This window comes from Theropithecus gelada, chromosome 3 (genome assembly GCF_003255815.1).
Source record: "Theropithecus gelada isolate Dixy chromosome 3, Tgel_1.0, whole genome shotgun sequence".
In the NCBI taxonomy this organism is placed as follows: Eukaryota; Metazoa; Chordata; class Mammalia; order Primates; family Cercopithecidae; genus Theropithecus; species Theropithecus gelada.
In genome coordinates, this window is record NC_037670.1 from 130,599,242 (window position 1) to 130,671,330 (window position 72,089).

The 72,089-nt window shown below is 38.8% G+C and overlaps 1 protein-coding gene across 2 annotated transcripts; it reads right to left on the bottom strand.

The window, feature by feature from the left end:
• Positions 1-6,876: 6,876 nt before the first annotated feature.
• On the bottom strand, positions 6,877-45,029 carry NAMPT (nicotinamide phosphoribosyltransferase). Of its 2 annotated transcripts, XM_025378097.1 has the most exons (12): positions 44,353-45,029; positions 43,638-43,791; positions 35,754-35,910; positions 34,072-34,175; positions 31,674-31,802; positions 26,394-26,552; positions 25,683-25,819; positions 20,982-21,207; positions 19,225-19,344; positions 12,864-13,004; positions 11,528-11,662; positions 6,877-9,846 (listed from the first exon to the last, which is right to left on the bottom strand). In XM_025378097.1, the coding sequence occupies exons 2-12, from the start codon at positions 43,692-43,694 to the stop codon at positions 9,736-9,738; spliced, it is 1,476 nt and encodes a 491-aa protein (XP_025233882.1). In that variant the 5' UTR covers positions 43,695-43,791; positions 44,353-45,029; the 3' UTR covers positions 6,877-9,735. The 2 variants fall into 2 exon arrangements, with proteins under 2 accessions (XP_025233882.1, XP_025233881.1); XM_025378096.1 differs by lacking the exon at positions 44,353-45,029 and having other exon boundaries at positions 43,638-44,005.
• Between the last annotated feature and the right edge of the window lie 27,060 nt (positions 45,030-72,089).

Below are 72,089 nucleotides of genomic sequence, written 5' to 3' on the forward strand. Positions count from 1 at the left end.
AGAGCAGCGGTTCTCTACTGGAGATGATATGTGTTTAAAAAATCTCTGGTGGTTTATCTGAACTACACAGGCCCTTTCCATGGTCATATATCCTGGCATCTATCAGATTTTCAGGAGTACGTGTATGTGGTTCAGAAAAGCCCCACAGCTAATTCTGATCCTCCCCCTCTCTCCTCTACCTACTGATACAAAAGATAAAGCACCTAAACCCTGATAAAAGATACAGAGAATGGGTGTGAAAAATATAAAAACTGGAACACTCCACAGCAGGTACTATTTCTCAGAATGCATCTTTCCCTGCACTGAACAGTCCTCTGACAGTTCTAAATGTGGCATCCTGTGCAGCATTGTGATCTGAGGGCAGACAGAGAACTCTTTGCCCGAGGCACATATTATCCCAAAAGCTTGGTAAATAAAGCCACAGCATCGTGCTGGAATGCTCTGTCCTTTTAGAGTGCCGCACGTTGTTGGCACACTGTTCTGGAGCCCAGTGATACAATGCATTGTTTCAGCCAGCCCCGGTCAGAAACCCTGAGCAAACAAGTCATCTGACTGAAAGGAAAATGGCAGCAATTATTTCCAGTAAATTGCTCATTTAAAAATATTTCCAATCTTTTTGCATCTTGTTTTAGATGTGTCTCTTGTAAGTAGCAAATAGATTTTAAAATTTCTTTTAACTGATTTTTTTTTTTTTTGAGATGGAGTTTTGCTCTTGACACCCAGGCTGGAGTGCGATGGCATGATCTCAGCTCACTGCAACCTCTGCCTCCCGGGTTCAAGCAATTTTCTTGCCTCAGCCTCCCTAGTAGCTGGGATTACAGGCATACGCCACCAGGCCTGGCTAATTTTGTATTTTTCGTAGAAATGGGGTTTCTCCATGTTGGTCAGGCTGGTCTCGAACTCCCAACCTCAGTTCCACCTGCCTCAGACACCCAAAGTGCTGAGGTTACAGGTGTGAGCCACTGCGCCTGGCCTCAACTGATTTTATGTGTGTGTGTGGGGATATATGGATCATTCACATTAGTTACACAGAATTTATGTTATTATCTTTAATTTTTTGGTATTTGTCCCACCTGTTGTTTTTTTCCTGTCATTTTATTTTGAAATATTTTAACCATTCCACCACTTTTTCCTGTTAGTTTGAAAGTAACATACTTCATTTCTACATCTACTAGTGCAATAGAGTAAAATTAATCACTTTACTTCCTCCTGACAATTGAAATGTCTCAGAACACTTTTAATTCAATTTACCCTTCTTCTAATATATGCTGTCCTTGTATATTTTGAATATTGTTTAATTTCAATCCATAAGACATTGGTTTACAATGTTTTAGTTTGCTCATACACACTTACTACCTTGATGGCTCTTTATTCCTTCATCCTTTAGAATTCCCTTTAGTGACAGCATGCTAGTGTCGAGCTTTCAGGTTGTGGTGGTCTGAAAGTGTCTTTATTTCATCTTCTTTCTGAGTTTTAGGGGAACAGCGTTCTCTCTTGGCAGTTATTTCCTTTCAGGACATTGCACTGTCTTCTGGCTCCCAGTATTGCTGCTGAGAGTTGAGCAGTCAGTCTCCTTCCTCAGATTACAGTCTTTCTTTTCCCTCTGGCTGCTTTTAGGATACTTTGTTACTTGTGATTTGCAGTTTCACCACAATGTATCTGGATTTAAATTATCTTGCTTGGGATTCATTGAGCTTTAATCTTTAGATTGTTGCTTCTCATCAGTTCAGGTAAATCCTGAACCCTTCTCTCTTAAAATATAGCCTCTACTCCACTTTCTCTTTCCTCTTCTTCCATTGCTCTGATTAGACATATGTGAGGCCTTCTGTTTCATGTTGCTTAACTTTCATTCCATTTGCTTTGTGTTGCATTCTGAATTTCTTCTGATCTGCCTTCAAAGTCATTGGTGCCCTTTATAGCTGTCTAATCTGGTTGTTAATTTCAATTACGGAACTTTTTGTTTTCACAAATTCTATTAATCCCTGTAGCAAATTTGTAAGGCCTTTAAAAAATTTTCCTATTAGCTGCAGATAGATATTTAAGTGTATGCTTCATTTTTCTTTTTTTTTTTTTTTTTAGGCAGAGCCTTACTCTGTCACCCAGGCTGGAGTGCAGTGGCGCAATCTCAGCTCACTGCAACCTCCGCCTCCCCAGTTCAAGTGATTCTCCTGCCTCAGCCTCTCCAGTAGCTGGAATTACAGGTGTGCGCCACCACATCCGGCTAATTTTTGTATTTTTAGTAGAGACAGGGTCGCACCATGTTGGCCTCAAACTCCTGACCTCAAGTGATCCTCCCGCCTCGACCCCCGCAGAGTGCTGGGATTACAGACGTGGGCCACGGCAGCTGGCCTCATTTAAAAAAAAAAAAAAGCACAATGATTTTATGTTTCATAATTTCAGTATCTGAACCCTTTGTGAATCATTTTTCTGCTGCTCTCATTCATGGTGTCTTGTTGCCTATGTGATTATTCTGTGAGCTGTTCATTTTCTGTAGAAAATTATTTTGGGAATTCTTTGGGGTGTAGGATGAAAGTATCCCTTCAGGGAGAATTTGCATTTACTTCTGTCGGGCATTTAGGGAACCCTGGACTCTGCCAGTCCAGTTTAATCGAAGTTTATAGTTTAAGGTTTCTGTAATATGTAGGGGAGGTAAATTTGGACTGCAAGGGCCAGCTTGCAATGTCAATTTCTTAGATTTTTCTTGATTTGCTCAAGCTAAAGCAACTTTTCTTGCAGTTCCTCAGAGGTGTGGGGATAGAGTACCACTGGTTCATCCTCATCCTGAAGTGGAGCCTTTTGGGAGACCTGCTTTATGGCAGGAGAGTCTGATTTCTGTTCATCATGTCCTTTCAGGCCCTAAAAAGTGAAGCTCATAGTCCCCAGGTTTGGTAAATACTCTAGGGCAAAAGCATCGTCAATGCCTGGTTACCTCTTGGGGTTCCATTTTCACTTGGATTTGACCTAGCCTGTTTATATTTCTGGAAACAGAATTTTCTAGTTATAAGAAAGAGAACCTTCTAGTTATAAAAAATACAGAGAAAGTTTTTGTCAAAAGCTTGGTGTTGCTGGTTTGTACAGAAGATTCCTGGGTTTATTCTTAATCTTCTTTCATCATATGGCCAGATTTCTTAATTTCACTTCCTAAGCTTGTTTCTCCACCTACAAAAAAAGGCATTTAAAATAGCCACTAAGTTTGAAATCTGCATCAGTGAAGTCTGTAGAATCTTTGAAAGTGGAATTAAAATTATATTTATGTTGACTTGTTCCAAAAACAATTTAAATTAAAACCTTAAAATTATTAAGACTACTACTAGAAGTTCAAACAGAGAGGAACATTTGCTAGAAACAGCCCTGACATCTAATCTCTGCTCTGTCATTAACTTAAGAATTCTCAATTAGGTGCCTGTGAAATGAACCTCCTCAAATTTTAGGCAAATTTGTTGTTTATTCACAAGTGAGAATTTTTCTGAGAGGAGAGGCACAGCTCTCATCAAATTCTCAGAAGCCTAAGACCCAAGAAAAATTAGGAACTACTGAACTACATACAGGGTAACCTCAGGCAAATACCTTCTCTATACCATAGCTTTCTAATCTGTGTTTTGATGAAACACCTGTACTTCATGAATTTAAGAATTAAAAAAGACAGTAATATGTGAATATCCTTTAAAAAAATTATCCACCTTTTTAAAAAAAAGTACTTTAAAAATGTTAAAGTTTCACTTTTTAAAAACACTAACATGTTCAGGGTACTTGTATTACAGAGAAGTTATCAAAACACCTTAAAAGTGTTTATTTTAATGACATTCATTTACTCAGCAGACATTTCAATGTCTACTATGTGCTGATGAAGGAAATATAGATGAATGTCTCATACAGGACACAGACCTTTAGACTGTAAATGCTAGAGATACATTCAACACCTACAGAGGCCAGAGGAAGGGCATGTGAAGTGGGGATGGCAGGTGAGTTGTTGAAGGCCTCTCGGAGGTGTTATCACCTAAATTGCGTCCACCTTAAGGCATTGTCACCTAAAATAAGTACCACCTACAGGGAAGGCATTCCTGGCCGAGGAGTTAGAATACACAAAGGCAGAGAAACGCAGAAAATGGTGTAGAGAATGTGTGCATGTGTGAGTCTAAGGTACAGCAAATCAGTGATGCTGGACAGGAAATGAGGAGTGGACATGAGGTTATATACGCAGCACAGGCCAGATCGGGACGGGTCAGGCTGGATACTGAGCAGCATCCTGCAGGCTAAAGGAACACTGAGGTGCTTTCAGCAGGGGACTGACACTGATTTTGTTAGAATACTCTGGTAGCAGAGTGGAGGGAGGCTGGATTGGAGTTACGAAAACTAATTAGATAATTTCTGTATTACAAGTTGAAGTAATACAGAAATTACTTTCTGAAATGCTTGGGACCAGAAGTGTTTTAGATTTCAGATTTTGGAATATTTGCATTTACTTACTGGTTGAGCATCCCTAATTAGAAAATCTGAAATCCAAAATGCTTCAAAGGACATTTCCTTTGAGTGTCATGTAGGCATTCAAAACTTAATTGCATGTTTTGGAGTTTTTCAGATTTTGGATCTGGGATGCTCAGCCTGTACTTCAGGAAGAAATTTGAGAGCCTGAAGTAAGAGTTGGAGAGGACACAGATTATACATTACTCAGTAGGTAAATCAATAGGATTATGTGGCCGGTTAAATGTATAGGGTAATGGAGAGGAAAGTTTCATGTTGGGGGCTGGCTGAGCTGCCAAATGAGAGAATCAAAATAAATACAGTAAGTTCTGGGGGAATATGGTAAGCTTGGATTTGTTGCATCTGAGTAGAAACGTATCACTGACAGGTAGAATAATCATTCTATTTTGAAGTCTAGGCTGGAGACATAAATGCATGGAGGCTGTAGTAGATAGCTCACAGCTGACACCACGTGAATGGCTGACAACAGCCAAGATGAACATGGAGATAAACGGGACGTGCCAACATTTAAAAGTGTGTGAAGAAGAGACCAAGAGAGAAGGGACAGTCCATAGGGATTAGAAGACGCAAAAACATCATAGAAGAAAGTAGTAAATAAATGAATTATTAGTAGTGGCAAATGCAGGAGAGCCCTCAGATAATATAATAACTAAATTTATTCATTGGGCAATTAGAAGGTCACTGCTTTGCCCAATAAGGGGTGAGAACCAGATGGAAGATGACTGAATGGGAGTTGAGGCAGTAAATGGAGAGAAGTCTGATGTAAATGGGAGAAGGGAGGCTAGAGCTGGTGTTATCAAGGGAGTTCTTTAAAAAGGGTGTGAGAAAAAGGAACATGTTTGTTAGCTGGAGAGGAAGGGATAGAAAGTGAGAGGCTCAGAGATCTGCTAGAACTCCTCTGGCGAGTCAGGAAGACCTAATCAGAATTAAATGTGTAGCCAATTCTAGAGAGTTTGTAAGCGAGATCGTTAATCCATCTCTATAAAAATTACAACATGCATTCCCTACTTCATGTCAAAGAAGTAACAGCTCAGTATCCAATTACAGAATTAAAAAAATAAATAAAGCAGGTCAGGATAACTGTGTTTCTAACTGAATTCTGTTGCTAACCATGAAGAATGGCGCTTCTCTGGGGTGAACATAAATGAATGAGTAATAAACCATGTACAAGTGGGATCTGGCCTCTGACTTCACAGAACACCTAAGTAGACACCTGCTCCCATCTTCTCCTTTCTTCTAGAATAGAAGAACCCCTATCATTTAAGGCCAATACCCTACCAAGTGCTTTGGATCTTACCTTTCTCCACCGTCTCTGGAACACCAAATCATCACTGATCTCTTTTGCTTTTATTTTCAACTCCTTCCTCTTTCCTGGACCTTTTTCAGAGGTAAGGCTACAGCTAGAAGGACAAAGATACTATTGCCTCACTCATTCCTCCCTTTTCACACCCCACATTCAAAGAGGTATATAAGGAAGCTTCTTTCAGAAATGAGCCTCTTCTACTATCTGGAAAGGAACATGTCTAAGGCACCAATTATTTCCAGGTGGCTAAATCCAGTAGCTGTTTTAAATTCTTCACCCTATTTGATCTCTCGGCAGCATTCAACACCTGGGCTGAAAAATGTTTCCTCTGGCTTTTGAGACTTTACTCCTGGTTGGAACTTTCATCTCTTTAGCTATGCTTGTCATTTGGTCTGCTCATGTTCTGCCACTTAACCTTCAAGAGTTACTCATGGTTTAGCCCTAGATTCCCTTTATACTCTATAGCAGAGATCAGCACTTTTCCTGTAAAGGGCCTCACAGTAAATTATTTTAGTTTTTGCAGCCATAATTTCTGTTGCGACTAATCAGTGTTGCCACTGTGGCATGAAAATAGCCAAAGGCAATAACTAAATAAATGGGTGTGGCTATGTTCCAATAAAATTATTTACAAAAACAGATGGTGGGCTGGATTTGGCCCATGGCCCATGGCCTGGGGTTTGCCAACTCCTGCTCTATACTCTCCCTAGAAAAGTATCCTTTACTGTGTGCTTCCAATGACCTTGTGCTTCCAAAGATGTATACCTTCCAAGGTATACATCAGTCATACCTTGAGGCCCTTCTATCCACAAACCTGTATCATCAATTGCCTACTTAATACCTGCATTTAGATGTGTCAAAGGCATCTCAAGCCTTACCACAGGAATCATGCTCTTCTCTCAAATCTGGTGTCCCTCCAGTGTTCTTCCTTAGTAAGAGGCACTGTCATCTACACAGTTGCACAAAGCAGAAAAGAGGAGTCAGCTTTGACACTTGCCCTTCTCTCATCTTCTAATTCTTTGAACTGGAGGAATACTTAAAACAGGTAGGCCTGAAAATGGCATTACTTGAAGCACACAAATTTAACACTTCACTAATAGAGCTAAACTTTATTTCCATGTTTATTACATGTTTATAACTTGATGTTGAGTACATATTAGAATAGACTTAACATACAACTTGGGAGAAAAGCTGACATTCTCCACTGACTGGGTTAAAAAGGAATGTAAAACTACAAATACTTAAGTTTGAGTTCTAAATTATGGCAAACAGAACAATAAATACCTTGCCATTTTTCTTTCTAATTTTCCAAGATAGATTTCATTATAAAAATTGTTTGATAACAATTTAAGAAGGGAAAATAAGGGATACTCATAAAAACCATTTTACTTTAATTATAGGGTACAAGTAAGAGTCTTAACACAGAAATCCTACCTCCTATTTAAAATATAAATACTTGATGATATAATGAATCAAGGGGGATTAATTAATGTCAGTTTAAAATCTAATGACTTAAATCCGTAAATGCCATTTGCTTTTATCGGGAAGAGTTAGGCTGATTTAAGGGTGACACACAGCAGAGTTCTACTTGACATTCACGTTAACCGTTTGGTGCTCAGAATGGAGATGGCCAAATACCAAGTGCTTAGTGACAGAAAGTCAGAATTAATCAGTTCCAAGTGACTAAGAGCCAATAGAATTAATCTCCATCTCCTGATTTATGGTTGTGAACAAATGGATAGCTTTTTTCACTGCAAGTTTCAAAGTTAAACTCTATTCTGAAGCTGCTGAAATTCACAGAACACAGAGAATACTGTCTGTAGAATAATTTCAATGTTTAAATGGTTTAAATACAAAATTACGGGTGATTATCAAAACTATTACTGGTAATAGTTTCTTTTGATTCTTTACACGCCCCTTAGCACATTTTGTGAAGAAATGTGTGTTATTTTTAATACTCATCATTACTCAAATACATTAAAAACTCATTTTAAAATTATTTTCTACCATAGATTACAGAAGGCTCTTACTAAAAGTGAATAATGCTTGTTGTTCTCACTAAATGTTTAAAGCATCATCTGAAAAACATATTCTTTCTAATACCACTTACAAAAAACATTTAATGAAGATAACTAACTTCTAATTAGGTTATTCTAGTGATAAAATATTTTCTCAGGTAACTATTTAAAACATGATTTATGGCTTTTCAATTTTTAAAATTTCACATTTAATGTCATGTTAAAACTTTTCTAAATCAGTCTTCCAGAATCAGATTCTTAAATGAGAAAAAAAGAGGACAAAAGAGGAAAATTCCTTATCAACTATTTAGCCTCCTCCCTTCCCTAGAAACCAATATTTCCCTTTAAATGCAAGGCACACTCCTTTTCTTAGAACAGAGATCAGGAAACTTTTTGTGTGATTTTGTGTAAAGGGCAGGTAAATAAACATTTTGGGCTTTATGATTCTCATTTGGCTTCTTATGATTCTCATTTGGCTTCTACTGCAGCTGTTTACCTTTGGCTGGAGTAGTGGGAAAGCAGCCATAGACAATCTGCATTTATAAAAAGGAGTCCGAATTTGGCCTTTGGACCATAGTTGGCCAACCGCTGCCTCAGAAGAACAGAGTTAAATATATAAAAGAATCATTCGAAAGAAACTGGTCTCTAGATGTGATGTCTGATTCAGAATCTAGTAGCTAATCACTCTATAACATTTTGATGTCAAGCACTTTGAATTTAGCCAACTTAAGAGTCTTCTATTGAAACATGTCATGCTTTTCACTGGAGATAATTTATCTTCATTTAAGAATGTGCTTCAGTATTACTTATTGAGGGGATTCAGTTTAAAATTAACAAATGATGTCCATACAATTTAATATCCAATTTAATTTTTAAAAAACTTAATAAAAAATATAACAGAATCAAAACATTTAAGATAAGTACACTCACTACCCACTCCAGTAATTCATTTAAGTCATACCAACTATAGAATATGAAAAATAAATTCAGAAGTGTAATTACTTTAAAATACATTACTTCCACTTTTGTCAGTATTTTACATTTATGTATATATTCTATAGTGGAAGCAGAAATTCTCTCTAAAAACATTATCTCCTTAAAATCTTGAGGTGCATATTAGAGCCACAGGCAATCTCTGACATATAAAATTGCAGTACAGGCCTTTCAAATTTGGCATTTCACTGGTACAATACAACGACCAAGATATATAATAACTGTACAGTGCCTAGACATTCCAGTAAGAACCATTATTTTCTTTAATGTAGAATGATTAATACATATTCTACAAGGGGCAGTGAGGTTAGTAATTCTACAGGGTATGTCCTGACATAATTTTCAAATTGTACAATAACACAAACAACTTTGTTAAGGCCATGTTTTATTTGCTGATTAATGGACAAAAGGCAATGTAATTTATTTTCAAGTATTTTCTTGAAAGTCTGTGCTCATAAAAATCATGAAAAGTTGGAAAGACTGTTAAATCACTGAAACTTTAAATATATCTTACACAATCTTGTTTGTACAAAAATACAAGTTAAATATAAACATAAAGCAATCATGGTAATTTTATGCAAATCTGTTTTATGTGATCAGTTATATATAAAAGTTTCTCAGTTCTGTTATTTGTGAAAAGATCAATACCACATTGAGTGACTACCTACTGGCAAAAGGCCCTAAAAAGCTTACTTTAGCACTGATCTTTTACATGGTTAAGTGCATTTCCTATTTTGATATCACCTAAACACTGGAAAAAAAAAAAAAAAAGGGCAGTATGTCCATAAACCAACAAATAATTTGGCTGTAATGTATCATAAAACACAAACCCCACACATCTGTACAATGAACATTATGTATTACATACACACAGGTGTATGTGTGTGTGCATGCACATATACACACACACACACACAAAAACACCCAGTCATAAAACAAAGCCTAATGAGGTGCTGCTTCCAGTTCAATATTCAGCTGTGCATTTTTTCTTACTTCATCAAATGAATAGCTTTTTGTCACTTTGCCATTCTTGAAGACAGTATGAAGAAGATCCTGCATAAATGGAAATTTCATGATTAGATTACATTATGAAGCAAAATACCTGAATCCTGGTGTGATGAATTAGACCAACCAATCAAATACACGAGAGATGCCAATGGTGTTCAAATTGTGAGATGATTTGATGCATAGAAAATGCTAGTGGACCAAGGTAGTATCTAAAATGGCCAATCACTGAGTTGCCTGGTATGTAGAAATATTTAACTTTTATGAAAAGGAATGACCTCAATACCACATTCTTAAACCAGTTTTCTTAAAGGAAAATCAAGAAACCTAGCTGACCAATCTTTTTTTCTTTTTTTCCTTTAAGTTGAAGGAAGATGCCTGGGTGCCAAGGAGAACTGTGGCTGTCACTGACAATCACTCTGATGGTGCAGCAAAAAAGCCTGGTAAACCTTGCTTTGTTCCTGGCCAACAAACTCAACAGTGATTAAACTTATCAACTGGAAGTTTAATAAATTTGCTAGTCACTAAATTTGGTCTAAAAAACCCACAAAAAGCCCAAAACCAATCCCAAAACAGAAACAAAGAAGAATAGGTATTGTGTTCTTGACTAACGCACAGTGACTGGGTTAAAGTTTCTGTTTACACTACAAAAGTTGATGATAAAGGTAATCCACTTCATCTATACAGAGTAGCAAAGACAGATTGAAGAAATTAAATTCCCTTTGGGTCTGGTAAAGCTTATCTGCTTCTGGTTTCTCTCTGAAAAGTCCACAGAAGTAATCTCAATTTTCCATCTAGTCTGAAGATTGAGGTGCATATGACATTATCTAGTATTTTTGTCATCGTGTTGCTTCAAACCACAGTGCTTTAGCTGTAGCATTTTCTTTCATAAATTTAAATATAAGGGAATACTAGTTCCTACTCTTAAATCAAATTGCCTAGATGATTATAAATTGAGTTTCTAGTTTATTCTAGTATCATTCACATACTCTTTTTTAAAAATCACACTTAGATTTTTACTTTTAGTTTGAAGTGAGTTTAGCTCATCTGGGATAAACTAAATCTGCCAAAATCTTAGTAGGTACAAGAGTTATTTTTTCATTAACGGTAACAAAATTATTTCAATTCTGGCTCAAAACATTAAAAAATATAAAAGTAACATGTTATAAGCAGTAATTGTGATGTTGTATAAAGAATCAAAATAGGACGTAATAGTACATTCATGTTTAGTATTTTTTCTGATAATATGAATATTCATAAATAGTTCTGTCTAAAGTTTTTTTGATCAAGTGGCTTAAAAACCAAAATTTTTTTAACTCGAGTTCACAAATATAAATGTACTTTTGTATGCTAAAGACCATTAGATCATTTGAATCAGAAAACTTGGTTAAATCAAGGTTTCACCATTTATTATGTAATCCAAATCAAGTCACCTTGTTTTCACATTTTATATTAAGATAACACAGTTTGCTTTTAGATAAAGTATATACAAACTTGCTGTCAATCACTATACTTACGAAATATTTCTCCCTGTGTATACACAGGCCCCATGTTTATGATGTAGAAACTTGTTTTGTATCTTATTTTGGTAGGCCAGGTCAGCAATTGGACATTTTATAATAAAATATAATACTTTGTCTTCCACAAAAACAGTAACATAAGAACCTCCTTTCTTATTAATTGGTGAGCCAACCTACTACTGTTGAAAAAAACCAGCATAGATACATACATGACCATATTCCTCAAGGTCTCCTTTTCCTTCCTCCAGTGTAACAAAATTCCCTGCTGGCGTCCTGTGTAAAGATAATCGGCCCTTTTTGGACCTTTTGTTGGGATCAGCAACTGGGTCCTTGAAGACATTAATCTGAAATCCAAATTAAGAAAGTTAGAGAAATAGAAGACTAATCATCAGAAATGTCTAAACACTCCCTTACAAGAAAGCATATACATAATTTACATTTAAGTTTTAAGAACTTAATAGGTGTAATTGAACCAATCCACATCTGGCTTTTAGAAACGTAACACTTTAACCTGTTTTGAAGGATAGTCATTTGTAATAAAGAAAAAGTATGACATCTTGGATATCCTTTTTGCCACTGAAGAACACCTAATACTCCATTTGTAGGAAGTCTGTGAGCATTCTAACACGTAACCCTTAAGGTATCTCTTTTTATATTACAAACTGCCTTTAAACTGATAGTAAGCAAAGCACGTACATGCTGTTGAAAAAAAGCCCAACTATACCAACTATGCCAAAACCACACAATCTTTGGAGAGGGAACAAGAATATTACTAAGGTAAAGGCTTTCCTATTTCATAACGTATCCCTCTTTTGGTACTTTTTACTTTTGCCTTGTTATTGTCAGAAGCAAAAGACTTAGAGAACCTCAAGAGAGCAGAGTGTTTCTGCATCAGAAAGGTAGGCAGCAAAGCCACAGAAACAAGAGGCAATGGAACAAGCAGCAACAAATCAGTCAATCCCAGAACTCTCTAAAGAACGATGGAAGAGTAAAGCAGGGAATCAACTCAGGTGTTCTCAATTCTTAGCATCCTCCTGCCTCTGTCCCTTGCTCTATAGAATCTCCAGCTCTCAAGACGTTACAAAGAAGCGAGGGGGTGGTGGTTCAGTTGCCTAGCTGTTCTATGGCTACTAGAATATGATTGTGGTATAACAATCCAAACCTCATATTCTACCTTCCTAAAACAGTTTGGTCAGTGATTATATACTTGCTTGTCTTTAATATATGATGGCTAGGTAAGCTGATGTTCCCAAATATTACTTTTTGATCCAAAGGTATAAACGGAGGCAGTGGGAAATGACTGACCTGTATTATCTCTCTTAAATGTTTTTCCTTATTGGTCTTACTTTTTCCGAATCTGTCTCCTTAGGTCTGTTATTACCTAATATCTCCCTTCTCCTTGTTTCTGAGTTAAGGTCAGCAACACCCAACAACATATTAACAGTCGAGGGCCACATCAATCTTTGACAATTGCACTCAATAACCACATTCTACCTAGATATATAAGGAAGGTACTAACACAGAAGTAATTAAAAGGTGACATACCCCAAGGCCATTAGTTACAACGTAACTACACTTGAAGGAACAATTCAAGAGATCTCTTGTTAACTTCTGTAGCAAAGCTCCACCAGAACCGAAGGAAACATTTTCAATACTCCACTTTTTTTGTTTCATGCCTTCTACAATCTAGAAGATTAAAACAAAACAAAACCAAACAAAACCTTAATTTGGAAGACAATGGAGATTATTTTCAAAGGACAATATTGATGAAGCATCCAAGAGCTGTTTTATAACACAGTCAATAAATAGATAATCATAGCCTGCATTTTGTTTTTAAAGACCCACCCACCCCCAAAAGATGGATATGTGTGGAAGAAGAGGATTTCATTCATAGTTTCTGAATCTGTATTACTGTCACTGTGGTTCTGGTAGGATTCAGGGAGTGAAGGAAATGAGAGGAAGTGAGAAAAAAAAAGCTATAAATATCTAAGACTACTTGAGTCAACTTCTCTCATTCACCTCTTTAAGTTACTGTCCAGATGTCAGCAACAAAAGCAATGGGAGCCAATTTACTAGACTCTAGGAATGACTGTAATCATCACAAATAAGTCACAATACACCATATGATTACACGTCTTATATAATGGAACATGTAAGAATCAAAAGATACTGGTGGCGAAAGAATATAAAATACTTCTCCTATATAACAGTTGATATACTGGTAGAGTCATTTTATTATGGCTGGTGCACCAGTGCCAGAAACAAAATTATGGACAGATGCTCTGGCTGTTAAGATTTATTACTGTATTATTTTTGGGAGAATGATTAGTTATAAACCAGCTAGACAGACCTGTATGAACAGTTCTAAAAGAGTTCTTTCAAGGGACATACAACTTTAAAGATGCGTTTATTATCAATGTCATTTGTATTTCTTTCACCAAAGTCAAGTTTATTTACCTAGCACCTGCCTTCTTATTTAACATATTCAATCAGTTTGATGATAGAATGTGGCAAGTGAAGTTTGGTAACCATTTACTTCATGAGAATAGTCGAACAGGAAGTAACTGGAAAGGCTGGCACTGTTTTAGTTAAACAGAACTTTCAGAAGTTATTAGGAAATCTTAACAGCCTCATGTGTATCAAAGTTACCACATTCTCACCAAATAGTCTCAATTAGACTTTTTTTTTCAACACTGCAAAGGAAAAAACCCAACAAATCCCAAGCAACTTCATTTTTTAAACAAATCTACATTTAGAAATGCAACTTTCTTTTTAAATGCCAACCATCTAATTTGAATCAAGATGAATCTAGAAGAATCAAGATGAAAACATATAAAACTTAAAAAGTGATTCCTTTAGGATGTACACAAATCCAGTCTCATGTCTTTATTGTACCTGAACCTAAAGGTACCCAAAGCCCCTGAATTTAGGTTTTCCTTTAAATTTGTGAACAAAGTGAATTTCAATACAGAAGAAATGCAAAGAGTAGAACAGAAAAGGGGAAGAAAGGGAAACAGGTAGATGGAGGGTAAGGTAAAATATAGAGAAAATAGTTTCTGACCTGTCACCTCATTTTAGATATGCTTCAGAGGCAAAAACAAAATGAGGAAATAACAAAGAACAGTATCATCTAATATCATATCACTGTATTTCAGGCTAACTTTCTTTACCAAAAGTTTTAAAATTTAGACAATTTGGAGTTAAAGTGAATTTTGAGTCTGGGAAGAAAAACATTTAATACATGTGAGACTTGAAAGAAAGCTTCCTCTTGCCAACTCTGAGAATGCAATACTATGTTAATGTTTTAATAAATCACTCGAATAGAGGTTTCAATGATACCCAAGAAGATTGAATCCATAACTGAAACACAATAGAAAAAGAAGATAGACACTCTGTATTTTGTCCAACATGAGAGATTTTTATTTTCCTAAATAAGCAGTTTCATTTTGGTACACAGTGCAAAGTGAAAACCTAGAGCAGGGTTACACTGTAAACCTCATGGGATGTAACAGGGGTGACAGGTTGAGTAGCAAAGTCCAAGAGTGAGGCTGACAGTCAAAGAAGAAAGTAATTGTTCCAAACAAAGCAGATTTTTCATTTTATCAAAACTACAGCATCTAATTTAGTGTACGTACAGAGCAAAACTGAATTCTTTTTCCTGCTTCTAAGAACATATTTTTCATACCAATGTAAAGAAATTACAAGTACAGATGTTCCCAAACATACAATGGTTCAACTTAACAATGGTGTAAAAGTGATTTGCATTCAGTGGAACATCAATAAATTACTTGAGATATTCAACACTTTACTATAAAATAGGTTTTGTGTTAGAGGACTACTCAACTGTAGGCTAGTAAGTGTTCTGAGCACCTGTAGGGTAAGCGAGGCTAAACTACGAGGTCTGGTAGGTTAGGAATAATAAATGCATTTTCCACTTAATATTTTCAACTTAAAAGTGGGTTTATTGAGATGCAACCCCATGCTAACTTGAGAGGAACATCTGTATTATCCTTTAGGTACACCTATAGGCCCAGCTTTTTTTTTCTTTTAAAGACATTTTTCTGGCCGGGCGCAGTGGCTCATGCCTGTAATCCCAGCACTTTGGGGGACTGAGGCGGGCAGATCACCTGAGGTCAGCAGTTCGAGACCAGCCTGGCTAACATGGTGAAACCCCTTTTCTACTAAAAATACAAAAAATTATGGGCGTGGTGGCACATGCCTGTAATCCTAGCCACCCGAGAAGCAGAGGTTGCAGTGAGCCGAGATCGTGCCATTGCACTTCAGCTTGGGCAACAAGAGCGAACTACGTCTCAAAAAAAAAAAAGACATTTTTCCTTCCTGAGTACACCTGCATTAACACAAAACGATTCAATGCCCTATTTGTTCTGTTTAAGTTTCACTAATGCCAAAGAGTATTTATCTCAATATTTAATTCTTGTTTATGTAGTTCTTATTCATGTACAGTTTTGGGCTGATTCTCAACTACAAAGATGCACATACAGGCTGGGAATGATGGCTCACACCTGTAATCTCAGCACTTTGGGAGGCTTGAGTCAAGGAGATTTTGAGGCCAGCCTGGGAAACAGCGAGACCCCCATCTCTACAAAACATAATACTTCTCACTCCCAAATCAATCTTTGGAAAACTGTAATTTGGGAACTGACCTTACTTTACCACCACCGAACTTTCAAACAGAAAAAAACCTGTGTTTCATAGCTGTAGATACCATCTGAGATTGGTATACATCAAAATGTCAGTGGTTTCTGAATGTGGACGGCCTCCATTATGTTAGTGATATTCTACAGAGTATTTTAGATGTTAGTTATGATGAAATTGTGGCTCCTAGGAACCTTATTTAGTAAACAAGAGGCAAAAATTTTAAGACAATACAGACATACTTTGAAAATACTGTGGGCTTGATTCCAGACCACTGCAATAAAGCAAGTAAGGGGAATTTTTTGGTTTCCTCCTGCATATAAAACTTATGTTTACACTACATTGTAGTCTATTAAGTGTGCAATAGCATTATGTCTTAAAAATACTTTATTGCTAAATAATGCTAATGGTCACTTGAGCCTGAGTCATCTTTTTGTGGGTGGAGGCCCTTGCACTGTTGATGGCTGCTGACTGATCAGGGTTGCTGAAGGTTGGGTGGCTGTGGCAATGTCTTCAAATGACAACAATGAAGTCTGTCGCATCAATTGACTCTTCCGATCACGAAAGATTTATCTGTAGCATGCGATGCTGTTTGGTATAATAGCATTCACCCACACAAGAACTTCTTTCAAAATTGGAGTGCATCTTCTCAAATCCTGCTTTGGTTTTATCAACCAATTTTATTGATATTCGAAAGTCCTTTGTTGTCATTTCAACGATGTTACAGCATCTCTGCTAGAAGTAGATTTCATCTCAAGAAATCACTTTCTTTATCCATCCATATGAAGCAAATCCTCATGTGTTCAAATTTAATCATGAGACTGCAGCAATTCAGTCATACCTTCAGGCTCCACTTCTAATTCTAGTTATCTAGCTATTTCTACCACATTTGTAGTTACTTCCTCCACTGAAGTCTTAAAGTCAAATCAAGACTCAGTTATCCGTGAGGGTTAGAATCAATTTCTTCCAAATTCCTGTTAATGCTGACATTTTAACATCCTCCCATGAAGCCTGTTCTTAAACGGCATCTAGAATGGTGAATCCTTTTCAGCTATACACTTAAGACTATATTTCTTCTTTTTTCTTTTTTTTCTGAGATGGAGTTTTGCTCTGTTGCCCAGGCTGGAGTGCAGTGGCAGGATCTTGGTGCACTGCAGCCTTCGCCTCCCGGGTTCAGGCAATTCTCTTGCCTCAGCCTCCTGAGTAGCTGGGACTACAGGCACGCATCGCCCCGCCTGGCTAATTTTTGTATTTTTAGTAGAGACGGGGTTTCACCGGGTTGGCCAGAAATGGTCTTGATCTCCTGACCTCGTGATCTGCCCGCCTCGGCCTCCCAAAGTGTTGGGATTACAGGCGTGAGCCACCGCACCTGGCCAAGAATATATGTCCTAAATAATAATATTTGAAATTACTCTTTGATGGATAGGCTGTTGAATGGACGTTGTGTTAGCAGGCATGAAAAACAACATTAACCTCTTTGTACATCTCCATCAGATCTTAGATGCCATCTGCAATAATATTTTGAAAGCGATCTTTTTTTTTTTTCCCCTGAGCAGTGGGTCCAAACAGTGGGCTTAAAATATGCAGTACATTATGATGTAAACAGACATGCTGTCATCCAGGCTTTGTTGTTCCATTTATAAAGCACAGGCAGGGTAGATTCAGCAAATTCTAAGGGTCCTAGGATTTTCAGAATGATAAATGAGCACTGTCTTCCACTTAAAGTGACCAGCTGCATTATCCACTAACGAGAGTTGGCGTGTCCTTTCAAAGCAGGCGTTGACTCTTCCTCTCTAGTTATGAAAGTCCTAGATGGTACCTTCTTCCAATGGAAGGCTGTTTCCTCTACATTGACCATCTGTTGTTTAGTGTAGCCACCTGCATCAATGATTTTAGCTAGATCTTCTGGGTAACTTGCAGCAGCTTCTACATCAGCACTTGCTGCTTCATTCTGCACTCATGTTACAGAGATGGCTTCTTTCCCTAAATCACAGGAACCAACCTCTGCTAGCTTCCAATTTTTCTTCTGCAGCTTCATCACCTCTCTTAGCCTTCACAGAACTGAAACGAGGGCCTTGCTCTGCATTAGGCTTTGGCCTAAGGAAATGTTGTGGCTGGTTTGATCTTCTATTCAGACCACTCAAACTTTCTCCCTGTCATCAATAAAGCTGTTTCACTTTCTTATTCATATGTTTAGTGGAGTAGCACTTCTATTTTTCTTCAAGAACTTTTCCTTTGCATTCACAACTTGGCCTACTGTTTGCCTTAAGAGGCCTATTCTAGCTTTCAACATGCCTTCCTCACTAAACTTAATCATTTCTAGGTTTTGATTTAAAATGAGAGGGATGTGACTTTTCCATTCACTTGAACACTCAGAGGCCATTGTGGGGTTATTAACTGACCTAATTTAAATACTGTTGTGTCTCAGCGCATAGGCAGACTTGAAGTGAGCAGAGAGAGACAGGGAATAGGTAACTGGTGAAGGAGTCACACCACACACAGTATTTATCAATTAAGTTCACTGTCTTTTCTGGGTGTGCTCTGTGGTGCCCTAAAACAATTATAGTAGTAACATCGAAGATCACTAATCACAGATCACCGTAACAGATATAATGACAAAGTCTGAAATATTGCGAGAATTTACCAGTAAGTGTCACACAGACACGAAGTGAACACATGTTGGAAAAATAGCACCAAAAGACTTGCTCAACACAGGGTTGCCACAACCTTCAATTCGCAAAAAATGCAATGTTTGCAAAGCACAATAAAATGAGGTATGCCTGCATAACGCTTACACTATTTGGCTAAAACTAATAGTGATGACAGTCAATACTTAATTTCGAAGAGGTGACAGCTATTCTATAATTTCTGAAAAAGCACCCATTAATATGAGTTTTACAGATTTGTGAAGCTCCGGTCTATGAAAACTCACACCTATGCCAGCAGAGTCAAGGTTTGGTTTTATATTCCAAGGAATATTTCTTGACTGACATTTTCTTGTTTCACAGTGATACTTCTTTAGATTCATCATTCAGGGTGGCCAATGACAACTGGAAGAGTAAGTATGGCTTGGCTGGCACTTCTGTATTTTAAACTAATATTTCTAAACTTTAAGCAATGCACAGAGATTTATACCAACATAAACACAAAGACTTAAAATTGTATTTATGTTGTGTTCTTTATCCAACAAATATAAACAAGCTTAATTATAAGAATTGCCTTATTGAAAGTTTTAATATAAAACACATACCTCTTGTAAGGTATTAATATCTACTCCATCCCCTTGAATAACTCTAAGATAGGGTGGCAGCAACTTGTAGCCCTTTGAGTTCTCAGTAACAGGAAACTTCTTACCTAAAATCTCTAAAACCTATATGGAAAAATATACATGCAACATAAATAAAGCTGAAAACAAGTATAAGAGCTTTTCAAAGTTAAATGATTTTGCTTTGATAATCGAGAATATAAAAAGTAACTATTTAAAAAATTTTATAACACTATGTATACGCCTTCTAAAATTTGGTCCAAACCCTTTAAAGTACATTAAAAACAAGCATGTTATTTCCTATGAAGTGAATTCACATCATAAAGTGGCTCAAAACAAGTTTTTCCCCTTAGACCTTTCAAATTATACGGATTCAAGAAAAAAAACCCTTAATATTAGATTAAGTACATTTTAAAGTAGTATATAAAGCATTTAACAAACTCATGATTATACTTTTGATTTGGATTTATTCTGCTTGTGCCCAATGACTTTGGTTTTTGTCTGATGTAACTCCAACATGAATCCAGTTCAATCACAAAGTTCAGAGAAACTGTGATAGGCAGACACAGCATCTAGAACCCATAGTCTTTAAGTTCTCCTTTGCTCTTAAAGCCAAATTGCACAATACGCAAACCGTCTTACTAACTACTGAAAGTTTTGTACACCAATTTAAAATTTCTCAGATAAACAAAAGAGTAAATACTGACATTCTCTTCCCACAACAATCATTTCCTTTTCCTAAATAAACTGATTAAAGATTCTAACAATGAGAAAATTCCATATTGATGAAATCAGTTTCTCATAACTAGCTGTGTAGAATTTTTATGGGGTAACAGTAAAAATATGAAACCTGTCAAGTTTGCTAAAACCAAATATTGCAGGCTAAGACAAGACCTTCAGATTGGCCTATCATTTAATAGAGTAAGAAAAGACCTCCTTAATTCTGTGTCTCCCTTTCTTAAGGGGTAAGTACTCTATCATTAAGTATCAAACAGTGTGGTCAAGTAGCAAGGCTGCAGCCGAAAGACCTACACTGGATATCTGGCTCCTTATCTTCCATGTTGTGTGACCTTGAGCAAGTTACTTTAACCTTTCTAAGCCTCTGTTTTTTCTTCTATAACAGAGACAGTAATATTTATCATTGTGTTTTTTTGTAGAGATTAAATGGCACATCTTATATAAAGCGCCTAAAATATTTTTCTAGTAGTAGGCATCAAATAAGTCTGCTATTATTACTTTTTGAAGAAGATAAACCAAGTCCTTGAACATTAACAACAAAAAGCAACATTGCTACATTATGAATCAACAGTATTTCTAATGAACCTCCACTTGAGTATTTTTGAATTATTTTTATTCCACATCACCCTGTTCCTATTTCTTCTGTGCTAACAACTTCAATGGTCTAGCAGTGACTTATGCTGAAAAAGAAAGAAACTGCAAATAAGTTTGGTGCCCAAATCATAGGATTAATTAAAATGGCAATGCTGTTAATTTTGCAGGTAAGCAGAAAAGAAAATATCTATTCAACTGTCTAACTGACAGTAAAATAATCCGTAACTCTTGGTATCCTTCTGTGCTATTACTGTGTGACCTCAGGCAAATTTATTACTCTGTCTGGGCTGCAACTCTAAAACAAAGGGGACGGTCCAGACAGCTCTGAAATTGTGTGTAAATGAAAAGTAGTGTTGATGCAACTGGGCTACACAGGCATTCTAATAATCAAGTTACATATGAAAATTTACCTTTAACACAGTGTCAAGAGGGTTTCCAGAATCAGGTCTGATTATTAGTGGTGCCTCTGTACTTCTCGATACAATTAAATGTCTTAGATCCTCACCCCATATTTTCTCACACGCATTATAAATGTCATAGCTATCGCTGACCACAGATACAGGCACTGAAGAAAACTGTGTTACAATATGTTCAAAAGCATCTTTTTCATGGTCTTTCCCCCAAGCTGTTATGGTACTAGAAAACAAAATGAAAATACAGATTTACTTAGGCAGACACATGATCTATCCCTGAATCACCTTTAACCACATCTCATGTGTGCTATACCAAACCATCAACATCACAGAGGTGAGTGACTTAGTTTAACGAATACACATCGTAAGGCAAATGAGTATCTGGGTCAACCACACCTTACCCAGTTAGTTTTTAACACTATTAAGTAGCCTTACTCCTCTTCAGCAGTTAAGTTTCTAACCTCTTATTTTCAACCAATTATCTGTGTGTGTGTGTGTTTTGTACTCCTGAATCTACTCATTTAAAATCAGTCTAACTAAAAAGCACTTGCTGAGTGCCCTTTATACTATATGTCAAGATGTCAGAATGACTACATACTCCCATTATTTTGTTAGGCAATGAGAGCACCTGGCTCCCTTCTGTGAATTTTTGAAACTATATACCAATAATAGTACAGACATACTTTTTTTTTTTTTTACCTTTCAAAATCTTATACTTAGAGGCAATTATTTATACTATACTATACATACATATAGTCAACTACCTGTTATATCTTCAAATGGCTAGTAATAGGAAGTCATACATTTTGTTTGTAGATTATCTACTATGAATTAATATATGCCCAGGGAATAAGAATTCAAATACTTAGTTTAAGCCAAACATAATTAAGATGGAAAATAAAGTATGAGAGTTTCTACTGGATAAGAATGGTTATAGTGATTTTTGCAATGTCCTTAATTTCAGTTCTTTTTACAGGATAGATTCATATTTAATATGTAATCATAGATTGGGTTTCACTTATTTGAAATGCTTGGACCGGAAGTATTCTGAATTTCAAATTTTTTCAGATTTTGGAATATGTGCATTATACTTATCAGTTAAGCATCCCCAGTTCTGAAATCTGAAATGCTCCAATGAGTATTTCCTTTGAGCAAAAAGTTTCAGATTTTGGAGCATTTTGGATTCGGGATGCTCAACCTGTGTAAATATTTGTTAATATATAATGTAAATAATTTTAAAAGATCTCAAACAACTTAATAATTTTGAAAATTACCATTGCATTATGCCAAGCAATTGGTCATTCTCCCTAATTTTCTAGTCTGTCTCTAATATGTTCTCCTCAGGAAATAATAAAAAAGATAGCACATTCATTTATTATAAAGCCCAAGTAGGTATAAGTTTAACTTATAACTGTTTGAAGAGTCAGACTTTATGTCTGAAATTATCACTTTATACAACGTGTGTGTTTTTTTTTAAAGGACTACAGTTATAACCTTTTCCCATACTGTCAATGGTACACCTGGGGTAGTGCAGCATGTACATTTCAAGATTGTAAAGACTACTACCCAGAATCCAAAATTGAGAGAGAACCTGTTTATATAAAACTCATTAGTGAACACGCTTCTTAACAGCTACAGAGGCTGCCAGTAGCTATGTCGATTCTCTACTTCATGCATCTGTAGGCTAAATGAAAATTAAGATATGACTGAAGAGAAGCTCCTCTTCATATTCAGATCTGCAACCTTCCTCTTTAAAAAGGAGAGAATTAAGATCAGTGAATACCAATACTGGAGAACTTTACAATGTATGAAGTAACTCCTACAGTTAAGGGGTCATTGCTTATAATGTTGTATCAACAAGTCATCTAACAATCTAGTTGTATCATGTCTAGCAATTTTCCTGATGCTTTCTTTCTCTTGACTTCAATGACATCTCCCATGTTTCACCTTTTTTCCCCCTATTTCTATGGTTCCCTTTTCAGTCTTCCCCAGATGCTGTGCTCTCCTTCTTCAATCTAACATGTCAAATGGCAGTATTTCTCATGGTTCTAACTTAGGCACTTGTCTTCTGTAACATCTTGTGTGAAACACTCAAAAGCTTAAAAAAAAAAAAAAAGTCCCTGCATGAGAGTTTCCAGTATGTGTATCTTAGCCTGTTTTTCTTCCGGGCTTTGGATCTACTTTGTTAGATGGAAAGTTGAATATCTTCATCTCAGCGTCCCACAGACACTTGCTCTGGCACCCTCTGTCTAGTCCAATCATAACCTCTATTAGTCTAGTACAGTATTTGATATATGAAGATAATAAATAATCATCAATGAATTCTACCAATGCCATAAATCCTAATTTCAAGCACCAAATTAAATTTGATAACTTTCCAAAGTTTGAGAAAAAAAGCTTCTGTAATTAAGTATTTCTAGGTGCAGATTCGTCTATTAAGATACATATGATAATGGTAAACCTCTAAATTTATAGAGTTCTCTATTTTAAAGTTATTTTAGATGTTAGCTCATTTATCATCAACGACCTTGTCATGTTGGAGATGTAAAACTTCAGCTCCTCCTTTTGTTTGGCTGGATGGAGGAAATGAAGAACAGAGAGATAAGTGACTTGCCCAAGGCCACCCACTATGTCAGACGGAAGGTAACCCAGATTTCCCAACTTTCAGTCCAGTCCTCTTTTTGCTATACTATGCTGTTGTTTAAAAGACATTCTATTAAGAACATGTGAAGCATTTGTATATATTAAGGAGTCAAATTTTACAAATGCAATGAATATGAGACCATAAAAATAAAATGGATTTTTATCCCATGCCCACATACAGTATCCTTTTCATTTTGACAAGAAAGTCCTGAAGAAGATAGCCCTAAAGAAGATATTATCTTTGTTCTCCTTATCATGATGTTACTACTTTGAAATAACCATCAGTAAAGAGTCTAATATGTGTGTACTACATTAGAGTTTTAAAAGATGTATATACATCTAAGGTCAAACAAAAAATAACTCTTAAAACTTTTTGACACTCTTATTTTCCCAGTTTCCTAGTCTTGAAAGTTGTTTGTAAAAGGTTCAACAAGGCCTTACTAATACAATGCTCATAAACGTCGGCTGAATCTATTTTCTACTGAGTCCCAACTCAAATCACCAACTAAATCACCAACTTTGAGCAATTTTATCTCCTAAGCCATTGCTCATCTTTACCTATTTCTTTCCATTTATTTAGTACCTTAGTCTGGGCTTCATCACCTTAAGACTGTTGGAATAGCTTCCTATAAAGACTACCTTCTGGTTTTTCCTTTTTTCAATCCATAGGATAGATATCCTGCTATAAAAAAGTCCCTAAGATATTTATCTCATAACATCACGTCTTTGCTCAAAAATATCAGTGTCTGCTTCCATTTGAAAATGCCTAATTTAGAATAACCTAGCACGACGTGCACATAGTTAACATTCCATGCCAAAATATGAGGGCCCTTTCTAACCTGAACCTGTCTTCTCGGTCTCCCCTATGCTCCCTACAAAATCTGTGTTTCAGCCCTTATTCTCTCAACACATTCACTCTCTCCCTATTCTTGCCCTTTCACCACAATGCTTGACACAAGATAAGCATGCAATAAATATTTACTCAGAGAATGAGTAAGTGCCCAATGTTGGCTATTAAATTTTACCAATCCTTCAAGAAGTGAAGATTTTGCATATTTCTATAAAAGCTTTCTTGATCCTGCTAGTGAAATATGATCCTTCCTTTCCTATAGGAATATGATTCTTCCTCTCCTTCCCTTGCAACACTAAAGCATTTTAATTGTACCTTCTTCCAAGGAGTTAACCAACCAAGCAGACTATTACTAGTGTATTATTCTCATCCTGAGGATAGGGTCAGTTTTTAAAAAATATCCTTCTATCCCTTGTTGCATCCAGTAGACTGCCTTGCATGAACACCAGCCAACTAATATGTCTCAAATAGTAGTACCAATAAAGCTTAGCCTGATTCTAAACTCACTGTTGGTTTTAGCACTCTGCAATTTTAAGTATTAGCAGAACTTAAATATTCCCTAATGATTATAGTAAATAATTTTGTTATAAAAACCAGTGATAAGGTTTGACAAACATTTTAAAAACCTGATTTACTTTTAATAAAGTTAGCTCTAGGACCAGAGCAGCCGCAGTTTACATTATAATTTTTTTCTTGGGTAACTGGAGATGGTTTAGTGAGAGCAAACAAGGAAGCATAAAAAGAATCTGAACACCCTTTCTTTCCTCAATAGGTCCTGCTTTCTCATCTGCAACTGAAGATACTGTACAGATGATAATTTCTAGGGCAAATATAGATAAGGTCATGTAGGAGGACAGGGAAAAGGCAAAAAGTGGCTGGTACTTACAGTGAGTGCTTCTAAATTTAATGAATAAAATCTATCTACATATGACAATACAGTCATTGAAAAAAAAATTCCTTAAAACTTCTATGGCAATATAAGTGTTGGAAAAAAGCTCTTATACTGTTTCTTCTAGGATGGATAAAATTTCTCTACCTCTCTAAGACTAATGTTTACACTTCTGTATAAATACTGAGTTTGGGTTGCTCAAGTTCATGAAGATTTATTGTAGGTACCTGGCTCTGCAGTTAAGTAAAATGTCACTGAGTTACACACACACGAGTGAAAACATTAGTAGTTTTAGAAAACAAACAGAATTTTTTACCTGTGTTCTGCTGCTGGAACAGAATAGCCTGGAACAGGATCTTTCGTTCCATAATATTTTTTAATTAGAGCAATTCCTGCTACTGTATCTGTTCCTTTGAAGTTAACCAAATGAGCAGATGCTCCTATGCCAGCAGTCTGGAAAATCAATCATAAACCAAAATCCAAAAAAGAAAAAGAAAAACCCACATTAATAATAAGACCAGGATGCAGTCAACCACATTTAAGGTATATAGCATAGCTCCCATGAGAATCGTCTTTATTCTTAGGGAAGTATTTATCAGCGATAACAGTTCCTAATGACAAAGATTCAGTTTTTCCTAAATATTTAAAAAATCAACTATTATCTCCTCAAAGAGACCTAGTTAACAGTGTCCCACCCCCACTTTTCATCACTCTCTCTTCCCTTACCCTGCCTTGAGCTTCTTTATGGCATTATTTCACACCTGATATATTTATTATGTCTGTTTCTGTCTATCCATCTGTCCATCCATCTAATATATAAAGGACAGGGACATCTGTTGAAGGACATATCCCATGTACCCTGAACACAGTAGGTACTAAATACATATCTGTTGGTTGAATCTTTGGAATTTCAAAATGTGGCCTACTTAGAACCAAGATCAATCTCAGTAACATCCCCAAAAGTTTATAGTGGTACTCTAATCAACAATCCACACTACATTAAATGAGGTTGGTTTCAGTTACTTACCTCTTGGGAAGAGACTCCTCTGTAGCCAAAATCATGTAACTTGTATTCCAGACCATCTAAGTTACCAGAAGTTTCTAACAAATATTTGGCCAATATTTTCTTCTGCTCTCTAGAATTTGTGGCCACTGTGATTGGATACCAGGACTGAACAAGAATAGTCTGTAGTAACAAAATTAACCACATATATTAAGACATAAAATACTGCATTCTTTCTGAGGAAAATCCTAGTTTTTTTTTTTTTTGGAGGTATGTCCTGAACTTCCATACTATTAACTAGACACACAACTGCACAGTAGGATGCCTGCCGTGTGCACTCCAGATATAGTACTAGCTCAGCTCTCAAATCAGCAACAAAGAAGATAAGCACACCAGGCCCACATAGCAGAGAACTTCACATTACCAAGTTTCTATACAAAGCTCCAAAGAAGCAAATAATATTTTGAAAGACTATGTGATAAAAGGAAAACTTTTTTACAAGTTTCATTCTGTCATGGATCAACAGTTTATAAAGTACACTGAAACTTGGATGTTGAGGCAATGTCAAATTGCCCCAAGTTTCTAAATGCTTACTCTTCATTTCTGTACTTAATGCGGACTTGGATCAAACAGGGCATGGACCAGCACTGGTCCGTGGACTGCATTTTGATTAGTATTGGTCTAAAGCAGTTGTTCATTTACTCCTCAAGGTAGTCTCAGATCTAATTTTCCCTTGGATTCAATATGACAACTAAATTATATACTTGAGGCACTTTAGCTTACTACTAGAAAATTCTATTTACTGAGTTATGGTTATGTGCTTAGCTTTTATCAAATATATAAGTATTTGATAAAATACTTATGTAAGTTACAGGAAACACTTCTGCTTATGTTGTATAATCAAGGTCACTGTCTACTTTGTAATTCAGTGACTATTAAGTTCCCAAAAGAGAAAATTGAAAGAATTGCTGGGTTCCTACTTTCTGATGAGAACAGTTCCTTGATTTCCCCTTTTTTCTTGGTTGTCAGGAAGCTCCACAGAAAAGTCTGTCTAATCGCAGCAATCATAATAATTATCATGGGTTAGAAATTCACTTCTTCATTCTAAGATCATAATTTTCTATTTTCATTTTATAAACCAGATAGTATATCATTAGAAGCAGCTTCAAATCTGTTTGAAAAAGAGCTGCTAAGATGTCTGTGCTGAACCAAAAAGATATTTATTAACTAAATTTTACAAAGCAAGCTTTTACTGAATACCAGCTAAGTGATAAATAAAACAAAAAGATTAACCTTGAACTTGCCAATCTAGTCACCTTTTTAAAAAACCCTGTAGCATTAGACTCCTGTGACTGATTAAATATGGCCTTTGCAGCTCTTCTCATCAAGAGATGGAATCTACTTTCTTATCTCTTGATTCTGTGCTGCCCTTATGACTGGCTTTTGACAAACAGAATGTGGAGAAAGTCATGTGTGACTCCCAAGCCCCAGTTTCAAGATGTTTTGCAGCTTCTACTCTCATTCTCTTAGAACCCCAAGACTACCATGCTCTGAAGAAGCCTCTTACGGAGTGAGACCTGGTAGTCCCAGCTATCTGAGCTGAGGCCCCAGACACGGGAATGAGGCCATTAGACTGTCCAGCCCTGGCTGAACCCTTAGCTAAACGCACATGCGTATGTCTAAGCAAGACCAACAGACGATCATCCAGTCAACCACAGAATCAGGAGAAATAACAGTTGTTTTAAGCCATTAAGTTTTGGGGTAGTTTGTTACACAATAGAAAATTGGTACAATTCTCAAACTCTATAACCAATCACCTCCAACATCTGACCATTCTGCTTCTGAAATTACTCTTTCAATTCCACTGCCAAGGCCCATGATTATCCTACCTTTAATCTTTAGCCTCTCTAATTATTCCTCATATTGCCACTGGTTATCATTCTAAAATAATTTTTTTTTTTTTTTTTTGGTTGCATCTTTCCTTAAAAGCCTTTAACAGTCATCTACTGTCCATGGGGCAGGGGTGGAGCTGATTCATACAGAATTTGAGAATCTTCCAGAATCTTGCCTTGTTTACCATCTAAAGGTTTATCTTCTACATTTTTCACTTTTATGCTGCAGTCCCCATAGGACTATTTGTCATCCTAAGAACACTGTGCCTTCTCCTTATTAAAAGCTTATTTTCCATTTCATGATTCCTTTAGACAGAATTACCTATTTTCTGCTGCCAACTTGCACTAATTCTTAATGATATTAGTGATTAGTTCAGAATGAATCGTCACCTCTCCCTCAAAGGCCCTTTAAGTGAGACATCTTACTCTAACTTCTGTGCCCAGCATTTTTTTGGGTACACAGCTGGTACTTAAATCAATATTCACTTGTTGAATTTAAGTCAATCAGCTCTTACATTTAATTCAACTCAAATACTGATATTATCTAGGAGTATGAGAAAGATATAAAACATAATGTGAAAAACTCTAGTTGAGTTATAAAGGTAGAAGATTGACCTTACCCCTCGAAAAATGCCAGGGAAGGAGAGAAATAACTATGAGACACAGTGATCCTTCACATCACCGTTTCCTTTCCATAGTCCAACAAAATCAGCTTAAATTATACTCTTAATAAAATCACTCCCCTTTTAAAAAGATCACTGTAGGTGTAAGCAAGGGAAAAAAAGGCAAGTTAGTTTGGGTTAATCCAAGGTCTAATAAAGTAGGCCTTGTTGGAAACTTTTCCAAAATAGCAATTTGCCCACACAAATCAAAATTATTAGTTGAAACTAAGACTAAAGGAAGTAAACCTGTAAATTTCCTTCCAGAAGTGTTATTACAATGCTACCATGCAGGATGCAGGATAAAGGCTTTAAAGAATGAGAAATGGGATGGTACAGCAGAAAGGGCACTGCACCTACTCTGTTCACCAGTCCATCTCTCAGGACGCAATTTCCCCATCTGTGAAATGACATTTGGTCAGTATAATCGTTTTTAAAATCAACTTTCCTTTTCTTCTTAATAGTAGAAAGGTCTTGTTTTGCTTTTTGGTGGAAGAAAGGGATAAGTTTAGCCCACTATGCTGGTTCCTCAGCCCCCTTGTAAGCCTGAGACACCTCTGCAGAACTCCTAGGTGCTCTTAAAATTGTTATGAAATGTGAGAGGACTAAGGTTTCTTCTGGCACCAATATTGAAATAAAGCAACTCAATTTCAGTATTTTAGAATTCTGTGTGCTACTAACAGGTGAATAACAATCAATAGTTATTAATAACTGAAAATACAGTGGGAAAGAAAACTGAAAAAAATACTATTTGATGCTATTACTGAAAATGTTTTAAATCAAGATCTGTTTAAAGAATATTTTCAAATTTGAAAATAACAAGTTTGTTGGGGATGGGAACAGATTTCAAATACAAGGTGGTAAACTTAAGGTTGGGGATTGATAAGAGTAGGATGAATTTCCTCTGTCCCCACAAGAGATGCAAAATATCTATGAAGAAGTCTATTCTGGAGATCTAATATGCAGAATAAACACATTTTAAAAAATAGGATCTGTCAGAAACTACAATAAGGGATAGACAGTATCAGACTATAAGTTTTTATGTTTTAGCTATAAATGCCTATTTAGGACGGAAATAACTTAATATATATTAGTATAAAAAAGGTAAACTCAATATAAATTGTTTCAGGTTATAAGCAAAAAAAAAGCAAGGGTCTATGTACTACTAAAAAAACAGTATCGAACAGTCCCATACTAGATTTATGTTTAATAACTTTTAAAAATATTTATATATTTGGTAAACTGCTTTAAAATAATTGATTTTTTTTTTTTTTACTTTATGGTTTCCTAGTCGGATACACCAAAAATAAGTTTTTTATTAAAAATTTATTTAAATGTTTTAAAAATTTTATTTAAAAAAATTTACTTTTAAGGCCAAAGAAAACTGTACAAGGAAGCAAGGTGAAATGATATCTAATTCTCTACTTCCATAAATATCTGCTTTAGGAAAGTTTAATTAGACATAAGGAAGAGTACTTACTGACTAAATCCCCAGTCAGACAACTAAAAAGAACAATATGAAAAAGGTTAATCCATAGATGACAAATTTTCTAAGTTAAGTTTACCTGGTTGGGATCTTTGGCATTTAAGGTGAAAGGCTAGCCTAGATGACATGAACAACTCTTCTACTCTTGTGTTTTTGTAACACCATCCCCTCAAAATCAAATATTTGCCAGTACAAACACTATTTACAGCTCTACAGAAACCAGTAAAATACGTTCTCTTTTACGGTTCACAGTTAATAGTTTTAGTATATGGTATAGACTATTTAAAACCTTTATTTAACTGTACCTATTTTTTTTTTAGTCTATTATTAGTTAATGGCCCATCAAAAGTCTATTAATTTTCTGTCAACTTAGCAAAATGTGTTTCAAACATATTCTTGGACCTCTTATATTTCAATGTTTTTTCAATTTTTTAAGTGAGCCTCAAATGTACTATTTTACAATATAATAGCAAATAGCAAATTACTTTAACCAACAAACTAATTAGTCAGTTCTAAGAACTAAGTAAATGCCACCAGATAGTAAGGTGTTACTTCTATAGTTACTTTCGAGGGTATACTTCCTCTCACAGATTAAATCTATGATTAAACTGTTCAGAAGTCAAGTAGAGTATTATTATCAAAACTCTGACCATGTGAAAACATATGACTACTTAGGTATACATACAAAAAAACAAAAAAAGGCTTGCAGTATAAACCCGACGCCCAAAATGTACCCTTCCTGAGAAATTAAACAATATGAATAGCAACTCTTGTTTATATTTAGATGAGACACTGAAAAGTAACAGATGGTAGATCCCAGGACCTAAACTGATTAGAGAAAAATGAAGAAAGTAGTTACTAAAAGTTGGAACAAAGTTCCTTTAGTCTAACTTGAACATTTATCATTCATTGAATGTTGTAAGTTACTAGAAATGCTGTTATAAGTTTGCTCTAAGATAATACACATTTAAAATGGCAATGAATTAGATGAAAGGATAAGTTTTAAGCCAACTAAGTTTTGAAAACAATCACTCTCAATAATTTGATTTAAACAAAATCTCAGAACATTCTATTCTACTAGAAGAAACCTTAAAGATTAGTCTGTCATTTTATAGATGAGGAAATTGAAGCCTGGAAAGGTTAAGTAAATTATAGGAGATTATATATATAGCTTTATTAGTAACAAATTCTAAACTGTAATCTCAGTTCAATGGTCTTTATTCAATTAATGTTAAATAAGAATTAAAAAACCAAAAAAGCAATTTACCTCAATCCAATTTGTAAGCCAGTAACACTCTGGATCTGTGTTTTCCACCGTGAAGAGAACATTTCCTCTGGGAATGACAGAGCCCTCAGGAACAGCTTTTACTTCTATTGGAAGATGCCCATCATATTTCTGGCAGGAGAAAATGATAAATTTATTTATTCAACAGATGACACTCAATTACCTGCTGTTTTACTAAAGGTTCTTTACATTTTATAGAATCTAAATTTACTGTCATTGAAATTGCAATTGTAGATGCTACCGTAATCTAGTCAGAATGTCCTTATCCTTCTAAAAACTAGTTAAAATTATTAACATAGGTACTGATATTAATTGTTAAGTTTAATGATGCCATGTGCTTCTGCTAAGAACATTTATCACTACAAGTGACAGAAAATTCCAAACTGATCAAAACAAAACTGTTGCTTTTTCCCTGCTCTTTCAGAAAACAAAAAAGGATGCGTTTATTCCAACATATTCTAAAAGTATTCCAAGAACACTATCTTTATTTTAAATTTGTCATTTTCACAAAATAAAGGCTGCAGACTGAAAGATAAAGGACGGCTATTAAAGAACAAAAGAAAACAAAACGAGAGAGAAGGAGAGCTAGGGAAATCCCTGCAGAAGAAACAAAATAGGTTCCCTCTTTATTCTGGTGGTGGATATGAAACTATGAGACAGACCAAACGCAGAATCTTGGCAATTAACACTCAAGTCTGACTTAACTGACTTCCTCTTAATGCAATAATTGCCTCCAAAATTAAAAATTAGGCTGAAGATTATTTGTTATGTGACACTGTGCCTCCCTTTTAAAGCTAAAAGCTGTACCTAACTATTCACTAGGAAGGCAAGCTGCTTCAGAAATCCTGATAATTTATTTATGTGATTTGGGACAAGGTAATTAAATAAAAGAAAAATCTGTTTAAAAGAAGCACTGGAGGCACAGTGTATAGCAAAAAGAACATTGCCCTACAGGTTCTAGTTTGGACTCAAAAGCACTGGGGAGACCTTGGGCAAGTCACTTGCCATCTCTAGGTCTCAGATTCTGTTTGTAAAATGGGGTTAGACCAGATTATCTCTAGAGAACCTTTAGTTTCCCAAGATTTTCTGATCATATTATCAAACGACTTACTGCCCTGGCCACTGGACAGTATAGTAATAAGCATAGCACATAAACTTATTACTGTACTTATGCTTACAACAAACCTCACAGAAGAGAAATGGAGCAAGTGCAGGTGATAGCTCACAGATTCTACTGACCTTATTTAAGATTCGGGAAAAGTGCAGCGCAGAGTGCTTACCTGGCTTTTTCAAGACCCATAAGTACCAAATAGTATAGCTCAGTATTGTCATATAGGCATGAAAGTTAAAGTATTTCTAATTATTCTATGTTTGACAGTCTGTTCAATGTAAGAAACTTTCGTTTGTGAGACTTAAAGTAACACTCAATATCAAGATACACCAATAGATTCCACTGCCAACTGATCACTGTAATAAAAGGAAACCACCACGGGATATTCAACTCTTATAGTTATATTACCATGTCTTTGAGTGCCTTGATATCTAAGCAATAAAATTCAAACATACTAGATATAAATATAATACAGTCAAGACTACTAAAAATCAACTTTGTGGATCAGCACCAAGCCATTCTCACTATTCAGTGAGAAACTTCCCAGAACTGTGTGTAGTGATAGACTCACAGCATCTATTTTCAGTCAAGAAAACAGACCTACATTTTGAAACTGCCAAATAACCACGCTCTTTCCTACCTATAGTGTATTTTCAAGAATGAATTCTTTCTCAAAAATGTTATTTAAGTTATAATTCATTTTTATTAATTAGACTTGCTGTAGATTCTATATGCTAATGATGTAACATGGGGAATGTGGGGAGAGGGATAACATGTCAACCTTAACTTTTCAAAAGGATGTCTAAAATAGTCATTATATTCAGATCACAAACAAAAAAGAACTGTAATGATACTCTAATCTCCTATTCAATTCTGGCTGGGGATAGTGGCTCACACCTGTAATCCCAGCACTTTGGGAGGCCAAGGTGGGCAGATTACTTGAAGTCAGGAGTTCGCGACCAGCCTGGCCAACATGGTAAAACCCCATCTCTACTAAAAATACAAAAATTAGCCAGGCATGGTGGTGTGTGCCTGTAGTCCCAGCTACTCAGGAGGCTACGGCAGCAGAATAGCTTGAACCTAGGAAGCGGAGGTTGCAGTGAGCCAAGATTGTGCCACACTGCACTCCACCCTGGGTGACAGAGTGAGACTTTGTCTCCAAAAAAAAAAAAAAAAAAAAAAAAAACAAAACAGAGACAAATTCTTTTGCAAGAAGTTTTGAACTAAAAGAAAAACCAAAACAGACCAAAACATGAAACCATCTTTTACCTCAAGAATGTAGTTCCATCCCTTTTCATTAAAGACATCATCTTGGAAATGTTCTTTGTAGACCTCTTTGGCTTCCTGGATTTTCTCTTTGGTTACTACTTTACCTAAAAGAATATACACGTCCTGTTTACATTTCTAAAGGTGCATTCTGTGAGTTGCTGAACTGTCATAGAATTAATAACTTTGGCTATTTCACCCATTCTATGGATTAAAAATACAACTAAGAGGTTAAATGACTCACCCAGAATCAACAGCAGAGTCAGAAAAGGAGTTTGTACTTCTAATCACTCAAAGCATAAATGTTAATTTATTGTAAAAGCAGATGTGTAATAGAAAAAACTATTACTTGCATAGCTTTTAAAAATTATATTAATTTTTTCTCTCGATTAATTTTGGTACTTTTCAACTCTGAGATGACTCAAAAGCTTCTTACATCCAAAGGAACCTTCTCACTTAGTTCGTAAAGAATGTGGCATCTTCAGGGTTGATAAGCCAGTAATTTCCACGATTACTAAATGTTTTCCCCCACAAACAACACACTTTTAATTAACTTTTCTTATCCGTAAATGAGGATAAAGTCGAGTACTCACTTATATGATGGTTGTGAGAACAAAATGAGTTAAGACATATGAACCACTTACAATAATGCTGGCCTAGAATAGGTAATCAATACATTTTAGTTATAATTAATAATAATATTTTACAAAGTTCTTAAGTTGTATGGCTAAATTAAAGTGTGCTATCAGTCTCTGGTAACTTAATACAAGTTAACTAGTAAGCTCATTTGAAACATCTTGGGGCCAGGCATGGTGGCTCATGTCTGTAATCCCAGCATTTTGGGAGGCCAAGGCAGGCAGATCACTTGAGAACTCAAATTCAAAAGGTTAGAGATAAACTTTTCCAACATGTATAATGTGTTTGGGAACTGTTTTCCCCCTAGAAACACCATTACAAAAATGGATTAGAAATGGCCTTTCAAATAAGAAAGCACAGAAATTGTTTGGGGGATTTTTGTTTTAATATGCATTTGCAACTAAGTCCAGAGACACAGGTAGTTTTTAAAAATGGGTTTTTTAAAAAAACTGGCTAATATAAAAACATTCTAATTATGATTGCTACCATAATTCAAAAGGAGTTTCCAGTTCAGTAACAAATCCTTTCCTTTGAATTAATGACTAAAGTATAAGAAACCAGATTAGCCTCCAAAAATTACCGACTTTTCTAAACTCATTTCAAAACTTTTATTTCGGCCAGGCACGGTGGCTCACGCCTGTAATCACAGCACTTTGGGAGGTGGAGACAGGTGGATCACCTGAGGTCGGAAGATCAAGACCAGCCTAACCAACATGGAGAAACCCCATCTCTACTAAAAATACAAAATTAGCTGGGTGTGGTGGGGCATGCCTGTAATCCCAGCTACTCGGGAGGCTGAGGCAGGAGAATTGCTTGAATCCACGAGGTGGAGGTTGCAGTGAGCTGAGACTGTGCCATTGCACTCCAGCCTGGGCAACAAGAGCAAAACTCGGTTTCCAAAAAAACAAAAAACCTTTTATTTCAGAAAACTTTTCTCATACTTAGAACATCAAACACAAACACACCAAATTATAAGATTTAATGCATCCAAATTAACAGATTTGTTAGAGTAATAAGCAGTGTTTAAAATATACTAGGAAAAGTAGTACCTTTTAAGTACTTATTAAGAATGTACTGCAACCCATAAAATACTGTTTCCTCGTATTTCACCTTCCTTAATTTGGAGTTTTCTGTCTTCTTTTCACGGCATTCAAAGTAGGAATAAACTTTGCTTGTGTTGGGTGGATACTGTTTATAGTGAGTAACCTATGTAAAGAAAAACACTTCTGTTAGAAAACACCGATGAGCAGACTATAAATCACAACAGAAAAGGCTTGAAGTTACTCCAAAACCAGAGAAACTATACTTCTTGTTTGCTATTAACCAGTTTCTTTCCCTGGCTATATCAAACAAAAAATAAGTATCTTACTAAGATATTTTCATAGTTCAGTATCTTAAAACCACAGGAGAGCATTAAATCTTACATACAAGCACATTAAACCTACTACAAGGCCTCTAGGTTGGAAAAGTATTTCATTTGGTTTTGGGGAATAGTCCCTTCATTCAGGCGAAGAGAGAGAGAAGCAGCTGCCTAATGGGCAAAAGAATGAACTGAAAGACAGCAGAATTTGGTACTATTAATATCTCAATGCAATATGTTCCAAAAGTCAATGACTTATCATGACTACCTTACTTGTATATAGTGACACTATGAAAACCTGGATGACAGCAACAGCAGCGGCAGCAAAGGAAAAAAAATCCTGTTTTGTAATCTCTTTTTCTCAAATCACCCACCTAATTGGAAAATAAATTCTTATACAATGAAACATCAAATTCTTGTGAGTTTAAGAAGAGGTCTTCCTTAAGCACAAAATTGTTTTCCATGAACTTGGGTAAGAGCCACTACGTAAAAAATTTATCTGCTTTTGTTTCAAGAAAAAGCAAAAAGTGAGTGTTCACTATACTTTGAATTTATTTCCATGTTTTAACCATATTAAAACATTTTACCAATAAAAAATAAAGTGGAAGAATAATGTGTATTTTCCCAATTTCAAGACTAAGAATAATAGTGCCTTAAGGTATAGGGTGAATCATGGCAGTGGTGGAATAAATCTTTGCAGACCATTTTTCATGAGTGATCACTGTGAACATAAACCATTTTTCCTGTTTAGCTTTGATCTCAAGTTTAGGAAAGTCAATGCTGTCTTTGGGTACACAGTCTCAATCTCAGTAAAACTTGGCTCTATGCTCAAGAATCTTCATAGCTTAGTACAAGAATCCTAAGACGAATATATTCCCATTGATGTTTCTGAATGAATGTGCTGTTTCCTTGCCAATGGTAGCATACTTGCAATTCTACAAAAATAGCCCCCCTAATGCAGCACACAGACAACCTTGGAGGTAAATCTTTATAGTAACAGGTGATCTGAGAGTTTAAGTCAAGCAGGAGACCAGGAGCTTTCTGTTTTCCTCAGGTATAATAGATAGCAATATACTAAAAGGTACAGGGAAGTCTCATCAAAACCTAGAAGTATATGTCAGGGCTTATTAAGGTTAGAATCCAGGGGCTGATCCCACTTTAATAAAATTTAAGAAGTAGCTAAGCAAGATAGCTAATACAGAATCTACAGCAATGAAATTTATGTCAATTCACTAAAATGCAAAAACAAATATATTTACGAATGAGTCTGTAGTAATAAATATGACCACTACTTCAACTACTTATGAAACTGAAGAAAAAGACACCTCTACCTAAAAACACACCCAAGATGTATCTAAAAATTAAAATATCCAGTTTACAATGTAAATAACTCCAACGTCTTTAGTGGGACTAAGTAGTGAGGTAGAAGAAAAGCACACATGATGAAGTAAAACTTGAAAAAAGGTGTGGATCTTATAGCACAAGTTTCTAAGTCTGATTCATAGTTTTATTTCTCAATAGTTTGACCCTTACTGTTCAGATACTTAATGGTGCATTCTATATCAGATTTAAAATTACTAGAAGGCAAGTTATTTTCTTTTTCTGAGAAAATGAAGAGTCAAATCTAAATGGAAATGTCTCTAAGCTATTTAACTCCATAACTCCGTCTAAAAGTATACTAAAAATTTTCCTTTATACAAATACAGCTCCAATTCTGGACAATAATTAAATATTTACAATTTTAAAGCTTCCGCTATGTTCTCTAATTACAGTACTTTAAAACCTACCTTTAGTTAGAATGCCTTCTCTGAAAACAAATATTTAAAATACAAAACTGTCTAAACTGCTTCATTAGAAACAAAGTATGAACTCTAAAAATCTTTGGAGAACCTTAAGAGTATTGTTTTAGAATACAGCCAACGAATCTAAGTTATCTAGGCAAACTTGCAGATAATTAGCCAAGAAACACCATTTATTAACCATCTACTAACACTTAACAAGTTTACAAAAGAATACAGAGCATGTTTAGGTCTACTTATAGAGGCATATGTACATGTTGTTTAATGGGAAAATGTTTTTAAAGCAGAGTTTTTTAAGAAAATATTTCTAACAATATACTCAAAAGGATTTATAATGATTCTAGTTTTGCTGGTTTACTGTCCTCTTCATTTCACTTTCTCCTAAACAGGCCATTTTGAATCTTCACCAGAACATGGAATAATATAGCATAAATTCAAATCCAACTGTTATTTTATAAATACTTCATTCACAAATACATATTCTGTACCTACTTCAGACACCGAGGATGAGAAAGAAAACAGACTGACATGGTCTCTATTTTCACAGGACTAATAAGTGCTGAAGAAGGAAGAAAAAAAATACATAAACCAAGTAATTTCAGATCAAGATAGATGCTATGAAAATGTAAGAGAATGATGGGCTAGAGGGGACCAAGAAGACTTCTTTGAGGAGGTGACATATGAGCAAGACCTAAATGACAAGGGGACAGGAAATGCTTTGGCATAAGGGACAGAACAGAAGGCAGGCCAGTGTGGTAGGTATTTAAAAGTATGGTGGCAGGGAGGGGACAGTAAGTACACAATAAGGTCAGAGGTAGGCAGAAATGAGATCATGTAAGGCTTACAGGCTACCCCAAGGAGCCTGGATTTTATGCCAAGTGCAATGGAAAGCCATTATGCTTTAAGCTGGGGTGAATATGACATGATTCACCTTTTAAAAGGATCAGCCTGGTGGTGGGGTGGATAAGAATGGATTATAGGGTGACTAAAGAGTGCAGGAGTTAGGGGCTATTAGGTTAGATAGGAGAATTCGCCCAGTGTTTTTGGAGGTAAAGGGGAACTAGGCTGGTAAATTGGATGTGGAACATAATGAGGGGGAAGAATTAATACATCCTACATTTTTGGTTTGAGCAACTGCATTAATAATAGTGCCATTTATGGAGATGGGGAAGGCTGTCAAATGGTAGGGAAATGAAGTGCTGAATTTTAAATGTTAAGTAATACCAACAAAAAGTTTCATAGTATTCTAAAGTAAACACAAAAAGAAAGCTCTTAAATCATGTTAACTTTTTAGCACTGACTTGACTTCTATTACTAAAGAAAATGGTTCTGCAATAAATACAAAATTATTCAGCAGATGTAAACAAAACAAAATACCTAATAAGATCCTAGCAAACCTTACCAGTGAAAATGCTTCCTAAACTGGCATGGCCCTCCTGCTGCTAAAAGACCACCTGAACATCAATACATATGTGGTAAAGAACTGGCTGGGCACGGTGGCTCATGCCTGTAATCCCAGCACTTTGGGAGGCCAAGACAGGTGGATCATGAGGTCGGGAGATTGAGACCATCCTGGCTAACACGGTGAAACCCTGTCTCTACTAAAAATACAAAAAACTAGCCAGGTGTGGTGGCACGTGCTTTTAGTCCCAGCTACTCAGGAGGCTGAGGCAGGAGAATCGCTTGAACTCGGGAGGTGGAGGTTGTAGTCAGCTGAGATTGCACCACTGCACTCCAGCCTGGGCAACAGAGTGAGACTCCAACTCAAAAAAAAAAAAAAAAGAACAGGCACACACAGAAAAATGTAGTTATTTTAACATAACTCTCTAGTTGTGTGATTAATTTACTTCATGAAAGGATAAACTTCTAAAAATTATTACATACTAAATAACAATAACTGGTATTATTTTAATGTCTAAAACAAAAAGGGTCTAGCCCTAAGTCAAATAATAGACAGCTTTTTCCATTAAGGAGTGCTGGCCAACCAAGTGTATCAAAAAATTCTATTCCCAAGGCTAAATATCCTTGTTCCAAGTATGACAGTTTAAAAAAAAAGGTATGAGATATGACACATATATTTTAGTTGAACAGAATCCTTTTGGGAGAAGAAAGCCTAGTTTTCTCTAGATGCTTCTCTAGATGTTCCACAGGGCTGATTTGATGTCTTAGAGTTGATTTGAAGATCTTTCCTCCCACGATGGGATCACATGATCAAATGCAAGTACTACTACCTTACTTTTTCAGTTATACTTTTAACTGCTAAAAAATCACAAGCCAACATTTAAAAAATGAGCTGTATATGTAAGATCACATGGGATAACATACCCAAGGTCACAGGGCAAGTTATGTTAGCTATATAATATCTAAGGGCAATCAGAAGAGGATACACTCTGCCCAACACTCGCTAAGACTTACTGCTGATTCAAAGCCAATGTGCTACAAACAGCAAAAACCGCAACCCAGTCTTCTTTTCAGTATTATTTAAGATTTCTTAAGCCCTGGAAATCTGTTGCCCCCAAAAATAATTCACTGCTATTTGGCTTTGAAGCAATACTCACTCATAAATATGACTTAAGGATTTTGGGTTATATTATTTGGGGAAGGAGAGAAATTGTAAAACCACCTATAATCATATTGCCTCTTCCCTTAAAACCTCTTGCATTGAGTTTCTAATGACTTGTATCTCTTTTGCCACACCTTTAAACCAGATTTCATTACCTCACAATGAGAACACCGCTTAATTATTAATGACCTAAATTAATCTCCCTATGAAGTATATTCATTTATATATATTTTATTTATGTTGCTCAAGTTTTTCCTATAATTTATAACATAAAACAATGGAAAAATTAAATAAATGGACAATGTCACATATATCTTTATGAAAGCATAGTCTCTGGAGTACAAGCTGCAACAGTACCCCACTCATGAGGCTCAGGTTGCCTCGGGAGCCACCGTGATAATACCGAAGCATCCGTTCAGAAGCAGTGAAGGACAAGCGACAAAAATTTGTTATTCGGCCGTTGGAGGAAGCAAAATTTTTTTTGAATAAAAGGTGCCTTGAATTCCTAATCACCAAATATAAATTGCACATCTCTTTGAAATTTCTATGAAATCAACTTCCCTCCATCCTGGATTTCAAAATACTACTTATCTTTGTCTTCTTTTATAATACCCAATAGGTGACCAATATTTATTAAATGAGTGGTTAAAACTATGCTGAATTCTAGATAACCAGCTTACAGATGACCCTTTGAGAAGCAACCTACACAGGACAGCACACTTTCTAACTAATGGGTAATGCGGTTTAAACTGTGTCCCTTCTTAATTCTAACAAGAACCAGGATGAAAACAGAGGAACCACATTTGTCTATGTCCTTAATTCCTTCCTATATACAATAAAGTACGAGGTTACAGAAGTGAATGTATATACTTCAAATGCTCCTTTGGTCCAAATTGTTCTGGACTCTCTTGACAGGATACAAGACAAAACAAAATTCCCATTGTCATGTGCTTGGCTACCATACCATCTACTCGCAAAATAACTTTTGTAGTGCTTAGGCAATCAATTATTCTTCCTTCAGTTTTAGATGAAATCAACAATATTTTGCTCTCTTCATCAACACATTTAAAACTACTAGAGTTCCCAATTTTGGCCAAGAGTTTGTAAGCACTGATAAGGATATGTAACATTCTCATGTAATTTCTAAGTAAGTTTCATTACTCCTAACCTCAAGATTATCATTTTTGTTCTTTTGGCTAGATAAAAAGACAAAAATGTAAAACAGGTTATAAGGACCCCTAAAAACATAAGGGAAATGAAACTTAAGACTTAAATGTGACTGTGGAATACACAATCTATTTCAGCATACTGCGGTAAGCCACTGGTATAAAACGTTATCAACTTGATTGAATCCCCTAGAGGTGACTTTTGGGGAAAAAAATGAAAAATCTAAGATGAAAATATTCTGAAGTTTCATATTATAAAGGAGATAAAACATACCAGCCTAACTTGAAAGTTTACTTCAAAAGTAAACTTTACTAAATAGGTGCAAATTCTAATAGTGCAATTAAGTATGGCTCACTAGATGAGAAATCTTTAAGGTAATTCACTATTCTAACTAAAAGCACCCCAGAAAACTGATGTTAAAGTAATTTTACATTCCTTATGTATAATGGTTAGAGGAATTGCAAACGAAAGGAAGTTGCACTCCTCTTTGTTTTTAAAATTTAGACTAATCAACCTCCCTTTACATTCGGCTAACATGTAAAAAAAAAATCTGACAATTATTTTAGATTTAGTTAAGAAAAAAATTCTACAAAACTACGAATGAGGCTATTCTAAAATCACTATTTAAAATTTTGAAAACACTATGATTGAACCAAGAGAACACAACAGGAGGTTTTAGGACCAAGTAAAGGACCATAGTTAGGGTATCATCACGTATACTTGACAATGTTATCAAGGATCATACTTGAGAGTGTTCGGATTTTGCAATACTTTAAACTTGCATCTAAAAGACAACTTGTTGATGGATCTTGGCTCGATTTCAACAATCTAAATATATAAACACCATTTTAAGCTGATTGGAAAGAAACAGACAAAATTTAAGTAAAATGGAATTCTCTAAAATACTTTCTCGGAATATCGAAGGAGGGCTAAAAACAAAGGAAAAAAAGAATCAAAACAAAAACATGAGAGTACTATGTTTTACCACTGTATTCCAAAACCACTATGTTGCTCAACTAAAATTTACTTTACCTCTTCCCTTTACTACCGCGTGCTTCCTATCAACTGAATGTGGCAGCTACCCACGCAAAGTGTTCAAAGGGCATGTGAACGCAACGTTGTGCCATTCCCTCTCCACAAGTTCTCTAGGGTTGAAACTACAGTTCCTTTAAATCCTCGTGTTTCACTTTCCTTTTCACAGAAATCCTAGTGACCCTAAAGCAGTTAAGAGAAGGTCGGTCTCTACACCCAGGGATAAGGAGCACGAGCAATCACTAGGTGCGAAGGAGTTTGAAACGGAGCCCGGCAGAGTGGGATAGGGGAAGCCAGTACGGCTACTGGGGCCAGGCGAGTGTCCGCCGCGCCGGAGCAGCAGACAGAGGACCGCAGCTGCTCCGGCGCCCGTGCCAGGACTTCTCCCACCTCGCCCCCTGGAAGACTTACCTGCCCAGCCAGGGGCGAGCGCGCCGGGCCGGCTCGGCGGGGAAAGCCCCGCTCACTCTCCACTGCGGGTCCCCGGGGCCGTTACCTAACTGGTCCCAGCTCCAGGCCAAGAGGCCGCGCTTCAGGGGAGGGCGTGCACTCGCCGGCGACGCCCAAGCCCCGAGCACCGGAGCCCGGGAGTCCGCTGGGGCCCGCCTCAGCCCCCCGCCGCGCCCCCGCCGCCGCGCGTCCCCAGGCCCCGCCTCCACCGCCCAGCCCTCCATCCTCCTCCAGCCACCTTCTGCCCACTGCGGCGCCTCCTCACCTGCCCCAGCTGCCGCCGCCGCCCGCGCCTCCCCCGGGCCTCCCCGCGCCGCGACCCNCCCGCCGCCGCGCGTCCCCAGGCCCCGCCTCCACCGCCCAGCCCTCCATCCTCCTCCAGCCACCTTCTGCCCACTGCGGCGCCTCCTCACCTGCCCCAGCTGCCGCCGCCGCCCGCGCCTCCCCCGGGCCTCCCCGCGCCGCGACCCTAGCCCCAATCCCAGCCGCCCCCGCCCCCGAGCCGCGCGCTCGCCTCCAGCGCGCCCCGCTCCTCGTCACCTGCCCCTGCCCCGAGCTTTACCTTGTAGGAGTCCGTGGCCAGGAGGATGTTGAACTCGGCTTCTGCCGCAGCATTCATCTCGGGCCGGAGGGCAGGGGCCGTGCGCCGCGAACTCCCCGGCGCGGCTGCGAGGAAGGAGAAAAATGGGCTTCACCGCGCTCCGTTGCTTAAGTCACTGCTCGGTCGGAGGAGGAGGGGGAGAGGAGGGGGAAACGGAGAGAGGGGAGGGGTCAGTGGAGGGCGGGCCCGGGAGCCGTGACGCGGCCTGGGTGACGGCGGCAGCAGCTCGCGTGCTCGCAGTCTGGGATCTCTGGAGGCCTCGCCACCTCGGTTCCCCCGCCCTCACCCCATCACCCTCGCGGGGCCGAGAAAGGGCGGGGCGCGGCCGCGCGTGCGCAGTGCGCAGGGGGCGGGGCGGGGAGGAGGACGTGAGGCACGCGCTCTTCCTCCAAGACGCCAGCCCCGGGAAGCTGGAGGCAGCGGGGCCGCCTCGGCGCGTGACCTGGGCGCTCGCCCGAGTTCGAGTTCCCGGCCCGGGCGCGGGAGGGCGGGGCCTGGAGGGGGCGTTCTCAGCCTCGGCCCTCGCAGAGGAGCCGGTTTGCCCGCCCCTCCTGGGACCTTCCGTCTTACCCAGTCCTGGCCGGTTTTCTGAGTCCTCCTGAAGTCACACCACCCGGCTGGAGGGCCAGGAGCCTCCTACTCCCCATCTCCCCGTCCACCACGCGCAGTTACTCACGTTTGTCTCCAGCCTGGATTAAGGATCCAGCCTTTCGCTTCCATCCCTCTTGTCCCTCCTGATCCTGCTGACCCTGTCTTTAAGATCCCAGGAGCTGCGGTGAGGAGTGAGGCTGAGGGGCCCCTTTCATCTGACGCAGCGACTCCGCTTTCCTCCGGCGGCTCTGTCTGTGGCTGAGTTCTTTGATCCTTTGAGGGATGGTTTGACTTTCCCCGAGCAAAGAGCCTGTGTTGAATAGCGGGGATGGAATTCAGTCCTCACAGACAATGAGAGGACAAGACCTAATTGAACCGAGTATTGCCGGGAAGGAAAAGGCAACGGGCCTAGCCTTTGACAGGGTGCGAAACTGACTTTTACCATCGTTATAGTCTTTAAATCCTGGAAAACGAGTTGACAACCCCCAAATAAAGAAGTGTAATGACGTCGGATGACTTCACCCAAATACAGACCATTCCAAGAAAGACTTGCGCAGTTATCATGCATGGTTGCGTTTTTGCAGAAAACGAAGATTCCCTTTGTCCGCATGTTTAATAGCTTAAAAATAAAATGAGGTTTTTATCGGATACAAGTAGCCAGGAAAAAGTGATACAGTGAAAACGATTACAGGATCTTTGTAGACTTGTCTTTCAAGTTATTAGAAGTCTTATTCTATCTGGTGGCAGTGATGGTGATGGTGGTAGTGGAACTTGTGAATTGAGATTCATCTCGGAACGGGAGGCACGGCTGAGACTTCTAATAAAGACAACTTCAGTGTACACTGTGTCTTGAAGTCAGTACCTATTTTTGACAATCACGTCCATCTACACGTAGATACAATACAGGGCAAAGATCATGGAAGTGGAAGGTATCCCCAAGCACTCACCAATGTAGTAAATACTAATACACTTAGAATTATTTTCAGCAACGAGGTTTGAAACAAGAGGGCTTATTTATTTATTGGTTGATCTTACCTGTGTTTTACTGGGGAAAATTATTTGTACACGCATTTAAACAAATTATTATTATTTTGAGACAGAGCCTCGCTCTCTCGCTCAGGCTGGAGTGCAGTGGCGCGATCTCAACTCACTGCAAGCTCTGCCTCCCGGGTTCACACCATGCTCCTGCTTCAGCTTCTCGAGTAGCTAGGACTGCAGGTGCCCGCCACCATGCCCGGCCAGTGTTTTGTATTTTTTTTTTTTTTAATTTATTTATTATTATTATACTGTAAGTTGTAGGGTACATGTGCATAACGTGCAGGTTTGTTACATATGTATACTTGTACCTTGTTGGTGTGCTGCACCCATCAACTCGTCATTTACATCAGGTATAACTCCCAATGCAATCCCTCCCCCCGCCCCCCTCCCCATGATAGGCCCCGGTGTGTGATGTTCCCCTTCCCGAGTCCAAGTGATCTCATTGTTCAGTTCCCACCTATGAGTGAGAACATGCGGTGTTTGGTTTTCTGTTCTTGTGATAGTTTGCTAAGAATGATGGATTCCAGCTGCATCCATGTCCCTACAAAGGACACAAACTCATCCTTTTTTATGGCTGCATAGTATTCCATGGTGTATATATGCCACATTTTCTTAATCCAATCTGTCACTGATGGACATTTGGGTTGATTCCAAGTCTTTGCTATTGTGAATAGTGCTGCAATAAACATACGTGTGCATGTGTCTTTATAGCAGCATAATTTATAATCCTTTGGGTATATACCCAGTAATGGGATGGCTGGGTCATATGGTACATCTAGTTCTAGATCCTTGAGGAATCGCCATACTGTTTTCCATAATGGTTGAACTAGTTTACAATCCCACCAACAGTGTAAAAGTGTTCCTATTTCTCCACATCCTCTCCAGCACCTGTTGTTTCCTGACTTTTGAATGATCGCCATTCTAACTGGTGTGAGATGGTATCTCATTGTGGTTTTGATTTGCATTTCTCTGATGGCCAGTGATGATGAGCATTTTTTCATGTGTTTGTTGGCTGTATGAATGTCTTCTTTTGAGAAATGTCTATTCATATCCTTTGCCCACTTTTTGATGGGGTTGTTTGTTTTTTTCTTGTAAATTTGTTGGAGTTCTTTGTAGGTTCTGGATATTAGCCCTTTGTCAGATGAGTAGATTGCAAAAATTTTCTCCCATTCTGTAGGTTGCCTGTTCACTCTGATGGTAGTTTCTTTTGCTGTGCAGAAGCTCTTTAGTTTAATTAGATCCCATTTGTCAATTTTGGCTTTTGTTGCCATTGCTTTTGGTGTTTTAGTCATGAAGTCCTTGCCCATGCCTATGTCCTGAATGGTATTACCTAGGTTTTCTTCTAGGGTTTTATGGTTTTAGGTCTAACATTTAAGTCTCTAATCCATCTTGAATTAATTTTCGTATAAGGAGTAAGGAAAGGATCCAGTTTCAGCTTTCTACTTATGGCTAGCCAATTTTCCCAGCACCATTTATTAAATAGGGAATCCTTTCCCCATTTCTTGTTTCTCTCAGGTTTGTCAAAGATCAGATGGCTGTAGATGTGTGGTATTATTTCTGAGGACTCTGTTCTGTTCCATTGGTCTATATCTCTGTTTTGGTACCAGTACCATGCTGTTTTGGTTACTGTAGCCTTGTAGTATAGTTTGAAGTCAGGTAGCGTGATGCCTCCAGCTTTGTTCTTTTGACTTAGGATTGTCTTGGAGATGCGGGCTCTTTTTTGGTTCCATATGAACTTTAAAGCAGTTTTTTCCAATTCTGTGAAGAAACTCATTGGTAGCTTGATGGGGATGGCATTGAATCTATAAATTACCTTGGGCAGTATGGCCATTTTCACGATATTGATTCTTCCTATCCATGAGCATGGTATGTTCTTCCATTTGTTTGTGTCCTCTTTTATTTCACTGAGCAGTGGTTTGTAGTTCTCCTTGAAGAGGTCCTTTACATCCCTTGTAAGTTGGATTCCTAGGTATTTGATTCTCTTTGAAGCAATTGTGAATGGAAGTTCATTCATGATTTGGCTCTCTGTTTGTCTGTTACTAGTGTATAAGAATGCTTGTGATTTTTGCACATTAATTTTGTATCCTGAGACTTTGCTGAAGTTGCTTATCAGCTTAAGGAGATTTTGGGCTGAGACAATGGGGTTTTCTAAATATACAATCATGTCATCTGCAAAGAGGGACAATTTGACTTCTTCTTTTCCTAACTGAATACCCTTGATTTCTTTCTCTTGCCTGATTGCCCTAGCCAGAACTTCCAACACTATGTTGAATAGGAGTGGTGAGAGAGGGCAACCCTGTCTTGTGCCAGTTTTCAAAGGGAATTTTTCCAGTTTTTGCCCATTCAGTATGATATTGGCTGTGGGTTTGTCATAAATAGCTCTTATTATTTTGAGGTACGTTCCATCAATACCGAATTTATTGAGCGTTTTTAGCATGAAGGGCTGTTGAATTTTGTCAAAAGCCTTTTCTGCATCTATTGAAATAATCATGTGGTTCTTGTCTTTGGTTCTGTTTATATGCTGGATTATGTTTATTGATTTGCGAATGTTGAACCAGCCTTGCATCCCAGGGATGAAGCCCACTTGATCATGGTGGATAAGCTTTTTGATGTGTTGCTGAATCCGGTTTGCCAGTATTTTATTGAGGATTTTTGCATCGATGTTCATCAGGGATATTGGTCTAAAATTCTCTTTTTTTGTTGTATCTCTGCCAGGCTTTGGTATCAGGATGATGTTGGCCTCATAAAATGAGTTAGGGAGGATTCCCTCTTTTTCTATTGATTGGAATAGTTTCAGAAGGAATGGTACCAACTCCTCCTTGTACCTCTGGTAGAATTCAGCTGTGAATCCATCTGGTCCTGGACTTTTTTTGGTTGGTAGGCTATTAATTGTTGCCTCGATTTCAGAGCCTGCTATTGGTCTATTCAGGGATTCAACTTCTTCCTGGTTTAGTCTTGGAAGAGTGTAAGTGTCCAGGAAATTATCCATTTCTTCTAGATTTTCCAGTTTATTTGCGTAGAGGTGTTTATAGTATTCTCTGATGGTAGTTTGTATTTCTGTGGGGTCGGTGGTGATATCCCCTTTTTCATTTTTAATTGCGTCGATTTGATTCTTCTCTCTTTTCTTCTTTATTAGTCTTGCTAGTGGTCTGTCAATTTTGTTGATCTTTTCAAAAAACCAACTCCTGGATTCATTGATTTTTTGGAGGGTTTTTTGTGTCTCTATCTCCTTCAGTTCTGCTCTGATCTTAGTTATTTCTAGCCTTCTGCTAGCTTTCGAATGTGTTTCCTCTTGCTTCTCTAGTTCTTTTAATTGTGATGTTAGGGTGTTAATTTTAGATCTTTCTTGCTTTCTCTTGTAGGCATTTAGTGCTATAAATTTCCCTCTACACACTGCTTTAAATGTGTCCCAGAGATTCTGGTATGTTGTATCTTTGTTCTCATTGGTTTCAAAGAACATCTTTATTTCTGCCTTCATTTCGTTATGTACCCAGTAGTCATTCAGGAGCAGGTTGTTCAGTTTCCATGTAGTTGAGCGGTTTTGATTGAGTTTCTTAGTCCTGAGTTCTAGTTTGATTGCACTGTGGTCTGAGAGACAGTTTGTTATAATTTCTGTTCTTGTACATTTGCTGAGGAGTGCTTTACTTCCAATTACGTGGTCAATTTTGGAATAAGTACGATGTGGTGCTGAGAAGAATGTATATTCTGTTGATTTGGGGTGGAGAGTTCTATAGATGTCTATTAGGTCTGCTTGCTGCAGAGATGAGTTCAATTCCTGGATATCCTTGTTAACTTTCTGTCTCGTTGATCTGTCTAATGTTGACAATGGAGTGTTGAAGTCTCCCATTATTATTGTATGGGAGTCTAAGTCTCTTTGTAAGTCTCTAAGGACTTGCTTTATGAATCTGGGTGCTCCTGTATTGGGTGCATATATATTTAGGATAGTTAGCTCTTCCTGTTGAATTGATCCCTTTACCATTATGTAATGGCCTTCTTTGTCTCTTTTGATCTTTGATGGTTTAAAGTCTGTTTTATCAGAGACTAGTATTGCAACCCCCGCTTTTTTTTGTTCTCCATTTGCTTGGTAAATCTTCCTCCATCCCTTTATTTTGAGCCTATGTATGTCTCTGCGTGTGAGATGGGTCTCCTGAATACAGCAGACTAATGGGTCTTGACTCTTTATCCAGTTTGCCAGTCTGTGTCTTCTAATTGGAGCATTTAGTCCATTTACATTTAAGGTTAAGATTGTTATGTGTGAACTTGATCCTGCCATTATGATATTAATTGGTTATTTTGCTCGTTAGTTGATGCAGTTTCTTCCTAGCCTCGATGGTCTTTACATTTTGGCATGTTTTTGCAATGGCTGGTACCGGTTGTTCCTTTCCATGTTGAGTGCTTCCTTCAGGGTCTCTTGTAAGGCAGGCCTAGTGGTGACAAAATCTCTAAGCATTTGCTTATCTGTAAAGGATTTTATTTCTCCTTCACTTATGAAACTTAGTTTGGCTGGATATGAAATTCTGGGTTTAAAATTCTTTTCTTTAAGAATGTTGAATATTGGCCCCCACTCTCTTCTGGCTTGGAGAGTTTCTGCCGAGAGATCTGCTGTGAGTCTGATGGGCTTCCCTTTGTGGGTAACCCGACCTTTCTCTCTGGCTGCCCTTAAGATTTTTTCCTTCATTTCAACTTTGGTGAATCTGGCAATTATGTGTCTTGGAGTTGCTCTTCTCGAGGAGTATCTTTGTGGCGTTCTCTGTATTTCCTGGATTTGAATGTTGGCCTGCCCTACTAGGTTGGGGAAGTTCTCCTGGATGATATCCTGAAGAGTGTTTTCCAACTTGGTTCCATTTTCCCCCTCACTTTCAGGCACCCCAATCAGACGTAGATTTGGTCTTTTTACATAATCCCATACTTCTTGCAGGCTTTGTTCATTTCTTTTTCTTCTTTTTTCTTTTGGTTTCTCTTCTCGCTTCATTTCATTCATTTGATCCTCAATCGCTGATACTCTTTCTTCCAGTTGATCGAGTCGGTTACTGAAGCTTGTGCATTTGTCACGTATTTCTCGTGTCATGGTTTTCATCTCTTTCATTTCGTTTATGACCTTCTCTGCATTAATTAGTCTAGCCGTCAATTCTTCCACTTTTTTTTCAAGATTTTTAGTTTCTTTGCGCTGGGTACGTAATTCCTCCTTTAGCTCTGAGAAATTTGATGGACTGAAGCCTTCTTCTCTCATCTCGTCAAAGTCATTCTCCGTCCAGCTTTGATCCGTTGCTGGCGATGAGCTGCGCTCCTTTGCCGGGGGAGATGCGCTCTTGTTTTTTGAATTTCCAGCTTTTCTGCCCTGCTTTTTCCCCATCTTTGTGGTTTTATCTGCCTCTGGTCTTTGATGATGGTGAAGTACTGATGGGGTTTTGGTGTAGGTGTCCTTCCTGTTTGATAGTTTTCCTTCTAACAGTCAGGACCCTCAGCTGTAGGTCTGTCGGAGATTGCTTGAGGTCCACTCCAGACCCTGTTTGCCTGGGTAACAGCAGCAGAGGCTGCAGAAGATAGAATATTTCTGAACAGCAAGTGTACCTGTCTGATTCTTGCTTTGGAAGCTTCCTCTCAGGGGTGTACTCCACCCTGTGAGGTGTGGGGTGTCAGACTGCCCCTAGTGGGGGATGTCTCCCAGTTAGGCTACTCAGGGGTCAGGGACCCGCTTGAGCAGGGAGTCTGTCCCTTCTCAGATCTCAACCTCCGTGTTGGGAGATCCACTGCTCTCTTCAAAGCTGTCAGACAGAGTCGTTTGCGTCTGCAGAGGTGTCTGCTGCTTTGTTATTGTTTTCTGTGCCCTGCCCCCAGAGGTGGAGTCTACAGAGACAGGCAGGTTTCCTTGAGCTGCTGTGAGCTCCACCCAGTTCCAGCTTCCCAGCAGCTTTGTTTACCTACTTAAGCCTCAGCAATGGCGGGCGCCCCTCCCCCAGCCTCGCTGCTGCCTTGCCGGTAGATCACAGACTGCTGTAATAGCAATGAGGGAGGCTCCGTGGGTGTGGGACCCTCCCGGCCAGGTGTGGGATATGATCTCCTGGTGTGCCTGTTTGCTCAAAGCGCAGTATTGGGGTGGGAGTTACCCGATTCTCCAGGTGTTGTGTGTCTCAGTTCCCCTGGCTAGGAAAAGGGATTCCCTTCCCCCTTGCGCTTCTCAGGTGAGGCAATGCCTCGCCCTGCTTCAGCTCTCGCTGGTCGGGCTGCAGCAGCTGACCAGTACCGATCGTCCGGCACTCCCCAGTGAGATGAACCCAGTACCTCAGTTGAAAATGCCGAAATCACCGGTCTTCTGTGTCGCTGGTGCTGGGAGTTGAAGACTGGAGCTGCTCCTATTCGGCCATCTTGCTCCGCCCCCTTGTATTTTTGGTAGAGATGGGATTTCACCGTGTTAGCCAGGATGGTCTTGATTTCCTGACCTCATGATCCTCCCGCCTTGGCCTCCCAAAGTGCTGGGATTACAGATTTGAGCCACCGTGCCCGGCCTAAACAAATTATTTTTTAATATTTGATTTTGGGAGGTCTTTTTATATTACTTGAAGGAGTACAATTCAAAGAAGGAAAAAGATCATTTTTGTCCTCAATTTGGTGTTTCTTCCTTCATTTAAAATTTATATAACCTACTTTACTTATAGTACAAATTCTTATTTGTTTAGCTTCCTGGAATTCATGTATCTATAAATGACCACTGTTCTATGCTGCTTTATGGAGAAAAGAAAGTAGGGTTCTGATTATAATGTGGGCTTTGTTTATGGTAGTATTTTTTTCAAGATGCAAAATTTGATCTTGCAATCTTTGAGTTGAATTTGCAGTTTTAAAATAAAAAGGTCTTGGCCGGGCACGGTAGCTCACGCCTGTAATCCCAGCACTTTGGGAGGCTGAGGCGGGTGGATCACGAGGTCAGGAGATTGAGACCATCCTGGCTAACACGGTGAAAGCCAGTATCTACTAAAAATATAAAAAATTAGCTGGGCGTGGTGGCGGGCGCCTGTAGTCCCAGCTACTCGGGAGGCTGAGGCAGGAGAATGGCGTGAACTCGGGAGGTGCAGCTTTAAGTGAGCCAAGATTGCGCGACTGCATTCCAGCCTGGGGCGACAGAGTGAGACTCTGTCTCAAAATAATAATAATAATAATAATAATAAAAAGGTCTTATATCTGTGCAAATAAAAAATATTATTGTATCGACATTGCTTGTTAAATTAAGGAGTGAGGCCTGCACACGTATTAGTAATATGATTCCTCACAGTAGTCTACAGAGGAAAAAAATGACAATGAAGTCATGTTACCAATAGGACAATCATCATTTGCCTGAGATAGAAATAGGCACATTCTCTATGTAACTACATGCTTAAGCTGGACCAATTCAGAATTAATTGGGGTTTAGAACTATGAAATTATCACTGAAAACAGAGCCAAGATTTCATTTTGAAATGGCCTCCCCTGAAAGACAATTTAACAGCTAGCATTTAAGGTTGGATGTGGTGGCTCACGCCTATAATCCCAGCACTTTGGGAGGCTGAGACAGGCCGATTGCTTGAGCCCAGGATTTCGAGACCAGCCTGGGCAACATAGTGAAAACCCGTCTCCACAAAAAATACAAAAATTAGCTGGGCGTGGTGGCGTGTGCCTTTAGTCTCAGCTTCTCTGAAAGGAGGATGAGGTGGGAGGATTGCCCGAGCCCAGGGAGGTTGTAGCATGTAAAGGACCTGAGAAACTGTTTTTCATAGGTCACAACAACATGACAAATAATAACACGTAGACTCAAACGGGCCCCCTCGCTTGATTCAAAGCCCTGTTTATACCATTAGCAGTCAGGCACTGCCAATTGGGCATGCAGCTCCTTGTATCTCTCCCTCAGAGTGCTATGAAAGACCTAGGGCTTATATATTTGTTCTGGCAAAGTGAGTGTATCTGTGCCACTCCTGTTACCACACACCCTTGCAGACAGCCGCGGCTGCATCTTTATATTTCAGTTGCTTCAGATACTACAATCTGACCTGAATTGACCTCAGTAAAAAACATTGGCGAAGTAGGCATGGAACCCACCTGCCTGCAACCCTTGACAATTGTCTTATCCATCTCCCTTTATCATCTCCTCTAGACTCGCCAATTAGCAACAATTGTCACAAAGACAAATGTAAAAAGAGAGCTTTGAAAAATTAAACTTGAACTTTTTTTCTTATTCAAACTTCCAAGGCCCTTTGGGAACCTTCCAGAGTTTTAATTTCCTAGGAAAAGGCCTCATCCACAGAAAGACATGGTCTTCATAGATTCAATGATTTATCAGTGCTATATTCCATAATGACTCAGTCAGCTAAGCCTGTACAACCACACAAAGAGACGCACAGGAAACTATGGAGTCCTCGTCTAAAGGTACAAAAGTGATAGAGCAACTGTCATCCACACACAGTAAAAATGAGTGCACATGTATAGACTGTCCACAGACATTCCACTGCAAAATGTAATTATACCCTTTCTATGGTGTCTTTGTAGTCTGCACTCTCCTAACCAGCAATGCTGAGTCGATCATCTATCTGATGTGAAACTGTCTTCAAATCTCACACAGGACGTCTATCGGAATCTATGTTTGCTGCATGGCAAGTCTCGATTTTTCCCATCTCTATTAGTTGTGTTTTTGTTTTCCGTTAAATTCAAGTATACATTTTTCTAATTCCAACTAAATTCAATGGGAAATAAAGATAAGCAAAAATAAAAGGTTTAAATTCACCTTTAAAAGTAAGGTAAATGTGCACATTATGATGCTACATGTGGGGATTCAGATGTCATCATTACTTACAAATTTTGCTAATGGCCACTTATTCAAGATTCGCTATCCCAAATCAGTGACTGAGAGAATAAGACCGTTTGAAGTATATAGACATGTCAAAAGCTTTGAAATCAGTGTTTTCCTAAATGAGGTCTGCTTATCACTGATGTACGTGAAATACCTATCAGTGGTACTAAGATACATGTTTTTGTCTTCAATAATTATGTATTTATCTTAAATGAGTTTTGTTTTATTTGCTTTTTCAGGTGGAGTCTCACTCTATCACCCAGGCTGGAGTGCTGTGGCATGATCTCGGCTCACTGCAACCTCTACTTTCCAGGTTCAAGCAATTCTTGTGCCTCAGCCTCTTGAGTAGCTGGGACTACAGGCACGCACCACTATGCTTGGCTAACTTTTATACTTTTAGTAGAGAAGGGGTTTCACCATGTTGACCAGGCTGGTCTTGAACTCTTGACCTCAAGTGATCCGCTCACCTTGGCCTCCCAAAACGCTGGGATTACAGGCATGAGCCACTGCCTCTAGCCTCTAATGAGAATTTAAAAATGTAACTAGCACATAAAACCTGATTTTTTGTGGGAGGGGTATTATTACTTAGGATGAAGCTGAAGGATGTGGGCACTCAGACTGGTGAACTTTACTATTTCTTTTCCTTACCCTTCCCTAGCCTCTGTGCTGTTTTCACATCCTCCATATAAGACTGGTTTTCTTGAGGAAGCTGAACATGAAAGGCTATATACTGTCTGATTCCATTTTTCTGAAGTTCTGGAAAGGGCAAAGGTATAATGAAAGAGAGCAGATCAGTGGTTGTCTGAGACTGGGATTATGAGAAGCAGAACGACTGCAAAGAGGTCTGAGGAAATTTTTGGGGTGATGAGGATGATATATGTGGTTATACAACTGTACGCATTTGTTAAAATTCATTGAATTCTGAGCTTAAAATTGGTGAATAGCATACACATTAGATCTTAATAAAACTGAACTAAAAAAAGACTGATTTTCTTGTAATCATTTTAAATATTTCCCCCTCTTCTCCCATTTTGTTTCCTCTGTTTCCATTCTCATCTTCTGTTGTTACCATGTTGCTTTACATGATAGGGGATGAGCGCCATTTTTGCCCTCCTCCAAGGAAGGATAGTTCTTGAAGTTGCTGAATGTTTTCAGATGCCAAAAGGAGTCTGAAAAATCCTGCTATTGAGTAGGAAGCAGAAAAGGGAACAATCTCAATATGACTCAATTCAAGACGAATGTATGAACACCTAGTATACAGACAGTACCATACAAAGAAGCACTGGAGGACTTTAAAAAGAAACGTTATATTTTCATCAGCTCTTTTTTCCAAGCAAGTGTGAAATGACTGGGGTCTGGAGTAGGGAGGGGGAGACACAACAGTATAGGTAGTTAATTCATTATTCCCAGGAAACTCAGCATTTGAGTCAATCAATATAAAGCTGCACATGGACATAACCCATGACTACAGGCACAGTGTCTTAGGAACAATTAAGACCTCAATAATCATAAACCAGTCCCCACCCAGTTTCCACACCCTAGATTCTTCTAGATCAAGAACTGCCCCACCTATGAAACCTTAAACTGCAGCAGTGCATTTCTTGATCAGTTCATCCTGCCTTTCTAGGTCATTCACTCCCCTCCCAATACACCTCAACTTAGCTCCCAAGACCTTTGTCTCTTGCTCAGCATTTGCCCACATGACTTTCCTTCCTTTCTTATTGCCTAGCCAGACCCTATTCCTTCATATTGTCAACATCATCTCTGGCTCCTGTGTCTCCTAGCCCTCCGGCCCCCCAGATCCTTACCTTTTTTGCTCTTAGAGTATCCGGGAGACTAAGCACTGATAGGGAACATAGCCATGAGGTTGCCAACCATAGTGACACATGTAATGCTTACAGGCAATCCATTTATTTCCCCTATTCAGCTCTCCTTCTCTTTTTGTTTAGTGGTGATTTGAAATATTTACCCTTCTCCTCAAACTCCTTACCTTCAAACAACTTTCTCTCAGCAGATGATGTAGTCCCCTATGCCAGTAAGAAAAACCAAGGCCATCAGGTGGAAATTCTCTAAACTGTAATATCTACAAGACCAAAGGTCTGTCTTATCTAGAGGTCTATGAGAAAAGTGTAGCACCAGGCACAAAGTAGGAGCTTACTCAATATTTATTGAATGAATGAAGGAGCAACTTTTTCACCAGCAAAAGCAGGATGGCCCAGTAGTAGATTATATTGTTTGCCCACAGTCAAAGCCCCTGTCTACTGGGTTGTTTTCCATATTCATAAGCCCTCTCTATGTCCCTGTTCTGGTGAACTCAGACATGAATGTGGGAGTTGCTCCGGCCATGAAATGTGTACCGAGATAGTGTGTTTCCCTTCCCAGCAGCAGCTTTAAGAGCTTGTGCATGGTTTGGCATTCTCTCTTTTCCTTCTGCCACCAAGACTGCAGTATTCCGGATAGGAGCCGATACTCTCACTTAAATCCTGAAATGTGGACAACATGGAATCAAGTCAGAGCCAACCACTTCTGGACATGGGTATGAGGGAGAAAGAAATCTTTTCTGTTGTAAGCCACAGAGATTGTGGGATTGTTGCCACAGTATGACCTGGTTAACCTTGACAGGTACAGGGCTCCACACACACTGTATTCTTTCGTCTCCTGGCTTAGGAAGCAAAGTGTTCCTCCTTTTGCCACAGGTTAATCTCCCCAACCCCCACCAGTCTCGTTGGGTCACTTCCCTCAGTTGTCACTTCTCTCTTCTGAACTTTCAAGCACTCCCTTTCTGTTGACTTCTCCTTAGCACATAGACGTATTTGAATATCTCCCATCTTAACAAAACCAAATGAATAATCAAACTCTTCTTAGACACCACTTCCTTTTCCAGTTATCACAACTTCTATTTTTCCAAAAAAGAGGTTTCCACCTCCCATCTGTACTTTCTTTTCTTACCTATTTTCTTAGTCTATGTGGCTGTGGCACTGACACTTTGGCCATACAAGTGAGACAGCCAGGTGAGGGGGCGTCCCTGGAGAAACTCCGACCAGCCTGCCCACTGAGGTGGAGCCTTGGGAAGTTTACATCCTTTGCAGTGGGGAGACTCTGACCTTGCGAGAGTCCCGGTTTCCCACTTTTCTCCCTTTTCACCCAATAAAACCCTGTCTTACTCACCATTCAAATTGTCTGAGAGCCTGAATCTTCATGACTGTGAGACAAAGAATGCCATCTTTAGCTGAACTAAGGAAAAGTCCTGCAACGCAAGCTGACAGACCCAATGGTTATATTTTGCAGATATTGACTAGTAACACCAGGAAAAAAAATAGTTTGTTGTCTTTGCCTCTTCTAACCATTATTCCTCATTTTTTTCCTCTGAAACCAGGGTAAGAGAGCATTTTCTCCAAAGGAAAGCTGAACCTACTATTACTTCATGGTAGTACAGCATGGAGCTTGGCTGTAGGTTCCAGGAGAAATCACTGTTGCGTACCTCAAAATTTACACACACAATGTGGAGTCCTAGGCCTAGGCCATGCACCTCTTTCTTTCCAGATGGTTCATCTATAACATCTGTCAATCAGAGGGTACGGGACATTGTGTATCCCATATTTGTCTGGGATGTTAATCATATTAGACTGTCCTGGGGCCACGTATCAGTCCCAAAATACTTTTCTCTATTATTCATAGAATGTCGGGGGGGCTCCTCATGCAAAGAAGGATGCCCGTGGCCTGATCTGAAATTCGGAATTTTGGAGTTAGACACATGGACTGGATTCTCCACAGATATGTTACACTATAAGTTGCATGTAAGGAAATTGATCTGCTCTTCAAATTTATTTAAACTCAGTAAGAACGAACATGGCACTATCCTAAAAACTGACAGCATGTCTGTACATACTGTTTAATTAAAATAACCCAACGTAATTAAAGCCCCTGGCTCTTGCCAAGGGTTTTTAAATGTTCTCTTCTGCTCAACTGCACCTATGATGCTATAGACACATAATCATCATTCGAGATTTTCTTTTATTTCCCCAGGTCATAACAACTTTGTGGAACAATTTGTTTAACAAACATAATGGTTTAGGACTTAAAGTCCTCTCTTTCCCTTCCAAATTATCCCAGCCCCTCTGATACAGTTTGGATTTGTGTCTCTGCCCAAATTTCATGTTGAATTGTAATCCCCAGTGTCAGAGGAGGGGCCTGGTGGGAGGTGATTGGATTATGGGGGTGGATTTTTCCCCTTGCTGTTCTCGTGATAGTGAGTGAATTCTCACAAGATCTGGTTGTTTAAAAGTGTGCAGTACCTCCTCTCTTCTCTCTCCCTCCTGCTCCAGCCACATAAGACCTGCCTACTTCCCTTTTGACTTCTGCCATGATGCTAAGTCTCCTGAGGCCTCCACAGCTGTATTTCCTGTACAATCTGCAGAACCATGAGCCAATTACAGCTTTTATTTATAAATCATCAGTCTCAGGTAGTTCTTTATAGCAGTGTGAGAATGGACTAATACACCCTCCCTTCTCACTGTCTCTAAGACAGGGGTTCCCAATCTCTGAGCTGTGGATTGGTACCCGTCAGTGGCCTGTTAGGGACCCTGTGGCAGGCGTACCCCAGGAGGTGAGCAATAGGCAAACAAGCACTACTGCCTGAGCTCTGCCTCCTGTCAGATCAACTGCATTAGATTCACTTAGGAGCATGACCCCTATTGTGAACTGTGCATGCAGGGGGTCTAGGATGCATGCAGCATATGAGAATCTAATGCCTGATGATCTGAGGTGGAACAGTTTCATCCTGAAACCATCTAACCCTCCACCCCCAGCCCATCCTGCCCACTGTGGAAAAATTGCCTTCCACAAAACCAGTCCCTCGTGCCAAAAAGGTTGGGGGCTGCTGCTCTGAGACTCATTTCAATGCATTGATTGCTTTTGGATCTGGGGGTCATTCTCATTGCTGTTTATTCTGATGCAGGGTGGCCTCTTCTAGCCTGAGTGCCATCCTTCTGCAGCCACATTTCCTACAGCTGTGCTCATCTGGTAGTTTCATGCTTTGTAAATTGTAGTGCCGGGTAAGGCTCTTAGTCCATCAGTGATTGTCGCTCTTAAACACATTTCAAAAGTATTCTGGTTTTAGTGCTTTTCTCACCTCAGATACTTAGGACAACTTTCCAAGAATTTACCTAGAGGATATTTGAATGGTAGCAACCTGTTTTAATAAAAAGGTCCTTCCTCACTTTTCTGTTACGATACTTTTGGTTGTGAGTAACACAACAGCTCTTTAAAAGTAGTGGCTGAAGGAATAGGGATTTAATTTCCTCCACGATGGGAAGTCTTGAGGTAGGCTTTTCTAGGGTGGGGTCAGTAACTCAAAAATATCAGGATTCTTGGCTCTTTCCCATTTTTTTCCTTTTGTTATCCTCAATGTATTGAAGATTTGTCCGTGTGTGGTCACAAGATACCTACCATAGCTCTAAGCATCATGGCTCACGCAAAAACACAGAAGCAAGAAGGGAAAGTGGTGTTTTGTTTCATGTACATCTCTCTCTCTTTTTATTAGGTGTGAAAAACTTTCCCAGAAGCCTCTAGCATATTTCCCTTGGGCCCTACTGGCCAGTATTGGATATACACCCATGCTGTATCTGCAAGGGCAGCTGAACAGGGAGAAAGCTGGCATATTTAGTCTCTACGATGGGAGGAAAGCTCTGCCAGCAAGGAAGAAGGGAGTTAGGAATGGCCATTGTGTGAGCAACATCAGTGAATACCGCATCACTGCCAACTAGGATCCCAGGTGCCTTGGGTGTCTCCTGCCTCAGAGTGAATTCTATGTCTAAATAAAGGAACCTGCCCCTACACTTGGCCTCTCATGTCCCCTTTGTTAGAAAGCAATAATCTCACCTTTCCAGACAGTTCCACCATTCGCAAAGACCTCTTAATAATTTCTTGCCACAGCCTAAGGCAGTCTCAATGCAAATAGAACTCCTAGTGACTTTCCTGGTACTCCAGAATCAACCTGAGCAGGATATGTAGATTAATATCCTACTTCTTCATTCTTCTGTCCTCCCATCCCCTCACCCAATTTTTGCTAATTTAAAGCAACAGAAAGCCATGTTTACTCCTTACGCAGGCTCAGAAAAAATGTGTATGGGCTAGCAAAAATGTTTGTACTTTTTTCCAGGGTGATCATTAATATCTCTGAGGAGTAACAACAAGACTACTTACTCTCAAATACACTTATTGACCTAATCTCATTTCTTTATAACCTTACATCATGTGCTCATTATATCATTATACAGAATCTAAAACAGTATCAGCTCTCATGTTGTCAATAACTGTTGTTAGGTACAATCTAAATAAATCATTTTTAACATATCCTGACTAGATTTTCAAAACTTAATGTTGGTGAAACCCTGTCTCTACTAAAAATACCAAAAAAATTAGCTGGGTGTGGTGGCGTGCACCTGTAGTCCCAGCTACTCGGGAGGCTGAGGCAGGAGAATCACTTGAACCTGGGAGGCAGAGGTTGCAGTGAGCCGAGATTGTGCCACTGCACTCCAGCCTGGCGACAGAGCCAGACTGTGTTTAAAAAAACAAACAAACAAACAAAAAAACTTAATGTGAACTCTTTTTGTCATTACTACCATCTGAAAGCATTTATTAGGCATCTAATTCCATGTGGTACAATCCTGGCTCGTATATAAAACAAAGCAATGCAACAAATTTTGCCTAGGAGTTTAACATCAAATGTACACAGAGTAATTAATAGACTTAAAAATTCACAATTATCAACTGACAAAGAGGGAGGGCAAGCTCAGGCTGGTCTCAAAGTGGTGGCACATCTCGGAAAGGGCTTTATGCAATTTCATTAATATCTCTTGAGCACTTACTATGCTCAAGACCCTGTTGGGCCTATAGAGATTGATGTGATAAAAATCTCTGCCTTCTAGGGGCAAATAATCTTATAGGGAAACATACATTGCCCAAGAATAAGTTTTCCTCCTTCTAAAGGACAGTTTCTGTCCCCTCAGGTATACTTTAGTCTTGCTCTGCTGAAATCTTACCTTGAACCATTGCTCACTTCGTCACTTCTAGCAGCCTGTGATACACAGGCTGTATTTTCCTTTGAGGTCGTGATGCTATGTTTGCAAGGGCCTTCTGGCAGGGAAAGATGGGACAGGCTTTGCTTCTTTTAAGGCCATGTCCTTCCTTAGATCACATTCCTCCTCATAAATTATGGATTAAGATGCAGTTATACTTAGTTGGCTGTCACAAAACCCAAAAACACAGTGGCTTCAGTAACATTTAACTTACTTTGAGAATAAGCAGTGCAAGAATGGCATAATGGTTCAGGAATCTATGCTTTGTCTTTTTCCTGTGCCATTCTGAACTCTAGGCCTTCATGCTGTGGTCTAAGTTGGCTGCTCCAAACTTTGCATAAATATGGCTGCTGTGTGCAGCATAGACTATAGCAGGTAAGGGAAAAAGCATGGAAATGAGTCAAGTCATCATTGTAGCCTATGTGAGAGAGGATGATGGCTTAGACTAAGATGATAGATGTGGCAAGAGAAAGAAATGGGCAGATCTAAGATATTTGGAAGTAGCACCAACAGGATTTGTTGAGACATAAGATGTGTGTGGGACCATGAGGGGAGATTCATGAGGGTTGTGCAGAGGGAAGAATGCAATCAATGATGACTTTTAGGTTCTGGCTTTAACTACTGGGTGATTCCATTAAATGAGTTGTGGGAAAGGAGAGATTTAGGGGATCAAATCAAGTGTTCAATGTAGGCATTTTAAGCTTGAGATTCCTATCAATTATGAGAATACCTGCTTGCCTACTGAATTTTTGACTATTACCTGGATTTCTCCTTCCTATGTCCTAATGCCTAAATGGGTGCTCAATCCCAAAGGCTTCCATAATTAGGAATAAATCTATGCCCCTATCCATTCTTCAGATTTGTTGCTGGAATTTCCTGGCTATATGTTTTCAGACCAGAGTTTGTAGCTCTCAATTTCCCCAGCTCCATTCTGCATGGTGCTGGGTTCCCATTTCCCTCTCTCTTTCTGACCCTGTGTTTCTGCAGTCATAGGATGCCTTGGGACCAAGTCAATACAAGTCAAGCTTTTGGGAATAGACTAATGATTTTTTTCAAATGAAAGAAGATCTTGGAAATTTTTGTCTTGTATAATTTTCTTTCTTTTTTTTTTTTTTTTTGGTGTTGTCCATTCATTGGGTATAGGCAAATTAAATAAATACATTTTTAGAAAATGGCCAAACAGTAAATAAATGTTAATAAGTTGGTATTTATTATTGATAATTTCCTATTTTGATAATAAATATCTATTGCAAATGAAGGCAGAAGCAAAAGGGAAGCTACTGTGTTCTTTATATAAAAAAATATATTAAGGGCATCTTCATGGCCTTAGAGCATGCAGATATAGTTCTATCAGATTGCTCAAAGCTCATCAAGACTGAGAAATGCTAACTAAACTGGCAAGCAACTGATTGGTCTTTTTGAGCGAAAATTTAAGAAATTGTAATGTAGACCAGGTGCGGTGGCTCACGTCTGTAATCCCAGCACTTTGGGAGGCTGAGGTGAGTGGATCACGAGGTCAGGAGACCGAGACCATCCTGGCCAACATGGTGAAACCCTGTCTCTACGAAAATACAAAAAATTAGCCACGCATGGTGGTGCATGCCTGTAATCCAGCTACTCGGGAGGCTGAGGCAGGGGAATCACTTGAACTCGGGAGGTGGAGATTGCAGTGAGACAAGATCGCGCCATTGCACTCCAGCTGGGTGACAAGAGTGAAACTCCATCTCCAAAAAAAAAAAAAAAAAAAAAAAAAGAAAGAAATTGTAATGTAAAATAAACCTGACTTGACAATGAGATCCTGTTATCTGTACTGAAGGTATCCTCTGAAAACCAGTTTACATATCAATAATCTGCTTGATAGGTGCAGAATAAGATGTAATATAGAGTGTTAAATGTCCTCAAAAGATATGTTCATTAACCCTTGTAAGCCTGGGATGATTTCGTATACTGAGACTTTGCTGAAGTTGCTTATCACCTTAAGGAGATTTTGGGCTGAGACGATGGGGTTTTCTAAATATACAATCATGTCATCTGCAAAGAGGGACAATTTGACTTCCTCTCTTCCTATTTGAATACCCTTTATTTCATTCTCTTGCCTAATTGCCCTGGCCAGAACTTCTAATACTATGTTGAATAGGAGTGGTGAGAGAGGGCATCCTTGCCTTGTGCTGGTTTTCAAAGGGAATGCTTCCAGTTTTTGTCCGTTCAGTATGATATTGGCTGTGGGTTTGTCCTAAATAGCTCTAATTATTTTGAGATACATTCCATCGATAACCAGTTTATTGAGAGTTTTAGCATGAAGGGCTGTTGAATTTTGTCGAATGCCTTTTCTGCATCTATTGAGATAATCATATGGTTTTTGTCATTGGTATTGCTTATGTGATGGATTACATTTATTGATTTGTGTATGTTGAACCAGCCTTGCATCCCAGGGATGAAGCAAACTTGATTGTGGTGGATAAGCTTTTTGACGTGCTGCTGGATTCGGTTTGCCAGTATTTTATTGAAGATTTTCACATCTATGTTCGTCAGGGATATTGGCCTGAAATTTTCTTTTTTTGTGTGTGTCTCTGCCACGTTTTGGTATCAGGATGATGCTGGCCTCATAAAATGAGTTAGGGAGGATTCCCTCTTTTTCTATTGATTGGAATAGTGTCAGAAGGAATGGTACCAGCTCCTCTTTGTACCTCTGGTAGAATTCAGCTGTGATCCCATCTGGTCCTGGGCTTTGGTTGGTTGGTAGGCTATTAATTACTGCCTCAATTTCAGAACTTGTTGTTCGTCTATTCAGGGATTTGAATTCTTCCTGGTTTAGACTTGGGAGGGTATATGTGTCCAGGAATTTATCCATTTCTTCTAGACTTTGTAATTTATTTGTGTAGAGGTGTTTACAGTATTCTCTGATGGTAGTTTGTATTTCTGTGGGATCAGTGGTGATTATCCCCTTTATCGTTTTTTACTGTGCCTATTTGATTCTTCTCTCTTTTCTTATTAGTCTGGGTAGCAGTCTATCTATTTTGTTAATCTTTTCAAAAAACCAAGTCCTGGATTCATTGATGTTTTGAAGGGTTTTTCATATCTCTGTCTCCCTCAGTTCTGCTCTGATCTTAGTTATTTCTTGTCTTCCTCTAGGTTTTTAATTTGTTTGCTCTTGCTTCCTTAGTTCTTTTAATTGTGATGTTAGGGTGTCGATTTTAGATCTTTCCCCCTTTCTCCTGTGGGCATTTAGTGCCATACATTTCCTTCAAAATACTGCTTTAGCTGTGTCTCAGAGATTCTGGTACATTGTGTCTTTATTCTCATTGGTTTCAAAGAACTTATTTATTTCTGCCTTGATTTTGTTACTTCCCCAGTAGTCATTCAGGAGCAGGTTGTTCGGTTTGCATGTAGTGGTGATGTTTTGAGTGAGTTTCTTAATCCTGAGTTCTAATTTGGTTGCACTGTGGCCTGAGAGACTGTTTGTTATGATTTCTGTTCTTTTGTATTTGTTGAGGAGTGTTTTACTTCTAATTATGAGGTCAATTTTAGATAAATGCAATGTGGTGTTGAGAAGAATATATATTATGTTGATTTGGGGTGGAGAGTTCTGTAGATGTCTATTAGGTCCACTTGGTCCAGAGCTGAGTTCAAATCGTAGATATTCTTGTTAATTTTCTGTCTCATTGATCTGTCTAATATTGACAGTGGGATGTTAATGTCTCCCACTATTATTGTCAGGGAGCCTAAGTCTCTCTGTAGGTCTTTAAGAACTTGCATTACTGGGTGGGCGTGGTGGCTCACACCTGTAATCCCAGCACATTGGGAGGCTGAGGCGGGAGGATCACCTGAGGTTGGGAGTTCGAGACCAGCCTGACCAACATGGAGAAACCCCATCTCTAGTAAAAATACAAAATTAGCCGGGTGTAGTGGCACATATGCCTGTAATCGCAGTTACACGGGAGGCTGAGGCAGGAGAATCCCTTGAACTTGGGAGGGGGAGGTTGCGGTCAGAAATCAAGCCATTGCACTCCAGCCTGGGCAACAAGAGCAAAACTCTGTCTCAAAAAAAAGAACTTGCATTATGAATCTGGGTGTTCCTGTATTGGGTGCATATGTATTTAGGATAATTAGCTCTTCTTGTTGCATTGATCCCTTTACCATTATGTAATGTCCTTCTTTGTGTTTTTTGATCTTTGTTGGTTTAAAGTCTGTTTTATCAGAGACTAGGATTGCAACCCCTGCCTTTTTTTTTTTTTTTTTTTTGCTTTCCATTTGCTTTTGGTAAATATTCCTCCATCTCTTTGTTTTGAGCCTATGTATGTCTTTGCATGTGAGATGGGTCTCATGAATACAGCACACTCATGGGTCTTGACTCTTTATCCAATTTGCCAGTCTTTGTCTTTTAATTGGGGCATTTAGCCCATTTATATTTAAGGTTAATATTATTATGTGTGAATTCGATCCTGTCATTATGTGTTAGTTGGTTATTTTGCCCATTAATTGACGCAATTTCTTCATAGTATTGATGGTCTTTACAATTTGGTATGTTTTTGCAGTGGCTGGTACCGGTTTTTTCTTTCCATATTTAGTACTTCCTTCAGGCACTCTTGTAAGGCTGGCCTGGTAGTGCCAAAATGTCTCAGCATTTGCTTGTCTCAAAAGGATTTTACGTCTCCTTCACTTACGAAGCTTAGTTTGGCTGGATATGAAATTCTGGGTTGAAAATTCTTTTCTTTAAGCAAGTTGAATATTGGTCCCCACTCTCTTCTGGCTTGTGTGGTTTCTGCTGAGAGATTCACTGTTAGTCTGAGGGGCTTCCTTTGGTGGTTAACCCAACCTTTCTTTCTGGCTGCGCTTAACATTTTTTCCTTTATTTCGACCTTGGTGAATCTGACAATTATATGTCTTGGGGTTGCTCTTCTTGAGGAGTATCTTTGTGGTGTTCTTTGTATTTCCTGAATTTGAATGTTGGCCTGTCTTGCTAGGTTGGGGAAGTTCTCCTGGATAATACCCGGAACAGTGTTTTCCAACTTGGTTCCATTCTCCCTGTCACTTTCAGGCCACAAATCAAATGTAGGTTTGCTCTTTTCACATAGTCCCATATTTCTTGGAGGCTTTGTTCATTCCTTTTCATTCTTTTTTCTCTAATCTTGTCTTCATGTTTTATTTCATTAAGTTGATCTTCAATCTCTGATATCCTTTCTTCCACTTGATCGATTCAGCTATTGATACTTGTGCATACTTCATGAAGTTCTCATGCTGTGTTTTTCAGCTCCATCAGGTTATTTATGTTCTTCTCTAAACTGGTTATTCTAGTTAGCAATTTCTATAACCTTTTTTCAAGGTTCTTAGCTTCCTTGCATTGGGTTAGAACATGCTCCTTTAGCTTGGAGGAATTTGTTATTAATCACCTTATGAAGCCTACTTCTGTCAATTTGTCAAACTCATTCTCTGTCCAGTTTTGTTCTCTTGCTGGCAAGGAGTTGTGATCCTTTGGAGGGGAAGAGGAGTTCTAGTTTTTGGAATTTTCAGCCTTTTTGCACTGATTTTTCCTCATCTTTGTGGATTCATCTACCTTTGGTCTTTGAGGTTGGTGACCTTCATATGGGGTGTCTGTGTGGACATCCTTTTTGTTGATGTTGATGCTATTCCTTTCTGTTTGGTAGTTTTCCTTCTAATATCAGGCCTCTCTGCTGCAGGTCTGCTGGAGTTTGCTGGTGGTCCACTCCAGACCCTGTTTACCTGGATATCACCAGCGGAGGATGCAGAGCAGCAAAGATTGCTGCCTGTTCCTTCCTCTTGAAGCTTTGTCCCAGAGGGGCACCTGCCAGATGCCAGGCAGAGCTCTCCTTTATGAGGCATTTGTCAATCCCTGCTGGGAGGTGTCCCCTAGTCAGGAGGCACAGGGGTCAGGGACCCACTTGAGGAGGCAGTCTGTCCCTTGGCAGAGCTTGAGCACTGTGCTGGGAGATCTGCTGCTCTCTTCAGAGCTGGCAGGTAGGAAAGTTTAAGTCTGCTGAAGCTGCACCCACAGCTGCCCCTTCCCCCAGGTGATCTGTCCCAGGGAGATGGGAGTTTTATCTATAAGTCCCTGTCTGGGGCTGCTACCTTTCTTTCAGAGATGCCCTGCCCAGAGAGGTGGAATCTAGAGAGGCAGTCTGGCTACAGTGGCTTTGCCAAGGTGTGGTGGGCTCTGCCCAGTTCGAACTTCCCAGCGGCTTTGTTTATACTGTGAGGGGAAAACCACCTACTATAGCCTCCCCTAACCAAGCTCAAGCGTCCCAGATTGACTTCAGACTGCTGTACTGGCAGTGAGAATTTCAAGCCAGTGGATCTTAGCTTGCTGGGCTCCATGGGGGTGGGATCTGCTGAGCTAGACCAGTTGGCTCCCTGGCTTCAGCACCCTTTCCAGGGGAGTGAACAGTTCTGTCTCACTGGTATTCCAAGTGCCACTGGGGTATGAAAAAAAACAAAAACAAAAAACTCCTGCAGCTAGCTAGGTGTCTGCCCAAATGGCTGTCGAGTTTTGTGCTTGAAACCCAACGCCCTGGTGGCATAGGCACTGGAGGGAATCTCCTAGTCTGCAGGTTGCGAAGACCCTGGGAAAAGCATAATATTTGGGCTGGAGTGCACTGTTCCTCATGGCACAGTTCCTCACAGCTTCCCTTGGCTAGGGGAGGGAGTTCCCCAACCCCTTGCACTTCCTGGGTATGGTGATGCCCCATCCTGCTTTGGCTCGCCCTCCATGGGCTGCATCCACTGTCTAACCAGTCCCAATGAGATGAGCCAGGTACCTCAGTTGGAAATGCAGGAATCACCCACCTTCTGTGCTGATCTCGTTGGGAGCTGCAGACCGGAGCTGCTCCTATTCAGTCATCTTGCCTGCAACCCCGTCAATTTGTTTTTGTATTAATCACATTTTCAATTTTATGCTTTTGCTGTCATATTGTCAGATTAAGTGTTTTTACTGTTCTACTTTTTTGATAGATTTTTCTTTCATTATTATAAAATATTCCTTTTTTATGTAATGATTTTTCATCTTGAATTTTATTGCATGCAAAATTAACATCATGGTATTTTATTTTTATTGGCATTTACTTTAGCTATTTTCTTTCCAAAATTTTATTTCAATTGTTCTGGGACATTTTGTTTTAGATACGTTTCTAATAAAAAGCATATGACTGGATTAAAAAAAAAATACAGAGTTTTTTTTCCTGTCAATAGAAGAACTTAATTCATTCATATTATTGGGGCACATCCTGACATTTTCTGTTATGCTCCCCAGTTAATATTCCCCCTTGTTAATTTTTTTTCTTTCATCTGGAGATCAAGAGACAATCCTAAAAGTTGCCAGAGGAAAGAGGGTAAGTTACTTACTGAAGAATAAGAAGCAGAATGCTAATAGACTTTGCATCAGCAATGCGAAATACTGGAGGACAGCAAGCAGTATCTCTAGTTCTGAAGGAAAATTAATTTTAAACTAGAATTTTTAGTCAGTCGCAATTGAATTCAAATATGACAGGTGGAAATGACATTTTTGAACATGCCAATACTGTCTACTGCTTAGTATAGAGTCGAGGAAGCCATGCTAAAAGGGCAGAAGTCTCATCTGAGGTCCCATTCTTTTTACTGCAGTCTTTCATATTCTTGCCCAAGCATTTCCTTGCATTTATGGATCTTGAGCTTAGAGCAGGGGTCAGCCACTATGGCCTTTGGCCAAACCCACTCTGCCGCCTATTTTTGTAAAGGTTTTTGTAAAGGATGTTTGGTTGAAACATATCAATGTTTGTTCATGTATGCATCCATGCAGACTTCTCCTGCCCTGAAAGAGTTAATTGCTACAGAGACTGCCTGACTCACAGGGCTGGGTCTAGGTGAGGAAAGAGAGGTGCCCAGGGTGCAATATGGAGGCACTCCTTTTTAAGGCTGGCCCTGCACTTGTGTGACTCCGAGCATGAACACTGCCTTAAATTGTACTCACCAGCTTCCTCATGCCTAGTCCCTACTCTGCCCAAAATACCTCCAATGTGATCCTTAACAGAAATTGTTCCCCAGCACCTGGTTTAAAGTATCACCACAATTGTTTGCATTCCTGGGATAGTTTTCTCTTGTACAAAGTATGGACCATGGTTTCCTACCTTCAGCTTTCTCTCTGTTTTTTATCACACATGCTTTTTATTTTGTGATCCATTATTTTTTAAATACATTTTTTTCTATGTGTTTTGGGTAGGAGGGTGGTAGATCTATTTTACAAAGAGATCTAATGACAATTTAGTCTAAAAGATAGCATTTTAATATAAACTGCTATTCTTTTCTTGTTCCATTCAACGACCACCACCCGCCCCCCCAACCGCCCCGCAACTTTTCTTGTAGAATCTGTTATTGGAAGTTTTACCTTTTCAGAGCAAATCTGACAGTGCTGCAGAGGACATGGCATGGAGTTATATATTCTTTCCCAATCACCCTCTTGTCGAGTTCCTAAAAGGTTCATAAATATGTCACTAGAAATTGTATTCATATTGATTTTTTTCCTTCTTTGAGTCCTTTTGTATTTATTGCCTGAGGCATAAAATTAAGATCATTCTTATCCTTGTATTGGCTGCCTGCCTTGCACAGTAAAACATCATTACTGACTTGTTTATGTATTCAGCATCTACTTTGTGCTAAGTACAAGTGCTGTGCAAGGGGCTAGGGCTACAATGGTGATGAGAAAACTGACCCTGTTCCTGCTCTCATTGAGCTTACAGTCTAGTGTGCGAGGCAGAGATTGATTAAGTATTAATTATAAGTTGTCGTGAATGGTATGAAAGAATGATACAAGAGGTGCAATAATGTCTAAAAGGTGGTCCCGACCTAGTCTGAGACTGCTTCCCTGAGAAAGTGATCTGGGAGCTAAAATCTGCAAGAAGAGTAGAAATCAACTAGATACACTTAAGGGGAAGAAAAAAAGAGTATTTGGGGAGAATGAGCACTTTATGCAAGAGTCCTGAGGCAGGACAGAAATGACGGAAAGATAAAGTGACCAGAAGAAAGATAAAGTGACCAGAGGGCTGACGGTCACTTCCATGAGGAAAGAGTATGAACAGAAAAAGGCTAGAAAAGTGGTCAGTGGCCACGTCATACACATGATGTAAATTTTGGTCCTATTTTTAGAGCAACTGAAATTCACCTAAAGCTTTTAAGCTGGGAAATGGCTGATCATATTTAAATAATAATTAAAAGTCAGTATTGTAAATGTCAGAGGAGGAAAGAGAGTGAGTGTGGGTAAAATTATGTGAGGAGTTATGGCAGGAAATGGGAAATGGTCCAGACTTAATGGCTTCCTTTCACTTGATGATCTGTGAATCAATGTCATCTGCTGAGAGCAAGGAGGGAACAGATGTGAGGAGAATGGAGAATTGAAGTCAGTTTTGTGGAGCATGGGAAAGGAAGTTGACTAGAGCCATGTGTTGAATTTTGGGCAGCCTAGATAAAGTTGGTTATCATACATTTGTAGCAACATTAATTAATGTTGCTACAAATGTATGATAACCAACTTTAGGTCAGGACCATCTTTTAGACATGATTGCACCTCTTGTATTGTTCTTTCACACCACTCACCATGGCAACGTGATTTCCTCTAGCAGACCTCTTCTGGCTGAATGTAAGCTTTTTGGATAGGAAAAGCTGGCTGACTGGTCAGGGAGCCCCTTTAATTTAATACGTGCCTCAAAGCACCTAGCACAATGCTAGGCCTAGAGTAGCTACTAGTAAATATTCGTTAACTAGTTCTTCCCAAATGCTTTTGAAAAATACCTGGTCAGCTCTACCCACCATTTCTTCTCCATTCCTCCTTGGAGAGCCACTTGGCCTCCCATATTCTCAGCATCCTGTCCATGCTCAGAAAAGTTAGGTGTTCTGGAAACTTGTTCAGTAGATGCATGTTGATGACTGTTTTTTTGTTTATTGTTTTTGGCTCAGTGAATGAAAATGAAATGGAGCAGGACCATTTAGGTCATTTGCTCCTGCTATGATTATTCTAACATTACGTACAAGGCAATTTTCTTTTTAAAATACGTTTGTGGCATGTGCTTTTTCAAGGACTCTTTGCCAATGTCGTTTTATATCTCCCCTAGCTCTTTTTGTGGGATTCAATGTTTTGACTAAAGTCTTGATCACAGCTAATTGGGGAAGATGAGGTACAGGCAGTTCTCCCTTTTCATCATTGCTGCTGCCTTATTTGGCACTACCAGTACTTCTCTGTTACCCTGAAGGCAGTGGTTTCTGCATAGACTGAAATGGTGAAAAACAACAGCATGTGAGCAACTGAAATAATACTCATGCTGTCAAGAATTTATCCTACTTCCAGGTAACTGAAAACATGGCTTTCAGAATACATTACATCTAAAGATGAGCTAACCTGTAACTGAAGATTGGTATCCCATCTTTTATCAGCCAGCAAGAACTACAAGGACCCTTTGAACATTAATCAGGTAAGACATTTTACAATTAAGTAGAAAAATGTACCATTTCAAAGAAAAGGTCACTGTTGTATCTTTTTTTGCATGTTGCTTAATAATATTATTCTGCTAAGCAAAGGTGAAAAATCTAAGACAATGTGAGATAAAAGACTGAGCTAACCCAGTAACCAAGTAGTTATGATGCTTATAATCTTTTTTTTTTTTTTAAAAAAAAAAACAAAGGAAATCTCAGAATGACATTTGTACCTCAGGCCTAGAAAGCAATACATCCAAATTAAAAGTCAGTGTTCTTCAAGAAGAAGAAAAATGGAATGAATTTCATGTAATATCTAGCATGAGTAAGAGGCTTGACTCCATTTATAACAGGGTCTCACTCTGTAGCTCAGGCTGGAGTGCAGTGGCACAATCATGGCTCAGTGCATTCTTGACCTCCTGGGTTCAAGCGATCCTC

Excerpts from the sequence above, each read along its gene's own strand:
- NAMPT (XM_025378097.1), bottom strand. The coding sequence starts at position 43,694 with ATGAATGCTGCGGCAGAAGCCGAGTTCAACATCCTCCTGGCCACGGAC. Across the intron at positions 26,553-31,673 it reads GGCTTACAAATTGGATTGAG|ACTATTCTTGTTCAGTCCTG; the intron begins GTAAATTGCTTT and ends TTGTTACTACAG. Across the intron at positions 11,663-12,863 it reads TTGTAACTAATGGCCTTGGG|ATTAATGTCTTCAAGGACCC; the intron begins GTATGTCACCTT and ends TTTGGATTTCAG.